This window comes from Triticum aestivum, chromosome 1B (assembly GCF_018294505.1).
Source record: "Triticum aestivum cultivar Chinese Spring chromosome 1B, IWGSC CS RefSeq v2.1, whole genome shotgun sequence".
Lineage (NCBI taxonomy): Eukaryota > Viridiplantae > Streptophyta > Magnoliopsida > Poales > Poaceae > Triticum > Triticum aestivum.
Genome location: NC_057795.1, coordinates 276,131,416 through 276,203,504, shown reverse-complemented (window position 1 = coordinate 276,203,504; position 72,089 = coordinate 276,131,416). Strand labels below are relative to the sequence as shown.

Genomic DNA, 72,089 nt, shown 5'->3' with positions numbered 1-72,089 from the left:
AGTTTAGGATTTATGGGGACTTAAAAACCGAGATTCGAAATGTTTGAAGACAAGCCATGACACCGGTACGGTTGTAATTCGTTCCGATTCCTGGCATGGGACCTAAACATGCACCCAAGGACACATGTATAATTTTTCTAGCCATTTTAGTGAACTGGAGCATGTATTTGTAGTTCGGATTTGAATTATGGACATTAAATGCCTAGGAAACTCAATTAGTGTATAAAAAGGCCAAACGAACCCTGAATAAGTTTAAATTTTAGCACGGATATCCTGTCGTACCATGTTGCCCGTAGAAGAAAATACAAGGCGAAAAGAGGCAGTGATTACGTTTCGCCCACAAGGGGAACACGTTTCCCTATCGGAACCACGAGGCTTCTTTCAGAGAAGCTCCGATTTGTAAGAGGCTTGTAATAAAACTTGCGCCACAATGGACGAAAAAAATTCCTTGACATATAAGTGCCAGGTCGTGACACCATGGCAGGTTTCACGATTTTCGACTTAGTTTTGGATTTACGGGGATTTAAAAACCGAAATTCTTCTCACGAAATGTTTTCAAATAGCACACGGTTCACTCACAAAAGCCGATATTTGATGAAAACTTCATGGAAACCATATTTTAAAGTTTCATAAAAATCTGGAAAAAAAAGTGGGATGTTAAGAAGGTGATGTTTTATTGTGACACAAAATTTCAAGTCGAAAAACATTACGAGATGTGAGCTATAAAAAGACAAATTCAGCGCTGAATAGTGACATTACTATTCAGCACAACGCTGATTTTGTCTATTTCATAGCTCACATCTCATGATGTGTTTCAACTTGAAATTCTGTGTGGCAATAAAACATCATCCTCTTAACATCCCGCATTTTTTTCAAAATTTTTTGAAACTTCAAAACATCTTTTTCTCTTGGTTTTCACCGGTTTCCACCAAATGTTGGTTTCCGTATGATATCCCCCCCCCCCGCTGCCGCCGCCACGCGCGCAATCTGAGTCGTGCATTCTGACTGGCAAGAACCCAAACCCCACGGATCGTATGTGCACACCGTTGGATGCTCCCAGATTGAACGGCAACCCTGAGCCCTCTCGACAACACATGCAGTACATGGGTAAGCACTGTGTGCATGCATCATGTAGCTCACGCTTCCTTCTCTACTAGGTTTTCATTCAAAACAGGCTACCGTTTCTCGCCACTCCTCTCATCGGTTTCCCGCCTATTCTCCCAGATATGCATGATATAGATGTTCGTTTAATTCTTATAGTTCGTATCATCCAAAATCAATTAGTTTTATAAAAAAATCTATTTTAAGATTCATGGAATTGTGCATTCTAAAGGTAAAAACAAAAAGTGACAATTCATTTAAAAAAACTTTGGCCAATTAAGATATGGAAGATTCTAGAGAACAAAGGAGAAGTGCTTGTGTTTTGAGGTTTGTGCATTATGCTTAAGTTCAACCATGGAGTCTTCTAGATTGTACATGTGGTAGAATCTGGTGGAATGTAGATGATATCCAATGGCCAGTAGTGCTCGGATTTTTCATCTCTGTACCGTCGGATTGGCTTCATCCAATGAGCAACTTTCAAATTTATTCACACACTATATAGGTAGATGCATAGATATATATATAGATGTGTCCCATGCTAGACAAAATAAAGTTTGAGCGCATGCGTGGGATGACCCCCCCCCCCCCCCGCCACCTAAAAGTTGGGAAACTGACATCGTACGTATTGAACTAGGCTTGGAGTCGGGTACGGTGTTCGGTTTGTAATGTAGTTGGTGGCCCATCAAAGTTGTGCATTTGGGATTTAAACACATCATACACCATCGTACCCATACATATATCGGGCCGCATGCAGTGTATATGGGGTCTTCTAATCGATCACGTCTCCCTTCTGCGGTTTTTTGTGACGATACGAATATATGTGGGCTACGCGAGTGTATATATATCATCCCTTTTATCGATAATGAGGGGTATGTGTTGGCCATGAATGGATTCCTCCTAGTTCGTGTTAGGGCCGGGCACCGTCAAATGTCGCTCAACCAAAGCTCGATCTCATTGTTAGGATTCCCTCCTAGATGCTCGGATTGCTAGGTTCGACCTACATCAAACCCTGCATATCTCGTCCTTAACTACCTTGCCTTCATGGTTGTTGTCTGTATCGAGAGGTAGGCACCACATCTGAATTATACATTATTCTATATTGAAAACACACATCACCCCTTCCCAACGTACATCATTTTAGGCCACATGCAACAGGTGCTGGTTTTGTGGTCCCTCTTGTGCGATTTTTATGATGGTTCAATCTATTGGCCCAAGCGGTTTATCAACAACAAAAAATGTCATTTGACCAAACGATAGATTCATTGGTCCATCTTATGGTATAGGTCATGGCGACATGCATGTATGACCAAAGTATCGATCATTACATGCATCTACCCCGCTGACATGAAGTGGGAGGTGGTGGGCCAAGCATCCTAGCTAGGTATGACATTATGTCATTATATATATCTTAGCTAGGTGGTTGTTAGGGTGCTTTCGGGTTTGCGAGGCAGGTGCCACCAAAGTTATGCATTGTGTATTTAAAGTTTTAAACATCCCCAATATTCGTACATATATTTGGCCACTTCCAGGTGGTTCTTGACTTTTGGCCCCTCTCATCGATCTTCAACAACGCGCCCAACCATGGGCCCGCGGGGTCAAAGTTGTGCATTGGAATTTTGAACATCACAGACCACCCTTTTCACTCATATATATTTGGGCTACATGTTGGTGTGGCTGTCTTTTGACCCACTCTAATGTTATTTTTTGCTGCAAAGACTTTGATGACCCTCAACAGACACGGGGTATAATATCTTAACCGTGTGCGATACGAGTGCGATGTGAATCACCACGCCTGCGCAAGCACGAGCAAATTAAGGTGGAGGTACTCGCTCAACCGTGTGCGATGCCAGTGCGCTGAAATCACCACGACCGCACAAGCACGAGCAAATTAAGGTGGAGGTACTGGCTCAACTGTGTGCGATGCAAGTGCGTTGAAATCACCACGACCGTGCAAGCGCGAGCAAATTAAGGTGGAGGTACTGGCTCAACCATGTGCGATGCAAGTGCGCTGAAATCATCACGATTGTGTAAGCGCGAGAAAATTAAGGTGGAGGTACTGGCTCAACTGTGTGCGATGCAAGTGCGCTAAAATCACCACGACCGCGCAAGCGCGAGAAAATTAAGGTGGAGGTACTGGCTCAACCGTGTGTGATGCAAGTGCACTGAAATCACCACGACCGCGCAAGCGCGAGCAAAGGGTGGAGGTACTGGCTTAACCGTGTGCGATGCAAGTGTGCTATTAAACCACCACTTGTGCAAGCTAAAGGCCGGTAAGTTTATTTGGAAATTAGGACGAACCGTGTGCGATAGACCAGCTAGCTAGAAATATAAAAAACAAACTACCCGCCTTGCGCGTTGCGAAAATCGGCGGATCCGCGCCACTTTTCCTTATTATCATACACGCTTATTCTTATTGGATCGTGCGCGATCTTGGGCACTCCTGCCCTGCATCAATTCCTTTACCCAAATTTTAGTAGTGGTCGTACTTCAACCGTCGCCCACACTCCTCTAGCACCGACCTTATAGTAAAATTGCAGTAGCCGAGGCATTTGAACCGTCGCCATCCCTCATCCACCACCATCTCCACCCACCATTACTAAAATTTTCAGTAGCCGCGGCGTATCCTCAAACACCAACCCCCCCCACCTCCACAGTCCCCCACCCGCCCCCTCCCCCCCTCGAACCGTAGCTCGCGGCAGCGCCCCCTGCCGGTCTGCCCGTTCCTCCTAGCTTAGATAATACAGTTCAGGTTACCCAGCGATACCCATACTGTCGCCCCACTCCCCCTGAGTTTTTAGATGAGGCCTGCGGTGTCCCTCCCCACCAGACCCACATCCCTGCTCCAGAATGTCGCAACCTAAGCTCGACCACGTATCTCGGGGAGCCCGACGAGTGTTCGGCCAAGAAGAGATTTATCATGGCCTCACCAGTGGACGTTGGCAAGGTGGCCGCCGTTCATCCCGACCTGTCGATCCCGGAGCAACACGTCTCCGTGGAAGCCAGCGAAGACGTTGACTACGTTGCCATGCCGAAGGCTTCATGTCAGCGGGCTAATGTATTACTGTATCTCGGGAAAGCTGGCTATGACATCAAGCTCGTCCACACCGACGGCTTCACGTGGGCCATGTCACAGGTTAAGTGGTCCATCCCCAACCCCTTTGGTTCAACCATCGTCAATCTCTTTGACGGCCCTGCCGCTGATCTCCTCCGCCAAGCGATCAAGGATTTGCGAGCTTTATACGCCATCGAGCCCATTTTCTCATTTCTGAAGGACACTTCCTACGGCGAAGGCTTGGGATCCTCAATTGCCAAGTCAGATCTCATCGACCATGGCCACGACCACGTGGAGGGCACCCACGAAGGTTCTTCCATCTGTGACATCAGAGAGCGCACCATGGGTCTGTGCTCTTCCAACTGGAAGGATCCCGTCCATGAAATGTGAGGCAACATTCTATCAGCAAATCTTAACTTTCTAGCTTGCCAACCCGTACCCTTTGTTGTAGTAGCATCTGTCGTGCGGTGCTTTAACTGTGCTGTGTTTAATTATTTCAGTTATGCAAAAATGTATTGTTCAATAGGTCTATGTGATGTTTAAGTATGAATTATCCACTTTAGTTTCACAAATGGCTATATTTGGTTGTTTATAGTGAGTAGATGCCTTGTTTATCTGTATTTGGTTGTTAGGTTGGTTGGAGTGAGCATTTTTCCAGTTATCGAGTAGATGCCTTGTTTATCTGTATTTGGTTCTTAATTTGGTTGCAGTGTGCATTTGTCCAGTTATCAAGCAGATGCCTTGTTTATCTGTATTTGGCTGTTAGGTTGCTTTTTTAGCATTTGTCTAGTTATCAAGCAGATGCCTTGTTTATCTTTATCTGCTTGTTAGGTTGGTTGCGGTGAGCATTTGTCCAGTTTTCAAGCATATGCCTCGTTTATCTGTATTGGCTTGTTAGGTTGGTTGCAGTGAGACTCTGTCCAGTTTTCAATGGCTATATTTGGTTGTTATACTGGTCATTTATGCCTTGTTTATTTCAATCATTCACAATGTGTTGTTCATTATGTGCAAGTCGGAACTGTGCCGCTCGACTACATCAATACCAGTTTGAACGGCTATATTTGGTTCCAGTTATTCCTTATGTAGTTAACACATGCCCTTTATTTCAGTTTTACACATTTATCCAGTGTGATGTTTAAGCATTACCTACGTTCTATTCATTTTCAACAATACCAGTTTGAATTGCAATATTTGATGGCTGCTAAGCCTGCTGTCGGTAACATTGCCTTCCATTTTATATCTGCTTTAACAGCATGCTGAAACCAACACATTCAAGCTATCATTTGGAGATGATGTTGTTTACCTTTGCTATATTTGTTTGATTAAGATTGTTGAACTTATCATGCCTTTCCACTACTTATGCAGGACAATAACGAGAGTGGCCACCATTTTCCGCCGAGGTTAGCTTCATCCATCGGCTTGTACTCCCCCCGTCGTTCGATAATGTTGTGCATATAGATCCAGGCCTGGACACTAGTTAGCTTCTAATATTGACTTGTTGCTTGTAGGTACATATGACCTTGGCAAGGATCCACGCATCGACCCTTTTTGCGTATGGGGCAATGAGATATTGATGAACAAGCATCAAGTGAGGAAACTGATAAGGATTATTAGCAAAAAGATATGAATGGTGGCAAGCAAATTATTTGTTTATGCTCTATCCAACACAACAATGAGCTGTAGGATGGTAACTACAAACTCTGCAGCCTTCTCTTTTTGCTGCCCATAATGAGTTGTTAGACAACAATGTCTGAATCTTTTTCGTTCCCAGTGGTTCCCGAAGCAGTTCACTCAAGATTACCTTGCAAAGTACATGATTTGTGGACACGCAATGAAGGTTAAAGTATTTCATCCAGACTACAATGAGCATCGAGAAGTCCTAATGAAGACAGTGAAGGATGGATGGGCAGCCACCACAAGGGGTTGGCCTAGAGTCGTGCGTGCATTACATGTGGAGGGCATAATATGGGCATTCCGCATCACCTTCTCCAGCAACCAGAATGTCTTTCACCTCTCTCTTTACAGTCTTTAGTACAACTGTGGTTCATCATTCTTTACTTGGTGCTTCTGTAGTTCTTCAGTATATGTACCTGTGCATCGAATTATGGATTCGTGGTTGAACCTATATTTGTAACAAACATGGTTGGATATGAAATAAGTGATTGCCTACTTTCAAATTCAGAACATGTGATTTTTAAATTAGGGATTAATTAGGGATTACACTGCACACGGTTTGCGAAAGCAACACGTCTGCGACATACGTGGAGATCAGAAACGTTTCTAGGATCCACTACGTGTGCGATCAATCTCCACTGCACACACGATTTTCTCTTGAAAACTGTTTGCGTTAGGCCACCTTGCGCAAACGTTTACCACATAAAAAGTGTGTATGCTGGACAGCCTTTGCCACATAGTTTCGTGTACCCACTGTGTGTGATGCATTCAATAACACAAACGTTAAAATTACTAATATCGTGTGCAATGGCAACGCTATAACAAACGATTTAACGGGAAAAATTGTGTGTGATGTACCTGTGAACGGAAATGTTTTCCTTGGAGCGACTGTGTGGGATGTACATACGAACGGAAACGTTTAGCGGGGACTGACTGTGTGGGATGTACTTGCGACCAGAAACAATTTCGCTGTATAATTGTATTTTTTAGCTCTATTGTACGTATTTCCGTATTTGAGCGCTCGTCGGTCGCACACGACCTCATTTTACCGAGAGTGTGTGCTAGGAGGGCATATCCCCGACGGTTTCTGGGTCGTGTGGGAAGGACCCCCCCCCCCTATCACCCACACTCACTTGGCGACGGTTCCAAATGCCATCGCGGAAAGGGGTTAAAAATTGTTTGTTTCGCGCTGACGCGTACTAGTGGAAGTACCAAGTTTGAATCAAAATCACAAACTACGGTGAAGAGCGAAGAAGGGCGGAGATGAACTCCGACGAACTAATGGCAACCCTAATGGGATCTACGGTAAAAGGAAAGGGGAAAACTCACCAGAGCTGTTGAACAGTAGAGGCGCGCGGACGGACTCTGATCAATTCAGGTTGATGCAGCGGTCGTTGTCAAGGCAGTGGCAAAGGTCAACGGCGGCGGCGGAGCTTGGGCGCTGAGGCATCGTGAGCTAGAAGACAGAGACGAGGAGGCAAGGGGGGAAAGTGAAAAGGGACCCCTGGCCCTATTTATAAGGCTGGAAGGATAAGTGGCAGCGCGGGAATCGAGGAGGTTAAAATGGATATGTGACAGCACGGACGCCTCGGTTTTCGGATGCTCATTAAGAGAGAAGGTATATTAAGATTGGGGGCTTGTGTGATATTAATGACAGGTGACGTCATGGCGGGTTACCACGATCCCAGGAGATGACGTCATGGCGGGTTACAAGATCTCGCAAGAGCAAATGAGGAAGGATTTTTTCTAAGTGTTGAAGATTGATATGAACAAGTTCACATCAACCTGGGACCTAATGTTGGGGATATAACTATTGGGTATGACCCACCTAGGAGGGGTCGGGTCATACCACTAATGGTTCATAATGACAAGGCCCGTGAAGATGTTGAAGATGGCAGTTCGTGAAGCAGGTTTACTGAAGGCCCAAGACCCAAAGGCAACTTGAGGCCCATGGGTGTAAACCTCCATATGTTAACTTGTATGTTAAGGAAAGTATAGATTCTGTCACCGAGTCGGACACGTTGTGTATGAGCCGGCCAGGACTCTGTAAACCGCCGGGCATCAGCCTATGTATATAAAGGGATGACCCGACGGCGGTTTAGGGCAAGAAAGAATAGATCGAGAGCTAGGTCAAGCGTATTCGCTCCCTGGTAATCACGCCCAAGCAATACAACCCCAAACTGGATTTGGCCTTTACCTTCACCGCAAGGGGTCGAACTAGTATAAACTCTCTGTGTCCTTTGTCCCGTTTAACCCCTTCAAGCTAACCTAGTTGCGACGGCTCCATGACTAAGTCTTTATGCTAGGACATCTGCCGTGACAATTCCACGACAGGAGTGCTAGTACGACGGAGGAGCACGAAACACGGCAGCCCAGTGCGATATGGCGATAAAAATGATCTAGTTTGCTAGTCATCGATCCCATGGAGCCGCTCATCGTTAGCACTGTTATATTCATGCCTTGCAGAGAACGTGACTTGTGCGGCGAAACACCTGAAGCAAAAGAAGTAACACAGGAGCAAAAGAAGAAGGAAGATTATCCCCCCCCCCCCAAAAAAAAAGAAGGAAGACGCACACACAAGTCTGGGGCGCTGCTCTCTACTACATGAAGGGTTGCTGGTTGTGGAGTTGTAACTGCTTCTTCATCGCCTCCATGACCTCCATCTCCTCGCGCATCTCCTCCGCCATCTTCTTCATTATGTCCATGATGTGGGATTTCTTGACGCGAGCCTTCATCATCTGTTCCACGGCTGCATTACGTACCTTGACAGCAGCCGGGTGCTCGATGCGGAGCTTCGCCAACTCCTCCTTCTATTCCATGATGAGGGCCTGCAACATCTTCATCGAGGAACTACTCTTCTCATGCAGCTTCTTCTAGCCGGTGTTCTCCTCCTTCAGCTGGTCGAGCTCGTGGCGAAGCTTTGCCTTGCCCTCCTGAAGTTGCAAGATTTCGCCGGTCGCCTTCTTATCCGAGGCAATGCTCTTCTTTAGCAGCATCACCAAGCCGACGGTAAACTCCCCCTGCTCATTGAGCTCAGCGGGCATGTTGTCGAGGCTCTCCTTCAGCAGCTCCACCAAGCCGTCGATGAACTCCGCCTGCTTATTGAGCTGATCGGGCATGTCGTTGAGGGATAACGACTCCAGCGCCGCCAGCTCGGCATGTTCGCCTCCGCGGCTAGGGCGCTCCTAGGAGCCCTCGCCTGCCCGTGAGAGACCTTTCGAGGCCTCTACGAGGTGGCGAGCCCTCTTTTTTTTCTGTGGCCTTGGTCGCCGCTGCCTTGTTACGAGTAGCACTCAACCTAGAGCTCTGCACACCGGCCATGGCAAGAACGGATGAATAAGAAAGACTTATGAGGAGGAAGGTAGAGTAATTTTCGGCTAGGTAGTTCCCCTTTTTATAACCTAGTACTAGCACTAGTACTAAAACTTGCATAGTGGGAACACGTTCAGGTTTGATATGTACTCCACTAGGTCTGAGCAGGTTTGCACTTAATTATAGCATGGTAGTAGGAGTACTACTTTGGAATGTGATGGGAACAAGCTAAAGATTAATTGATGGTTTTGGTTTCGAGGCCCGAAATAGCTCCCGATGAGTTTAGTGGAACATAAATTTCAAGTACTACTACTCAAATGCGGTCGCACAAGTCAGTGATGTAACTGGTCGTACATGTCAGACCAAGCCGATGTGTGTCCCTTCGCTGAGACGCGGGTCCGACCGACCGTCTGTTGGTGCGACTGGCCCTAAGTACTACGTGATGGAGACTTCTGCTTGTGGCTTCGGGTGATTGTCACGACCAAGCATTCAAAAACTAGTGATAAATCAATTACCATCTTTTTCCAAATGACCAAGTATTTTTACAGGAATACAATACATATAGATGGAGTGATTGTCAAGGTTGCAAACCAACATGGCATTGCAAGTTCACTGCAGCAGCAACCGAGTAGGTCACTACATCGCTGGCGGGGAAGGAGGGCAGCTCACCTCGCCTATGATACATGCCCAGCGGCGCCACCGCAGCTGGTACTGGGATTTGACTTCTCCTACCGCCCATTTGAACAGTTGCACCGGCTGCTCATGCCATTCTGCAGGCATGTGCGTTCTTTCCTCCGCAGTCGACCCCGTGAATATGATCTCTGCCATTAGCCCCAGCTTGAAATCAACACAACGCTGCCAGATGCTGACATCCCTCAGCATCTAAGTGATTATCCATGGCGGGATCTGATACGTCCATTTTGCATCATGCTTTGATATTGATATTTATTGCATTATGGGCTGTTATTACACATTATGTCACAATATTTATGCCTTTTCTCTCTTATTTTACAAGGTTTACATGAAGAGGGAGAATGCCGGCAGCTGGAATTATGGGCTGGAAAAGGAGCAAATATTAGAGACCTATTCTGCACGAATCCAAAAGTCCTGAAACTTCAGGGAGGCACTTTTTGGAATTAATAAAAGATTCTGGCGAAAGAATCAACTAGAGGGGGCCCACACCCTGGCCACGAGAGTGGGGGGCGCGCCCTACCCCCCTGGGCGCACCCCCCTATCTCGTGGGCCCCCTGGAAGGCTTCCGATGCCCATCTTTTGCTATATGAAGTCTTTTGCCCTGGAAAAAATAAGAAGGAAGCTTTCGGGACGAAGCGTCCCCGTCTCGAGGCGGAACCAATCTAGGGCTCCTGCGGAGCTGTTCTGCTAGGGAAACATCCCTCTGGGAGGGGGGAATCATCACCATCGTCATCACCATCGATCCTCTCATCGGGAGGGGGTCAATCTCCATCAACATCTTCACCAGCACCATCTCCTCTCAAACCCTAGTTCATCTCTTGTATCCGATCTCTGTCTCAAAACCTTAGATTGGTACCTGTAGGTTGCTAGTAGTGTTGATTACTCCTTGTAGTTGATGCTAGTTGGTTTATTCGGTGGAAGATTATATGTTCAGATCCTCTATGCATATTAATACCCCTCTGATTATGAACATGAATATGATTTGTGAGTAGTTACGTTTGTTCCTGAGGACATGGGAGAAGTCTTGCTATAAGTAGTCATGTGAATTTGTTATTCATTCGATATTTTGATGAGATGTATGTTGTCTTTCCTCTAGTGGTGTCATGTGAACGTCGACTACATGAAACTTCACCATTGTTTGGGCCTAGGGGAAGGCATTGGGAAGTAATAAGTAGATGATGGGTTGCTAGAGTGACAGAAGCTTAAACCCTAGTTTATGCGTTGCTTCGTAAGGGGATGATTTGGATCCATATGTTTCATGCTATGGTTAGGTTTATCTTAATTGTTCTTTCGTAGTTGCGGATGCTTGCGAGAGTGGTTAATCATAAGTGGGATGCTTGTCCAAGGAAGGGCAGCACCCAAGCACCGGTCCACCCACATATCAAGTTATCAGTGTAATGAACGCGAATCATATGAGCGTGATGAAAATTAGCTTCATGATAATTCCCATGTGTCCTCGGGAGCGTTTTCCTTTATATAAGAGTTTGTCCAGGCTTGTCCTTTGCTACAAAAAGGATTGGGCCACCTTGCTGCACCTTATTTACTTTTGTTACTTGTTACTCGTTACGAATTACCTTATCACAAAACTATCTCTTACTGATAATTTCAGTGCTTGTAGAGAATACCTTACTGAAAACTGCTTGTCATTTCCTTCTTCTCCTCGTTGGGTTCGACACTCTTACTTATCGAAAGGACCACGATAGATCCCCTATACTTGTGGGTCATCAGGATCCTCCATGGCGGGATCCGGTGGGTGAGGCGGGGAGGTGAGCGTAGGCGCTGGGAGAACCCTATGAGGCTAAGATAAAGATAGTACTACTCCACTCCGTCCATATTTAAATACAAAGGCCACCAACAGTAGCCCAGGCAAAAATTCATCATGCTGCCTGCGTCCTGGTTTGTTGGCCCTTTTTTGTGCCACTTTTTATGACATGCATAAATATTATGTTACTTAAAAATATGGTTAAAAATTGGCACAAAATACGAAGGAGACCAATGGAAGTAGCAACCCCTGATTTAACTACTTGCATGCACGCAGTGGAGTAGTAATGTCTTTCTCAACTACTTCCTCCCTCACGTCCACTCAATTTGCATGCACTGTATTAATTGGCCACAATGAAGTGAAGGACTTTACACGCGTCAAATTATCACATGGGCTGGATGTTCATACAAAAATGCGTCCCACCGTGTACCCGCGTATGCGTGCGAGGGAATGAGTGCGTGCGTGCACATCTTCGCTTCGTGCATGTACTGCCAATGTGCATGAGAGAGGGTGAGTACATTCTTCTGGAACCAGCAGCACATCACTGTGATCAATCCACACAAGGAGGTCGCGACAACGCCTCCACATGTGCCATGTGGCTTCATGAAGAAAAAGGGAGAGACATCATGTAGCGTGCCATTGGAATTCTAATTTACGTGTTTTGCACATACTGGAAGTACTAGTAAGGTACACGTGCATTGCACGCATCATATTTGGCAACCTAATTATGAATAAATACCACACCATAGCATGTAAGCTTTGAGTCATATATGCATGACGTAGACGTTCGTTTAATTCTTATAGTTCATCTCATTCAATATCAATTAGTTTTTATAAAAAAAAGTTAATCTATTTTATGATCCATGGAATTGTGCGTTGTAAAGCATAAAGTAAAAAACAAATAATGGCAATTCAACTAGAAAAAAAGTTTGGGCAGTTATGATACAAAAGATTCTAGAACAAAGGAGAAGCACTTGTATTTTGAGGTTTGTGCATTATGCTTAAGTTCAACCATGGAGTCTTCTAGATTGTACAGGTGGCAGAATCTGGTGGGGGCTGGAAGATGGTGCGAGGGGCCACATGTACAATCTAGAAGACTCCATGGTTGGACTTAAGCATAATGCACAAACCTCAAAGCACAAGCATTTCTCCTTTGTTCTAGAATCTTCCATATCATAATTGCCCAAAAAAATTCTACATGAATTGCCATTATTTATTTTTACTTTATGCTTTACAACACACAATTCCATGAATCTTAAAATAGATTAGCTTTTTTATAAAAGTAAATGATTTTGAATGAGATGAACTATAAGAATTAAACGAACATCTACATCATGCATATATGACTCAAAGCTTACATGCTATAATGTGGTATTTATTCATAATTTGGTTGCCAAATCTCATGTGTGCAATGCACGTGTACCTTACTAGTCTAAATGGTGTGTGTGTGTGTGTGTGTGTGTTGTGCGTGTTAAACACATTGTTCATAGTATCATACATGGTTTAGATTCTGAACATCTAGCTAGAGCATACATGTACTATAATTTGAATTCAACATAAAATGGATACATATATTTGAATTTGAGATCGTATGTACATGTATTCGTATTTATATAAGAATTTACTACTCTTATATTCATGTCATGTGTTGTGAAGATAATATTTAGATGGTTGTATAACTAACCCGAGTACAATCCCATTCAAAGAGGGAAAATGTACTCAAATTTAGTCCATATGCTAGACAACACGAATTGTTTTTTTATTGTTGAAGGAAGTGCAAATTGTTTGGTACTGTACACGTTATGTTTGTTGTCCCGATTTTTTTAGTTTTTTTGTTGTTGTATTTGAATGCATTTCTAGTGATATAGTAAAATGGGACATGGCTCTCTCTAGTGACGAGGTGCGAATTGTCTTTTCTTTGTACACGTTAAGCTTGTTCTCCCGAAATTTCAAGTCGCGTCTTGTTATGCCAAAATTTCAAGCTAGCATATTTGTCTATCGTGCTGCGAAACTCCTGCCTCTTCAACCCGCGCCTTGTTACCCCAAAATATTTAAGATATATTGTTGTCTCGTTGTGCTCCTAAAACTCCCTCCATCTCAACCCACGCCTTGCTATCCAAAATTACAACACGCGCGAAAACTCCCACCTCCTGCGAAATCCCGACACGTGAAATGCATGTGATACTCTTGAACTGAAAGAACCGCCTAGCTCAAATTGGTGGGGGTACTTTCGTAACATACCCCACATTTCGGACAAGTGCGTCCCTAAGCCATGGTTCCCCCTCCCATCCCATCTGCCCACCCATTCGTACACCGAGGCCGCGAAAACCCGTGAAGCCCCACACCCTCCTCCGTCCGCCACCCAGCCGGAGCCTCTTCCCCGACAATGTCATCCACAGCAACACCTCGATGCCCGTCATCCACCTTACCGGATGAGGATCCGTCATCGATCTCGTCATCCCGCCAGTTCAGCCACCCCGTCCTCCACCTCCAAGGAGCTGCACTAATGTTCTCCTCGTCTTTTGCGCCACCTCCATTCCCACACCGCCGTCTTCACCTGCACCACCAGAAGAGCAGCACCATCACCAATTCCTCGAATGAAGCTTAGGCCTAATCGGCGCCACCAAAGAGGTTCTACGCTAATCGCCGCATTTTCTTCTTGATTCAATCTCGCGGTGCTGCAGGCGCTCAGTCCCGAGCCGACATGGCGCGGCTCCATCCACTGCAGCGTCGGTGGCCACTTCCTCCATGGTGTCGTTCCCTCGGTGGTGACGTCCACATCAGTAGGAGCTGCTGCTGCTTTCGGTCTCGCTAGCGCTACTGCTCTGCTCTTACTCTCGGTCCCCTGCCTGGTCTTCTCTTGCTCTTGCTCGCACTGCTGCTCTCGCTCTTGCTCTTGCATGCGCTGCTGCTCCACTCTTGTGCGCGCTGCTGCTGCACGAGCAGCAGATCCTGCTCTCCCTCGAGCCCCTGTAGTTGCTACCCGAGATGCTGCTACACGACCAGCTGCGCCGGCTCTCACACGCACTGCGGCTCCGGGCGCTGCTGCTGCTACTGCTTTTCTGCTACTACTGCGTTCAGTTTCGACAGTAAAATTCAGTTTCGACAGCAAAATTCAGTTTCGACAGTTAAATTCAGTTTCGACAGTTAAATTCAGTTTCGAAGTTTAGAGATGAGCGGCTGATGTATTTTACATCTAGCACTTTGTGGTTATGTATTTTACGTCATCTATCGGAGATGCTATTAAAATTCCACTCAGGGGTACGTTGTCTCTCTTGTCCTGCTTCAGCCTCGCTGTCGTACAACTCACTGGAGCTGCTCCAACGACGAAACCCTCCATCACAGCGGAGCAGTACCCTGGGCTCCATCTCCAGACGCCTAAGATCTTCTTCCCCTCCTCCGACAGCCAAAACAGCCGGAGCATCCTCACCGACCAACCCGATCATGCTGAGATCGACATGGCTTCGCCAAAGAGGTTGTACACTTGTTGCATCGCTTTTTTACTCTACATATTATATATATTATCCACTGAGCACACGTGGTAACATGAAATACGATTAGTTTTTCCTACTATATGACAAGCAGTGAGGTACCAGGCAACTTAGCTATCCGTGATGGACTCTCTTGAATGCCATCATTTTCTATCTCTGCGCGTTTGAGCTGTGCATTTGTAGATGAGCCTGGGAGTTGAGCTAGTAGGGCATTGGCTTGGGTCCTAAGTAGTGGAAGTAGCACAAAAACATTTTTTGAGTGTAGGCTTTTCCCTGCTCAAGACCGCCTACTAGAATTGCCAGTTCTTGAAAGGAAAAGTGAATTAAAAATATAGGAATTGGAAAGTTTCCTATGGTACTACTATTCATGCATTTGGTTCAAAGGAATGGAGTAAAGGAAACTGTATGATTTGTTCCTTTAGTATCTCCTTGAAATAAAAATCGTAGGAATTTTAATATCCACTTGTCCTCCTTTTCAAATTCCTATTCATGAAGCACAGGACTGAGAGATAGTAGCATAATAGCATTATAACCGTACATTTTCTTGCGGTTTGACTTAACCTCACCATGCTTCTTTGCATCATGTGATCTTCCAATTCTTGTGAACCAAACACCCAGATTGGCAGAAATCCTGTGTTTTTCAATTCTCTATTTTGCACGTGCATTCCTATCCTATTCATGTGTATTTCCTATCCCTGCATTGTTAGAATCCTCAAATTCAAACAAGCCCTTACACAATTACTTCTATCTGTCAAAGAAAACCTTGTGTGATTTGTCCCGCTCCTGTTGCGATGTGTTCCACCCCAGCTCAGCTGCTCCAACGATGGAAGGGTTCACCACAGCAGGGATCCGCCCTCCAGACTGTCTTTCGCCGCCTCAGATCTTCTTCCCCGCCGCCGGCAGCCACGACAACTGCATTACCATCGTCAACTAAGCAGATGACCTTGAGGACTACACGGGTCCGCAAGAGAGGTCGCACTCTTTTGTGTCTGCTTACGTTATGCATTGCTTAATATGATGACATGCTCCTTTATTGTCTTGTTCACCTATTAGACTCCGAGTCAGGTCCAAACTAATGCTCAAACTTGAGTGTTTAAATGGTTGTGGGGTACATATTGGGGCAGCAATCAATACTATCTGTCTACTATCTAGTTAATCTCGGGTGTCTACTATGAGTTTCATGTTTAGTGGAAACAAACATTAAAGGAGCCATTATCTGTATTTTTTAACTAAAGCTATTATCTACCTGCTATCATTAGTTTTGGGTCTATCCACAGTTTGCTACCATCACTCTGGATTTGTGCATGCACTCCTTACATAATCTCACTACATTTTATTCCTATGCATGTCAGTTATTGTACACAATAGAACTGAACATGTAGAGCAAAAGAGACGAGCCTTGCGTGGCAATAAAATTTCATGCAGACGTCGCTCCATGGTGGGCGCAAGGCAGCCCCCCTCCACCCATTTCGGATTGTAATCAAGAGGAAGATAATTGTTCTGAGGGGGATTCAAAAGGAGAATACCACTCCTATTTAACCCCTCAGGTCTTCGCTCTAACTTGGCATGCTGATGTTGGTAATATCATGCATATGGTGCCTTGCATTGCTTACTTTATACATCAAATGTGTCATCTTCTTAGTTTAGACATGCTTTGTGTGAATTTCATCGGTTTAGTTTCTTTATCGTATATGTGAATCATGCAATGCCATCTTGTTTAGACAGGCATCATATATGTGAATTTTGCAATGCCACCCTGGTTAGCCAGTCATCATATATGTAAATGATATCATGCCATCATTTTTTATTATGTATTAAATTTTTCAACAATTTTAGTACATTCAATTACTCTTCCTGTGCATCAGCCATTCGATACGATCATGGAAAAATCTGGAGTGGAAACAAGGTCTTCAGAGCAGACAATGCTATCTGGCGAAGAGCATGTCTTGCTGGTTGCGGATAGCTCCTCAGAGGAGGATTCAGAGACAGATGACCGGTCCTATCCCCCCTCCCCCTCGAGGTGCATGCTCTAACTTGGCAGGGTTATATTACTCATATCATGCATATGGCGTCTTGCATTGGCATGTCATTTGCTTAGTTTAGACATGCTTTGTGTGAATGCCACCTACTTAGTGTCTAATTACCATGTATGTGAATTTTGCAATGCCATCTTGTTGCAAGACATTATATATGTGAATTATGCAATGCTATCTTGTTGCAAGGCATTATGTATGTGAATTATACAATGCCATGTTGTTTAGCCAAGCGTCATATATGTGAATTATATCATGCCGTCCTTTTTTGTATTACTCATTGCATTTTTCGACAATGTTTGTATATTCAACTGCTCATCCTGTGCATCAGCCATTTGAATTGGTGATGGAGAAATCTGGAGTGAAAACAAAGTCTTTAGAGCAGACAATGCTACCTGTTGAAGCAGATATCTTGCTGGTTACAGATAGCTCCTCACAGGAGGATTCAGTGGCAGATGACCAATCCTATTATCCCCCTGAGGTGTATGCTCAAACTTGGCAGGGTTATATTACTCATATCATGCATATGTTGTCTTGCAATGCTTAGTTTTTACATCATATACACAATATTGAATGTCATTTCCTTAGTTGACACATCATATATGCGATTGCCCTCTGCTCACTTGCTTAGTATATAAATCATATATTTGAATTATATCATGCCATGATGTTTAGATAGAAAGCATGTATCTGAATTATGGCATGCCAACCCATTTTTAAAAGACATAATATAGTTATATCATCTCATCGTGTTTACATAGTCATAATATTTTGAATTATGTCATTCTATCCGTGAATTATATCATGCCATCATGTTTCCATTGATGACATGTTTGTGAATTATGGCATACCAACCACTTTAATAGACACATCGTATAGTTATATCATGTCATCCTGTTTACAGTCATCATATTTTGAAGTATGTCATCTATCCTGTTTAGTTAGCCATCATACATGTGAAATTGTGTCATGCTATCCTGTTTAATTAGCCATCATATATGTGAAATTATGTCATTCTATTATGTTTGGTTAGACAACATAAATGTGAATTATTTCATGCCCTGTTTTCTTCCCTACTATCCATTTCACATGCCTATCTTACAATGTATTTACATTCAATTACTTTTCTTATTTATCAGCCATTTGAATTGGAGGGGGTGATGGCAGTATCTGTGGGAGTAAAAACACGTTCTTCAGAAAATATCGTGCTACCTGTCGATGCAGATAGAACCACGGTTGTACTTGCCCAAGAACCAGCCCCACCACACATAACCCGGACTCACGTAGATTGTACCCCTACCCAGTTGGACAGAGAACCAGCTACACCCCTTCTAACCCCAACCCCAGCAGATAGTAACCCAGTTCTAGTTGACACAGCACCGTCTCCACCACAAAGCACCCAAACACGAGCAGTTAGTAAGGCAGCTACAGTGCCCAAAGCATGAGGACCACCACTCCGAACCCCAAGTCAACGCTTAAAGCAGAAGAAGAATTGTTCTCAGGTCAAGTTCCATAGCTACGGTTCATACTCCTTTGCTCTTGCATCACTGTATTTACTCATACAAACTAATTTCAAATTTGAAGGATGCACTTGAAACTCCAATGGCGCAACATGTATGTTTTAAACATGTTTCTTTAACATGTTTGCTGTTGTAACTTGCTCTATGTTGATTTCAATTTCAATTGAATAAACAGTTTGTTCTCATGCCATGCACATTACAAGTGTTGTTACTGCTGTGTAGTTTCCCATACTTATATTCTGTCTATGCTGTTTTGTCTTAAATAGATATGATTTGAACTATCTCTATCTTGATTTTGCAACATAAACTAGAATGATATAGACCATACAGTGACCATACTACATAGATATATGTTTGTTTCATGTTGTTATACTGTCCACCTTACTACTGAACTGGTTTACCAAAATAAGTTTCATATACAACATGGTAAACCTGTGATGTGTCTGTTTGTTTCTTTTGTAGAATGCGGATAAAATATTGGAGAAGAGTACCCCGTTATGCAATTGTAAAGGAAATAATGCAGATAAGGTTCAAGATAGTGAGACATCCCTGTTGGTCTCCAAGAAAGCTGATAAAAACTATATTGAAGACACTGAGACAACCCCAAAGTCATGTCTTGATGTAGTGTTTGAGTTACTGGCCGCTACTGTCGGCACCAACTCTTTGAACTCGCTGCTTGAATCAGTTCGGCTTCTTGAGTCTCAACTTCAAGTTGAAAGACATCAATTAGATGTTCTGCGACAAAAAGGTGAAGGACTGAGGAAGTCCCTACAGAATTCAGATGGATACTTTCTGGTGCAACGGCAAGTGCTGGAGGATTTAAGCGCCAAACAAGAGAAAGTTAATAAGCTTGCTAAGCATCTTGCCAGCATTATGGGTACCCAGAATATTGTTTCTTGAGCTCTTCTGAAGTGGTTTCAGTTCTGGACTTGTTTTGCTGCGGCGTTTATTTGAACTGGTCGCCAACTTTGACAACCAGTGTATGTGATATGCTGCTTTGTTCCCTATATTGTGCACTGGTGGCGAACTTTGATGCCCAGTGGATGTAATATGTGTAATAGCCGTGATAACCTAGTGTAAGTTGCTTGCTTATTTATTTCCTTGTTCTTTTGTTTATTTGTTTGCTTGTAGTCGGTGCAGTTCTTTTTCTGCGGTTTGCTAGTGGCTGCAATAACCTATTTTTTAAAACTAGGCCACACTAACCATGGGCTACATATTTACTGTAGTGACCCTGAGCCTCCTACGGGCCATAGAAACAATGGGCCTTCTATGAGCCGTAGAAACAATGGGCCTTCTACGGGGCGTAGCATCAATGGGCCTTCTACGGGCCGTATGATCGATTGGCCAAACATGGGCCAATAACGGACCGCATTATGGGTTGTAAACGGGCTAGAGTTGGAATCGTCTATTCATCATGGGCTGACCATAATGGACCGTTGTTAATCGGCCGTATTTGATGACGCTATGAAAACGGCCCAATTGATTAACGGGCCACAAACGGGCCGACTGTAACCACGGGATGAATTTGGCCCACAAGCAGAAAAGACCAGTAACGGGCCGTAAGTAATGGAATGCTGGAAATGAGCCCAAGAATAAATGGGCCCTGAGAAGGCCGAAAGATAACACGGGTTGGAACGGCCTAATGGAATAATGGGCCATTAATGGATATAAAGCGATACACTGTTCATTATGGGCCAGTTTCATCACGGGCCGTTAATGGCCAAAAGTTACAAAGAGCCTCATATGGGCCGAAAGACGTCATGAGCCATACATGGGCCGGAAGTTACAATGAGCTGGAATCATATTGGACGGCCCAGATGACGCTACTAGGCCTAATTCAGATAGGCCGTGACGGGCCCTGAGTTAGCAGGCTATAAATGGGATATATGCGAACAGGCCGTTAATAGGCTTTCCTTGGGCCGGCCCGCTACCTTTTGACCAAGTCAAACCGGCCAACCTTTTGATAGGAATGGGCCTTTGTTGGGCCGTGCCACGTGTCGACGTATCATAGGCGCCTTCGGTCCAATGAGTGGCTGACATCTGTCCCAACAGTGAGCCGACACATGTTTCTTGTAGCCAACGATGATTTTACACGTGGAAAATCCACATTGGTCCGGGCTATTAACGGGTTATCGGATCCAAACCGGAACCCGATAGCTTAACAGCGACCCATTACGGTGGATGCCAGGTGTCGGTCACCCTTGACAAAAGCACTTCAATGACGCGTCATTTATCGTCATGGAAGTGGACACTTCCGTGATGATATTTTTGGTATTGTCATGGAACAGTTCTATGATAGCACAAGTATGACTATCTTGATTCTGTCATAAAATCGTCATGGATGTACATGCATGGCAAAAAACGTGACCTACTGTGACAAACACGTATCATCACGGAAGTGTATTTTTTTGTAGAGCAAGGAAACGTGCAATTTGACCGGGCTAGCAGCTTTCTGCTTGACTAACCCAGTGCCTCCAGTAAGTATATGTGGACTTGCTTACCCATTGTATCCATCACTTGTTTGCTCTTTTGTACTTAACTGTCAGCTCATCATGTGTACATGCAAACTCCAACTATTGGAAAATCAAGCCTCGAGACCCTGCTCCTCCTCAAGATGAGCAAGCAAATAAGCCGGTTGATGCTGATGAGGCAGCTGCTGAAGAAGAGTCTGAAGTAGAGCTCGATTCACTTGGCCATTTTTTTATTGAACTTGCTGACGCTCCCTCTTCTCAGGATAATACACAGACTAGTCGTGCCAGTAATGTTGAGGTAATTTCAATTTCATCCAACTCGGAAACATTTATCCCGAAGAAAATGAGACGAGCTATGAGAAAGGTACCATTTTCGCATCCACACGCTCACTTAGATCCGTAATTTCTTTTGAAGAAAACTCAGGGAGCCGGCTCATCGAAACGCAAGACCCGGAGCGACCCTAGGGAGTTGTTTACCGGCTTATCTCATGAGCCAGTCGCTCGAAGGCGACGAACTGAGGTGCCTCATAGCCCAACTCCATCTCGCCCAAGAGCCAGTCTAATTAGACAACCACTTAATCCTTCTGATTCAAATTATCAGGACATGTCGCCCTCTTCTGGAGAATCAAGCACGTCCCAGCTTCCGGCTCTCACAATTAAGCGCGGGTAGTATATCTGGGACATATTTTACTTTGTTATCGTAGTTGTTTCTTCAAACTGATGTTACTCTTATAACTTCGGAGCCAAAGCTTTTGCGAAGAAAAAGGCTGGCAAGTCTTCTTCTGCCCCAGCGGGTTCTGATACTCGAAACCCGCCAATAGTCGATCTAGACACCAAAAATGAGTTGGCTGGCGAGGATAATCCAGACCAGAGGATTGAGCTGACTCATGAGAATGAGCTGATGAATATCGAAGATCCAGCGAGGTTGATGAGCTGGCCTACATAGATGAGCAGGTCAATATGGATGACCCGGCTCAGAACGATAACCCGCCAAGTCCTGCTCGTGCCTCCAGCCCCATGCAATAGGTATAAAATACCCTTCCTTCATCCAATATGGATGATTCAGAAACAATGATTACTGAAGAAATGCATAGAGCTCCAGAAACTTCAAATGTCTTTGCCAAATTGTGACCAAGGCTGAGCCGGCCACTTTGTAGAAAGGAAAGGCAAAGCAAGATCTCCCAAATTTTGAAGATCTTAACGTATATGAAACTCCATCAGGGATATTTGACCCGGTTGTCTGAGAGACGGAATATGGAAGCGAGTATGATCAAGCAAAAATACGAGGTATGAAAAATTCCTCCTTTATGTTGTCTATACTTATGTAGCCCCCAAGTCTTAGGCGTAAGAAGATATGAATATGCTTAAGACTTGTTATTGAACTTGTGAGCAAACCATAGCCCCCAAGGGCCGGCTCAGTAAACAGTACGGGGCTAGGACTTAAAAAATGATAGACAAATTGATAGTGGACCATAGCCCCCAAGGACTGGGTTGTTATGAAAATGATGACCCGACTCTTCAAGAGACACTTTAGTCGAAAAGTTGAGAAAAGCGACTTGTAGCCCCCAAGGGTAGGCCTATCTCCCTGAGACAACCGGGTCTTGGCCTTATTGTTTTGAAAAAGTGACTTGCATTAGCCCCAAGTGTCATGGGGACTGCTTGCAGCTTCATGAGACTTCTCATGAAAATACTTATAAAATATCTAAGCTATAGCCCCCAAGTGCCGGGTCGTGCGACCTCGCCGGCTCGGGACTGTAGAAAATTTGAACTAAGATTGCATCTGTTTTGATAGGATATGCTGGATTTGGCTGAGTCAAAAGCTATCAGCTTACAGAAATAGTTGAAAACAAAGCAAAAACTTCGTGAGAGAGCAGAATCGTCCTCCTCATATTTGTAGGAATCTATTTCTCTTGCTAAGGATAACCTGCAAAACATGAAAGCCTCCTTTGAAGAAGAGAAAATAGTGCTTCTGAAACATGCACAGGAGGCGGAAGGCAAGCTTGAGCCGGTTAAAGCGCCATATAACCAATATGACTGTGGCCATCTTTGGTAAGTGGTAACATTACCGTAGTCAAAATCCGGTTTGAGTGTAGGCCGGCTTATTGATATTCTTCTCTGTGCAGGTAGGAGAAATGATAATGTTGTCCAACTGCCTTTGGCGAAGTTGAAGGCAATATATACCTATCTGGAGCAATTATATACATGATGTGCTTGTGCAATAATCGCAGTAAAAAACGCCACAACACCCCCTCCGCGGATCAAAGATACGCTCAATGATTTGTCAAGTTGCACAACGGATCCAGTAGTTGAAGAAATCGGCGGCTCGTGCTGGGACCGGCTTAGCTCTTGCTTGAGCAAAGGCCTTTCTTCCTGAGATGGAGCCGGCTGAGATGGTGGGCAGGTTTCCACAGTTTAAGGTTGACGGCAGTGAATTTTCCCAGGAGGATTTTGTGCGCTGTGTGAAAGAAACCCGAATGGCGGCCACTCAACTGTCTGAAGAGCTTGATTTGACAAAGTACCAAGCCGGCTACACGGAGGAGAACAAGTGCATAAACCCGCCTGAATTCAAGCCATTTGTGCTGACTCCTCCACGCCATAAGCAAACTTTTGCCCCTGACGTCAACCCGTCTGTTATCATCACTGAAGACTCAAATTTCCAGGCTTTGTCAACTATTAAATGGACGCCAAAGGACCTCCATACCGAGAAGTATGAGCCGGGACCAGTTGACCCGGAAGCATCGAGCGCGGAAAGCCAATAAAAAGATGTCAACCCGGAGAGCTCGGGGGCCGGCTTGAACGAGTAGCCTTCTTGATAAAAACTTGCTTATGTGTGGCCCAGTTGAGGCTTGTAATAGGAGTAGTGAAAACACTTGCTTATTTGCGGTGCCATCGTGCACTTGATATTTTGAGGATATTGTCTTTTGAAGGAAACCGGGCCAGTGCTTTGATTGATAACCCGCTAAGTATCATGATACTTGTAGTATACCCCTTCCTTCATAGATGAGCCGGGGTTTTAAATGATAACCCGGATTTTGTTGAAACTTGATCAACATATAAGCCGGCATAATGAGACCTGGCAGATTTGACAGTAATATTCCGAAGTATAGAAAATGTTGCCAAGGTCAACACAATGTTTAACTTGATGTAGTATAATTTAGTATGCCATTGTGTTTATGACCCGACAGCTCTTGGTTGATATGATTAGTGATCAAGGAGAATTAGTTCCTGTAGAATAGAATATAATACATGGATATAATTGTAATGAATGAATTGCATAACTATTAAGACGACTTTCGAGCCTTTCAATCAAGATTCATCTCCAATGCCTGCTCCACCACAATCCACACAAAAGGAGGAGTAAGAGATGCCACCACCGTCACCAGGTGTCGTGCCTAGGTTGTGTGTGTCGTCCACCATCGCCATCTTCTTATTCCTCCATTGCTACTACATTTGTAAGATTTAAAAATGGTGATGAACTTAATGAATCATTCATCTTTGTAGCATTGTTCTTATTCACCTATGTTTGAGTGGTTCATCCGGTTCTAGGTTGAGGTATGATCTAGTACGAAATATTAGAATGTGGCATTAAGTAATCCTCTAGTATTTACTGTCTTCGTGTTGTACGCAATGCTATGCTGGGAGACGTCCTTTCATATGATCCCAGTGTCGATACCTCGATAGGCAGGTATCAATAGCGCTTGACAACAACAAGACGAAGAGGCGTCGTGTGGGTAAGTGAACATGTGCAGAGTGTAAAACAAATTGATTGGTCGTACCCACGGTCATGGGTGGTTGTTAAGAATGCTCCTTCCGATAATCCAGCTTTGACTACTATTGATGTTAGACGAACTTACTATGCTTGTGTTCCATATCATGTGAAGGGGTGTCGTTAGTCACGTGCTTAGGTTGTGGATGAGCATGACGACAGACTGCTTGTGTAACTTGTACAATTATAAAGAGAGAAGGATTGGCGGAATATAATGTATCTTGTATTGAGCCTTTCGGACAGTTTATATAGAGTACATGGCTTGGAGGACCAGAAGTCTCTCATAGACATAAGACAGAAGATGAGTACAAATTATATGCTACCAAATACAGAGATATGCCTAGATACTTTAACATATCTTACAACCATATGTATGTTTTGACATTCTAAAGGGATAAGTCCTAGCTATTCATGTATGCTTCATCACGTTTGTGGAAACCCTAGAGTTTATTTTATTCATGTTTTGCGTTGCATTTTGTGCAGCTTCGAGCTATGCAAATTGTACAAATATGTAACTGAATTCATCAGTTTGTAATAAAATAATGTATGTATTCTTGGTATTAAATTATTACTATGTGCTAGTTACGATTCAAGGATGAATTGGCACCATGGGGGAGGACTATGTAGTAGGGAACACTCGCTGCAGTCTTTTCCATCAGTTTTTTTTTTTTTTTGAGTAGTTTAGATTGTTTACGACATCTGTCACGTGGTCTGTTCCATCAGTTTATGAGAAATAAAGACATTGATATAGCATATGCCACAAGATGTGAATGTGCAACTTTTCATGCAAATGCATGCCCATTTGAGAATTTAAAAGTTGTGCTGTATGCACCCAAAGTTGTTTCTGCGTGCAGGACCAGATAGTTTTACAGGTTTTCATGCTACGCTGGTGATATTTTTCCATAATTCCCGAGAGCTTGTGCCTCCAAACGAGGTGAACATGCTCTACAAAGAGTAACAAAGACATTTTCTCTCACCACCAATCTTCCGCAGAAGTTCAAAAGCCAACGTGAGCTCTAGTCAAATTTGCACCCAGCCCCCAGTTTCAGTCTGCGAATTTGGCAACCAAATTAGCTGACAATGGGACTTCAACTTGAAACAGACAGCTCCAGAACTTCATCAGCTAAATGTAGCCAAAAACACAAGTACTGGAATTTGGGAGGTAAAATACTAAATAAGGAAACAGAAGCAAATCACCCTTCAAAGCCCACAGCATGGGACACCTTAAGCGAGAAGCTAACCCCTTGTTTTATTCTATGAACCAGATCACAGATCTACAAAGACGGACAGGCGCGAATGTATGCAATGCTGCAAAATCAATTGGTCAACTGAAGAAAACAACATTGGATAAGATACAAGTACACTTATTTACATGACATACAAAGTTCTCTTTCCCAGATTTTCTGGATCAATTTGATTGCAAATTTTGCAACCAACATTGTATACAACGGGTTGTGGTAGTGACTAAGGATCTGGTTTGCCCACTATATCCTCATCGCCGGAGTCATCTTCGTCTTCGCTAAGCTCCTCTTCATCACTGGACTTGTCTTCTGGGGTTATGCCAGCATCCTCTGGTTTCGCATATTTTTCACAAAATTCTGCATAAACAAGAGAAAGCAACTAAATAATAGATCGGGAAATACAACGGTGCACATGTGTATTTGAGCAACCAAAAGAGGTGCTACTAGAATATGCATATTGAAATGAAATAAAAAGGCAAGAGTAAGAAAATGCTGTCAGTATCCCATATTGACACATCCCTACTTTAAAAGATATGCCAAAAAAATGTATATAATCTAATACTTCTCCAGGGCATTGAAAACCCGGTCAAAAACAAAGACTGAAAAAAAATAGAAGTACTAGGAAGAGAAAATCATCCCCTCTACGCATGCACATAGTCCCGGTTTGACAGGCAGCTTTGTTTCACCACCCAATCAATCAGAAATTTCATGAATCATCATTGGTTTAAGTAGCAAGTAGCTGATATGATTAGTTTAGGTGAGTAATCATACTTCCACCTGCCCTTTTTGCAGTGCACAGAAAAGCACTAGGAGGGAAGCAGAAGAGCACCTAACTCTCATAGGACAGAAGCAGGAGGGTGCCTACCCCGTCTAGGCGACATGCCCAGCAGACAACAGTGCAAATTTCAACACAAAGTTGTTGTAAAATAAAATATCATAAGTTTGACAGCTAGAGTTGAGGGATACCTTAAATTCCACAAGAGCAAATATTCATAATACATTTTTGACTATCTCAACATTCTTCGCATCAAACCATTTTAATTATGTTGATGCAACTACACAAGTACATGAATGTTTACTCGCCTCCTAGGTGGCTCTAGTGCATAGCCTGCCGACTATGGCAATATCAACGCGGCAAGGGGTTGCCAAGTGCCTACATGGATAGTAGCCTAGGCCACCTTGTACAACATTGCATCTCAGTTTATGTTCAAATTCCTTAGCAACTACTCCCTCCGTCCCAAAATTCTTGTCTTAGATTTGTCTAAATACGGATGTATCTAGTCACGCTTTAGTGTTAGATTTTTTGGACGGAGGTACTACAAAATTAGTTCAAACTTCAGACTATGGCACAGGACAAACAAATAACTAAAGGTGTGTACAATATTGAGGATGGCAAATAAGATTCGAGCATCATGAGCCATCTTGTAATGGGGTTTTGGCCCTCGCAAAAGAAGAGGGGGGGGGAGGGAATTAGCATGTTCACAAAACATGTAACTAGGTTAGCAACTGGAAGAACATCAGTATTGGCAGCCCTAGGATGAAAGAACTAACCAATCCAATTAGATCCTTAACATGTTCACAAAACAGCAAAGAACCAGATCTGACAAGATCCATCTGAGACAAGGGGAAATGCCTCAACATCAACAAGGACTAGAAAGCACTAGAATAATAAAAGCTCTAAAGTGGCAAACTGGCGATTCCCTCAATAACAGAGTTGTAGAAGACACAAGTTACGGTGTTACAGTATGGTTGTTGATACAGCTGAAAAATGAGTTTAAGAACTATGCCCAAGCATTTTAGCCACAAAATAGAACAGCTAGGATGGAGTGCGCTCAGTTGTATTGATATTTTATAATAGTTAAACCAAAGGCTTGTTCATATTTTTTGTTTACACAACATAACAGAACAAGCGTACCAAGGAAGACTGTACGATCAATATACTCATAGTTGGCTGCCTTAGATTGCATGCCATATCAACAAAGACAACAAAATAACTAAAATGTGTCTGCAATCTTGCAAGGTTGCATGCATACGAAAGGCATAGATCAGTAGCGAAATGCTGTGAGCAAGAATTAAATAACGAGACTCTAGAGTTGATATCAAGAACAAATAGTGGATAATGTTGAACCAAATCACCTTTCACTTTTTGTTCATAAGCAGGGCGATCTCGCATCATAAGTGCAGCAGCCTCTCCATTTAATGGATCAGACGGATTTGGGTACAACAGAAGTTGTGGAAGGAAGACTTCGAACACATTTACTAGATCTACAACACTCACAAATAAAAATAAGATGAGATACAGAAACTATATCAGGGAGTGCTCGTACAAATTGTAAGCAGCAAGTGCTCACCAAACATTGGGCTCCATGTCTGGTTGATAACATCTAAACATACGGAACCAGACCTACATTTTGCAGGCAAACAAAAATTAGGTCAGACCAGTGCGAATTTTGTTGCTTATGCTAACCAAAAGAATTTGATGGTAAAAATGCTCACATTTCATCCACATTTGGGTGATAAATCTTATTAATGAACCCAATTGACGGAGATTTGTAAGGATATGCATCAGGCAGTTCTACTCTAACCTTCCAGACACCACCTTGATAAATACCTATTAAATTTAGAACACATCCACAATTGATTAGAAATATAGCCGCTCTTCCCATACAACAGAAAAGATATACTGTACTTAAATTCACCAAATCGCGAAGATGCTCCAGGGCAAATGAACAAGCGAGCAATTCATCTGCAAACGTAACCTAAATCTTGAGCTAAACCACTTGTAAATGATAACGAATGTCATACGATCAACAGGGGGGTTCACAATTTCCGCCAGAGTTGCTTTGCACTACATCTAGATCAGAAATCGGGAACATAAACGCCGATCATGAGCCCAAGAAACAGGACAGAAACCGGATTTTGCGCAAGGATCATACTTTCAGTAGGCCCTCGGAATTCCACGAAGAATTCTTGCATCCCATCGTTCACCATCTCCACCTTATAGTCGCTCATCATCCTGCAACAACCACGAACCGCCCCCCCCCCCCCCCCCCCCCAAGAAAATCCAGATTAAGCCTCCAAGGAAGGAATCAATCGCTTGTCCCCACAAAAGAAAAACAATTTCCAAGATCCTCACAGCTTCATGAGGTCCATCTCGCGACGCTTGCTTGGGGAGGACATCTTGGGGGCAAAAAAGATGAAATCTTCCCTTCCTCCTCCGGAGACGCGTTTCCTGGGCGTGGGGATAAGGGAGGAGGCAGAGAAAAGAAAAGGAGAAAGAGATTGAGCTGCTTGTGACGGTGCGTGCGTCGTCCTCCTCCCAGCACCTGCGCGAGATTTATTTATTTTTATTGCTGCCGCAGAGAGAGAAAGCGGGGAACAGGGAGGCGAGACAAGCACAGCAGAGGGGAAGGAAAGGGACAAAGCTAAATACTTCTCTCTTTTTCTTACAATCAAACCCTCCTCTTTATTTACTTGTAATCATAGCTACACTTCATCTAAACCAATAAAGAGGCTGGCCGACCCGCTCCCATGGTGCTCCCCGATCGGGCCATTCCTGGCCGTTTGATGGTAGTAAATTTCCCACCTTGTCTTCCCTCAGCCGTTAGATCTTCACTATATGTTTTACCTTATTCGTTTTTTAACATATGTATGACCTGTGGGCCAATTCATTGGTGGGGTCGCTGTGTCTTGGCTGGGTGTGGGGGCGATTGGTTGTTCCTCGCGGAGAGACCATTGGGCACAACCGCACGAACCCTACCCCAGTCCACAACCGCCACACCCTCCTTCCTCCTCGTCCTCCTCCCTCCCTCGTCCGTCGTCGCACTCCCTTTCTCCTCCTCTTATGTCCCTGCGACTTGCGCACTCGCCTCCGGTCTCACCAGACCCTCGATGTCGGCCTTGTCGGCATGCCGAGGTGACACACCGACGGCTGCACTCAACACTGTCCTTCGCGACCCGACCGCGACAAACCCTAGCGCCATAGGCGGCTCATGCTGTGGTGCAGTGGACGACGGCCTCAGCGGGTGGGCGGTGGCGGTTGCAGTTGGTGCACGAGCTCGCACCCCAGCGCGTCAGCGTCTTCATGGCCTCCAAGTGCGCAGGTGATATCTCTCCCTCCGTCCCTCCCTCTCTCCCTCCCTCTCTCTCCCGTTTTTCCTTTGAGGTTACAATTCGAGCACTAGTTGTTTACCATCGACTTCTTTTCTCCCCCTATCGGCAGCACCGTAGGATGTGGTGAGACAATGGAAGATTTGGCGATGGTCCATCAGAGCCGCTGCCTGGTGTTTCTGCGATGCTCTCCTGTCCTGTGGCTGTCACCATGTACAAACCCCCATATTTCTTGGTGTGTATATTGCTGAAGAAAGAAATTGAAGAATTTGCCACAAAAATCTTGTTGAGGTGCTCCTCTCTACTTTCCTATTACATTCTGCATCACACGCATTTAACTTGCTGGTATATGGGTTTTATGAACATGAAGTGTACAGATCTGAGGATGAAGAGAAGAAGAAGAATTTAGCTGAAGGGGTGAAGAAGATCAAGGTGATTTTCCTCCCTATTTTGAACCTTTGTTCTTGCATTTAGATGCTACAATTTGTGATGATGTGTATGTGCATTTATAAGATCCTTGCTCTAGGTACAGAGTTTATGTTTACTGAAATTGGATAACATAGAGTCGCGGGTTCAGCTTTCCATTACAAATAGTTGATGTGTTATGTTTGCTGCAATGTGTCATGTGTGTTTGAGAGAGAGAGATGAAAAGGAGGGGACTGGAAGCTTGATCACTACCTGGAATATCATTGCCTTGGATCTGGATTCAGAGAGAGGGATGAAAAAAGGGGACATTGATTCAGAGAGAGGGATGAGAAAGAGAGGACTGAAAGATCTTGCATTGCGTTTCTTCATCTACCAATACGATCTTGTGTACCATTTGAACATAACCAAGCAGTGTAACCAACATGTGCTAGTAATATCCCTTTATTATTGTGTAATTGGACAAATATTTGCACATGTGCCATGTCTATGCAGTCTTTCTAACTGGTGCAATTTCTAGGTTTATGGCTTCTCATGGGTTGTGATTCTGGTGTTACGAAGGTGATAAGAAAGTTCTATGTTTCTTCTATTTAGTTTGGTCTGTATTTGTCGCAGAGAGCGAGTGTTCACAGGTCCAGTGCTTATGTCGTTATTAATTAGTCCGGATTCTGTTCTGGTGTAGAATATTCTATTTAGTTTGGTCTGCATTTGTCCCAGAGAGCGAGTGTTCACAGGTCTAGTGCTTATGTCGTTATTAACTAGTCTGGATTCTATTCTGGTGTAGAATATTCTGTTTAGTTTTGGTCTCTATTTGTCCCAGAGAGCGAGTGTTCACAGGTCCAGTGATGATGTTAGTTATTAATTTGTTAAGATTCAGGTCTGATGTAGACTATTCAGTTTAGTTGGTCCACATTTGTCCCAGATAGCGAGAGTTACTGATAAAATGCTTATCTGGCTCAAATTAAATTTTATGGATTTGCAGGCTGAGGTGAGCATTATGAAGATGAGAAGGCGGGTGGCTGATATAGAGAGCTCCTCGAAAGGGGAAGTAGCATTGCTGGAGGAACTCGAAGATGAGCAGGTTAATTTTAGCATGTCCAGTTCATGTAACCTTTGCATCTTTACATGTCTTCACCTTACTGTCGTTTTATTTTTTACTGCGTTGGGATTAGGTTTGGAAGTCATGCCTTTGCCTTACTGTCGTGCTGATATTGGATACTGCATTGAGGACCTATGATTCGAGCATGGTGCCATGGCCACGGATTGCAGGGGAGGAATCGGGGCGAAAAGAACGGCGATAAGATGCAAATCTATTGCCTAATGAGTTGTATGCTTTCTTTGGTTCCTCTGTGCTTCCTATCACATTTGGCTTGGCCGACTATAGATTGTTGGGTCTTTGTAGGATCAAAAGTATGTCTAGAGGGGGGTGATTAGACTACTTGACCAAATAAAAATCTAGCCTTTTCCCAATTTTAAGTCTTGGCAGATTTTAACAACTTTGCACAAGTCAAGTAATCAACCTACACATGCAATTCTAAGAGTATAGCGGAATGTAAAGACATTGCACATGAAGGTAAAAGGAGGAGTTTAAGGGAGCAAACGCAATGTAGACACAGAGATTTTTTATCCGTGGTTACGATAGGTGGTTCTATCATACATCCACGTTGATGGAGACTTCAACCCACGAAGGGTAACGGCTGCACGAGTCCACGGAGGGCTCCACCCATGAAGGGTCCATGAAGAAGCAACCTTGTCTATCCCACCATGGCCATCGCCCACGAAGGACTTGCCTCACTAGGGTTGATCTTCACGAAGTAGGCGGTCTCCTTGCCTGTACAAACTCCTTGGTTCAACTCCACAATCTTGACGGAGGCTCCCAAGTGACACCTAACCAATCTAGGAGGCACCACTCTCCAAAAGGTAATAGATGGTGTGTTGATGATGAAATCCTTGCTCTTGTGCTTCAAATGATAGTCTCCCCAACACTCAACTCTCTCACATATTTGGATTTGGTGGAAAGATGATTTGAGTGGAAAGCAACTTGGAGAAGGCTAGAAATCAAGATTCTTATGGTTGGAATGGAATATCTTGACCTCAACACATGAGTAGGTGGTTCTCTCTCAGAAAATGAATGCTGGAAGTGTAGGCATGTTCTGATGGATTTCTCCATGAATGAAGAGAGGGTAGAGGGGTATATATAGCCTCCACACAAAATCTAATCGTTACACACAAATCACCAAACTCGGTGGGACCGAGTAATGAAACTCGGTCAGACCGATTTAGTTCAAAATGTGAATGTTAGGCTTTTCGGTGGGACCGACATGTCAACTCGGTGGGACCAATTTCATTAGGGTTAGGGCATAACGTAATCTCGGTGAGACCTATTACACAAACTCGGTGGGACCGATTTTGGTAATAAGCTAGCCAGAGAGTTGGTCAGGCAAACTCGGTGGGACCGATTCGCTCACTCCGGTGAGATCGAAATGTTACGAAAGGGAAACAGAGAGTTTGCATTGCGAACTCGATGGGACCGATCGCTCATCTCGGTTAGACCAAAACGTTACGAAGGAAAACAGAGAGTTTGCAATCCCATCTCGGTGAAACCGAGATCCCTATCGGTGAGACCAAAGTGACTAGGGTTTTGTGGCAGTGGCTATGTCAAATGAACTCGGTGGCGCCGGATAGAATGTTTCGGTGGGGCCGAGTTTGACTTTTGGTTTGGGACATATGTGGATATGAGAAAGTGGTTGAGGGTTTTGGAGCATATCACTAAGCACTTTGAGCAAGCAAGCCCTTAAGCAACACCTCATCCCCTTTTAATAGTATTGGCTTTCCTATGGACTCAATGTGATCTTGGATCACTAAAAATAAAATGTAGAGTCTTGAGCTTTAGAGCTTGAGCCAATCTTCTGTCCTTAGCATTTTGAGGGATCCACATCTCTAATCTATGCCATGCCAATCATTGAACTTTCCTGAAATATTCATCTTGAAATAGCATTAGTTCAATGAGCTATATATTGTTAATAATTACCAAAACCACCCAGGGATAGTTGCACTTTCAATCTCCCCCTTTTTGGTAATTGATGACAACATATAGATCAAAACTTCGACAAATGATAATAAGATTGAAATACATCGTCACTTTGAGAAGTATGTGATAAGCAAGAGCTCCCCCTAAATTTGTGCATTATTTAAAATTTGCTTTTGAATGCAAATGCACAATCGATTAGGATCATGGGTTACTCTTCCATGTCACATACATCTTGGTGGAGTGCTCAAAATGATATAACTTAAAAGCATGCACTCATCACCAAGCAAAGTGAATGATCATATATGGATAAAAGATAACATCATCCAGGCAAACATTAAAGTAGCATATGATCAAACACATGATCATACAAATATCTCACACACAGACATAAAGTATCAAGCAAGCACACAATAAGGTTCAACCAAACAAATAGCAAGAGAAACAAAGCAGCAAAACACTCTCTCTCGAAGCCTATGATCTATACATATTTCTCCCCCTTTGGCAACAAGTTACCAAAAAGTTCAAATATGCATAGTGCTATGCGTCTCTCAGGCTTGGTCTTCGGGAGGTGGTGTAGAGAGAACTTCAAGGACGAAGGCATCTGTTGATGTAGTCGGAGCTGGTGGAGTGGCTGCTGGAGGTGGCACTGAAGCTGTGGCTGCTGGTGCTGATGTGGTGGCTCTAGTGTCAGCCATGGGTACTGCAGCAGACCGCTGACCTCTAGGCACTCGCTGAAAAGCATCAGTAGTTGCCTTCCCTTTCCTCTCTTCTGCTTCCTCCTGGAGCTGCTCAACTGTTGTTTGTATCTCAATAACCTTCAGATCAAGATCATAAAATTTTGTTTCTATGATCCTCTCCAAGCTTTCCTGATTCTGAGTCAGGGTGGCCAAGCCCTTCTCAATCCTCAAAGTAGATTGGATCAGATATGAAAGTTGATCTTGCTTGCTCTTCAGGAAAACTTGAGATGCTTCCTCAACACTTGGCATCTTGGCGGCTTTCTCTTCCTTAGCTTTAGCTCTCTTCTCTTGCACTTGAGCTGATGATGTTTCATTTTCATTCATGATAACTTCATTATCTTCAAATTCAGGATATAGAGGTAAATGCTCCTTGTTCAAGAAGTAAGTGCATGTGCCCATCTTGGAGTTGATGAGCACCTGAATATGTGGAGCATACCCACATGATCTCTTCTGGTCAGCAGCTGTCCTCTTGATTGTCTCTACAATCAGACTCATGACCTTGAATTTTTGAGGGACATAAAAAATATGCAGCAAGTTGATGGAGTGTCCTCTAATCATCTTGTGATCTCCATACTTAGGTTGCAAAGTATGCCCCAGGATGGTGTTGATAGTGGGTAGACCAGACAAGAAGTAGTGTACAGATCCAATCTTGTGTGTCTCCAAAGCTTTATCAGGGATCTCTTTGTACATGTTTGCCATAGAGTTGTGGTCTTTCTTCTTCTTAGCATACACATCCAAGTCATCCTCATGATCTTCTAGGGCATTGATCAACTTGGCCCACTCTTCAATAGTAAATTGGTACCTTGTACCTTCAGACATCCAAACTATCCTCCCATCTGGATAGAAATGAGCAGTGGAGTAGAATTGCATTATGAGCTCATCATTCCATTTGGCAAGTTTTTGTCCAACAAACTTATCAACTCCACAAGCTTTGAAGCTGTCATATACACCTGGGAAGTGATCTTAATTTTCCTTGATGTATTCCCAATCAACCCATCTCATGTCACAGACCATTGGCTTCTTGTCAAGCAGAATGGTCTCATAGAAATCTTGTTGTTCTTTTGTATGAAACCTATAGCCAACTACAGTCCTCCTCCTCATAGCATAGGGATCAGACTGTCCCCACAATCTCAGTCCAGCATCTTTTCTGATGTGCATGTCTTCAGCCACAGGATGGGCATCATTGTGGTATGGTATCTTGGGTTTCAGTTTTTAGCACTAGGGCTTCATCATCCTCTTCTTCAACCTCAGGCACTGGAGCCTTGTTCTTCCCTTCAGCAGGAATGTTTCTGGTGCTTCTTGAGGGAGTCCAGGATTAGGGGTTTCTTGGACAGCCGGACTATATGCTTATGCCGGACTGTTGGACTATGAAGATACAAGACTGAAGACTTCATCCCGTGTTCGGATGGGACTCTCCTTTGCGTGGAAGGCAAGCTTGGCAATTCGGATATGTAGATTTATTTCTCTGTAACCGCCTTTGTTGTAACCCTAGCCCCTCTGGTGTCTACATAAACCGGAGGGTTTGGTCTGTAGGACAACAACAATCATAATCATAGGCTAGCTTCTAGGGTTTAGCCTCTACGATCTCGTGGTAGATCTACTCTTGTAATACTCATATCATCAAGATCAATCAAGCAGGAAGTAGGGTATTACCTCCATAGAGAGGGCCCGAACCTGGGTAAACATTGTGTCCCCCGCCTCCTGTTACCATTAGCCTTAGATGCATAGTTCGGGACCCCCTACCCGAGATCCGCCGGTTTTGGCACCGACATTGGTGCTTTCATTTAGAGTTCCACTGTGTCATCACGGTAAGGCTTGATGGCTCCTTCAATCATCTACAACGATGAGATCCAAGGTGACGTTTTCCTCCCCGGACAGATCTTCGTATTCGGCAGCTTCGCACTGCGGGCCAACTCACTTGGCCATCTGGAGCAGATCGATAGCTACGCCCCTGGCCATCAGGTCAGGTTTGGAAGCTTGAACTACACTATCGACATCCGCGAAGACTTGATCTTCGACGGATTCTAGCCCATGACAGGTGCGTCCTACAGCCGCGATGAGCACAACTTAGATCTTTCATCGGACGGTGTTTAGGAGATCGCATCCACAGCTGCCCTTGCCTTAAATCCGGAGCAGATCGTGCCATCCGAGGACGGGTGGATGGACCCAGGCCACACACTTAGCGGCGATAGATCCGAACACAGATCTCACTTCCAAGGAGGTCTGTATCTTCGGACCCTCGGACTCGTCTCCAGCCAGGGGCTCCGAACCGCGTGCATCCGTGCCCGCCGAACCTGACTGGGCACCGATCATGGAGTTTTGCTCCGCGTATATCTTTCAGCACTAGCCCTTGGTCGACGTGCTAAATTCATTAAAATCCCTCTCCCTGCCAGGAGACTCTTGGCCGAACTATATCCGGCTTGAGTGGGAAGCGGACGATGAAGAAATTCGTTACCCACCCATCACCCACTTTATAGCCACTGTCGACAACTTAACTGACATGCTTGATTTAGACTCCGAAGACATCGGCGGTATGGACGACGATGCCGGAGAAGAACAGGAACCACCGCCCACAGGGCGCTGGATAGCCACCTCATCATATGACACATATATGGTGGACACACCCAAAGAAAGCAATGTCGATGAGGCAACGGAGGATAATCCCCTTGAGAAGCAATCTAAGCGCCGGCGTCAGCGGCGCCGCTCTAAGCCCCGCCATAGCAAGAATAGCGATACCGGCACAAGAGACAATAGCAATCCGGATGATGCCGAAGATGAAAACAATCCCGCCCAGCCAAGCTTCGAGCAAGCCGGACGGGAGGATGGGCAAGTTAACCCTGATGAACAGGCAATGGATGGAGACTCGGAGGATGACAATTACATGCCCCTCTCCGAAGAGGGGATGAGCCTCGGCGACAAAGAATTTATCGTGCCTGAGGATACCGTCGAGCAGGAGCGCTTTAAGCGCCGGCTTATAGCCACTGCAAAAAGCCTAAAGAAAAAACAGCAACAGCTTCAAGCTGATCAAGATCTGCTAACTGATAGATGGACTAAGGTCCTGGCAGCCGAGGAATACGGACTCGAGCGCCCAACCAAAAGTTACCCGAAGCGCAGTTTGTTACCTCAATTCGAGGAAGAGGCACTGGAGCCTACACTACCAGCGCAGGATGCGGGTGACCGGCCACCCCGTGGCCGAGACAAAGCGGCATATCAGCCCGAATAATAGCCCGCACCCCGTCGCCAAACAAACAATAACACAAAGGCCCGGGGCTACAAGCAAGACCTGCGAGACGAATTGGAAAGCAAAGCAGGACAATTAAGATCGATCTACGGATCATGAGGGCGCGCCCCAACGCGTGATGATGACCGCCACGCCGGATATATTAAATACAAATCCGGCCGGGCCGAATACAACAGACCAGACTCATTTGAACTGTGTCGCAATGTAGCCAGGCATAGAGGCGCCGCACACCCCCTATGCTTCACTGACGAAGTAATGGAGCATGAGTTCCCACAAGGGTTTAAACCCGTGAACATAAAACCATATGATGGAACAACAGACCCCGCGATATGGATTGAAGATTTCCTTCTCCACATTAACATGGTCCGCGGTAATGATCTGCATGCCATCATGTACCTCCCACTAAAGCTCAAGGGACCAGCTCGGCATTGGCTGAATAGTCTGCCGGCAAACTCCATCGGCAGTTGGGAAAACCTGGAAGACACATTCCTCGACAACTTCCAGGGCACTTATGTGCGGCCACCGGAAGCTAATGACTTAAGTCACATAACCCAACAGCCCGGAGAGTCGGCCAGGAAATTCTGGACTCGGTTCTTAACTAAAAATAACCAAATTGTTGACTGTCCGAATGCCGAAGCCCTAGGGGCCCTTAAGCACAACATCAGTGACGAGTGGCTCGCCCGACACCTCAGCCAAGAGAAGCCGAAATCCATGGCAGCCCTTATTACACTCATGACCCGCTTCTGTGCGGGCGAGGACAGATGGCTAGCTCGTAGCAACACCGTCTCAAGCAAGCCTGGGACTTCTGAACCAAGAGATAACAACGGCAAGCCCAGACGCAGCAAACACAAGCGTCGTAATAATGGCAACAACGCCAAGACACGACCGTCAACGCCGGATTCAGCGGCTCTACCACCGATCAAAGGAAGAAACAATTCAAAAGAAATAGTCCGGGCACGTCCAGTTTGGACCATATACTCGACCGTCCATGCCAAATTCATGGCACCCTAGGAACACTAGCCAATCATACCAACAGAGAATGCTGGGTCTTCAAACAAGCCGGCAGGTCAGGTGCCGAAAACAAGAAGAAGGGGTCGCAAAGCGATGACGACGACGAGGAGCCCCAGCCACCAAACACAGGAGGGCAAAAGAAGTTTCCCCCACAGATCAAAACGGTGAACATGATAAATGCCACCCATATTCCCAAGCGGGAGCGGATGTGCACGCCTAGGGATGTCGACGCAACGGAGCCAGTCGCCCCAAAATATAACCTATGGTTGTCCGGCCCGGTCACCTTTGACTGTACGGATCGTCCGGCCAATGCCGGTCAGGGAAATTCAGCCGCACTAGTCCTTGACCCAATAATTGATGGATTCCACCTCACACGAGTCCTTATGGACGGAGGCAGCTGTGATGCCTGGATAATTAAGCTGCAGTAACCCTACGCTAATGACGCCACGTCACCATGATTACTGTTGTTAAACTCGCATTGATTCGAAAATAGTTCAAATTCAAAATTTAAAAATAAAGTCAAACAAATTAAAGTTTTCAAACGTCAAAACTAAAATGTGCAAGCTGTAGCAAATAATTCATAAGTATTGTTGGTGAAGAAACCAAATTGTTATAGAATATTTAAATACACTTAAATAGATAAAATAGTGGCAATTAATTAAATGCCCTTTATATTTATGAAATGTCAAACTAATTTATTTGGGGCTAGAACCTTTTGTGGCAGAGGTATAAACAGTAATACTAATTTAGAAACTACTTTTGTATTTTAACTAAACTAAAATAATTAAAACTGTAAAAAAAAGAAAATAAGTAAAAGGTAGAACAAAAGCAAAAATATAAACAAGAGAGAGACCCTCCCCTCCCCTAGACCTCGGCCCACCAGGTCGACCCAACTAGCCACCCTCTCCCTGCTCTGTTCACGGGGGGAGACATGGGCACCGGCGATGGCCGCCACGGCCGAGGGCGTCACCGTGGCGCTCATCCGCCCTCCCACGGTGCCTACTTAGTCGCCCCCCTCTCCACGCGAAGCCCTAGTCCTCATTCCCCTCCTTCTTGCGTCGTTCTCTCGCAGACACCGCACACACACACTGCCGACGCCATGGTCGATCTCGTTCTCATGGCCACCATGCTCCCCGGCGCTTGGGAGGATGACCAGGAGCTTCACCGTCGTCGTCTGCTTCGCCTACGTGCGCCAAATCGAGCAGGGCGGCCTCGTGCGCTCGTCACAGTCATCGTCTTCTCCGCCATGGTCGTCGACCGCCGTCGTCGATTCTCGCAGCTCCGGTTCTTCCCCGACCACCTCGAGCTCTCCTAAAGGATCACCGTGAGCTGTCGCCCCTTTTCCCCTTTGTTTCTTATTGATTCGTCGCCGTAGACACCGTACACCGCCGCGGCCGATCTCTCTGGACCTCACGCTCACCGTGTCGTGGCCGCGTCCCGCGTCCCCCAGCCCGCGCGCCGGCCGCCGCCTGCGCGCGCGCCCCCGCTCGCCGCCGCTCACTGCAGCCGCTGCTGCTCTATTTCTGTTGTCGCGCTGCTGCTCCCGTTGTGTGCTGCTGCTGCTTTCTCTGCCCGCTGCCGCTGCTCCTTGCAACCGCTGCTGCCGTCGTCGTGCGGCACGCCCCTCGCCAAGTTGTGCCCTGCTGTTGCCCGCCCCCGCCTGGCTGCGCCACCGCCTAGCGCCGCCCTGCCTCGTCTCGCGCTCGACCACGCCACGCCGCTGCTCATTGCTGCTCTACTGAATCTAATGCTGCTTACTGAACGTGTAACTACAGTAGATGCTACTAGCTAGCTTTTCTATTTTCACAATGACTAAGCCTCTAGTTGGTCCCTAATCTGTGGTTAAACAACTATTAACAGAACTAAAAAAATATCTCTACTTCTAATGGAGCAGTTGGTAGTCTCGCTTCCAGGTTTTTTTTCGTCCCACCACTTTCGTCCGGTTTTTTTCGTAGGTTAACCGTCGTAGATTTTTTTCGATGCTGGTTTCTTATTCACCGGTTTATTTACCCCTCAGCTCTTTCCTTGCAAATCAGCACTTTCCAAATGTGCACGCAATCACAGATCTAAATTTACTAACTTATTCAAATCAACCGATACCTTCCATTATTGCAAATTTCTTTAGGAAACAAATAATAGATTTTAAGGAAACAAATAAAAGATTTTAAAGACGCATCATACTTTACTAACAATCACTAAAAATCAAATCTAAATTAATTAACCTTACCTTAAATCACTCAATCACTTTAATTAGAAAACATTTTCTTACCTAACTGCACCCCGCTTAGTGTGCATATAACAATCTGAAGTAATTAGAGTCACATGATTGAATCTATTTATTTAGAGCGACGTGATTGAATTCATTTATAACAATAATCCTCACCAAAAGTGCGTTTAGCAATTTTAGAGGGCGGACCAAAACTCTGCCATCCGCTCACCCACGTTTGTTTAGGTACATGAAAAAATGGCATAATATATGGAAACAACACGACCGGGCCGGCGGCGCAATCTTCGGGGATAGGGGATTGGAGGAGAAGGATTGGCCTGGCAGCATGACCGGGGTGCTTCCCCGCGGCCGCGGCCGTCCTCGCGATGCCACCTACCCGAAATCAATGCTGCTCCCTGCCGTCAGCCGAGGCGACGCCGCCTGCCCTCCTACCCACGGTCCGCTGCCGCGTGCGGCTAAGGCGGGAGGAGTAGCGACGGGGTCGAGGTCCTTCATGCGTTCCGGGATGGAGGCCATGATTTCATCGAGGTCGTTGCTGCCTCCTACACTAAGGGTGTGTCGCCGAGATTGAGGCGAGCATGAGGAGCTGTGGCCACCGCCATGGTCACCCCATCGCAGGGGATGGAGCACGCCGCTGGCCTACAACTTGTGGAAATCACTGTTTCTCTTCAGGTCGCGTGGTGACCGGATCTTGCCGATGTGTCCCTCCCCGACGACCTCCTCTTTGACCGGTTGGCCGGCATGGATCTCGCCATTGCTGCCCTCAACTTCTCTGCCTCGAGCTCGACGGTCAGCCACCATGGATCCCCCAGCTGGAGGGTCACGTGAACCAGCCGTCCTCCCATGCTGCAGCGGCGAGAAGGTGACATGGCTCTCCGTGCACGAATAGTGGAGTTCAGTCAAGTACTTATATACTTGGCCTCTACTGCTGATCCATGTACATGGAGAAGAACAGACAACCGCTCATTCATGCTTCGTTCCACTCCTTTGCGCTACATTACTGGAGGTGACATTTTCCTATCTCTCTATGTTGTAACAAGCCTGCTGCCTGCATAGTTAATGGATTTTTTATTTAAATTTATCGCTGCTTAGTGCTTTGTTGCAATTGTTCACCCAAGATTCTTATATATAATCTGAGCGTATGTAGGCATACTTAGCTTTGCTATTCCATTTTTTCTGGCGCATAGAAATAAGAGTATTGTCCAGGTTAGGTATTCAATTGAGTATGATATTTGGATTGCTATCAGAATGTCTTTTCTATGCATGTGATTTCTCACATCTAGTTATAATATTTGTGAAGACGTGCATTGCACGTGCACTTGGAAGCGGGCCCGTGGCCCGCGCTGGACGGCGCCGACGCCGATCCGAGCCACCTCGTCCGCGTATTCTTGGAGCTTTGGCTGGTCGATTTTCATGAAATTAATTCTCTCAGTTCTGGTGGCAAATATAATACACATAATCCATATTGTTATGCATTAGCGTGTATGTGTGAAATAGATGGATTATGGTCCCGTACCCAATAAGATGGATATGTGTGTGTGTTAGAGAGAGAGGGAGAGGGGGATAGAGAGTGAGGAAGAGGAAGGGAGAGTGTGTGTCTGTGTGTGTGAGGATTTGATGGTAAAAAAGGTCGCCAATGTCGTAATATTGAACTCTTAAAGTTAATGTGGTCCCGTTGCAACGCACGGACATTCTTCTAGTATGGGATGGTAGTACACTTGACAAGGCTCAAATGTGTTCATTGGACCAAATCCATTTGATGCATGATTTAAATCATATGAAAATCACAAATTGTTATCTTCTGCTAACAGAGAACAGATTTAACCTCTCCTTGTGTTGTGTGTTGTGTGTGTGTGCCGTGCGTGTGGCCGGCTGGGTTCTGCCTAGTGGCCGGCCCCTGTTAGTACTAGGTTCAGCTAGTAGTATTAATTAGTGTCAAGTTAGTCTAGTAGTAGATGATATGTAGGTCCCCATTAAATAAGTTAGGTTTATTTAATTGTTTAGGTAAATAGTGCATGACATGTGGGTCTCAGCTCTCCTTTTGACTAGTCAAATTGACTTGGTCAACTCAGATTAAAAGTAATTTAAAAACTCTAGAATATTATTAAAACTTTGAAAAATCTTATAAAATAATTCATACCTGGGATGAAATAGTTTTCTACGTGAAAGTTGCTCAGAACGACGAGACGAATTCGAACACGCCGTCCGTTCGTCTACCACACGTCTCTAGCATAGCGAACCTGCAAACTTTCCCTTCCGGTTCATCTGTCTCACAGACGTCCGGGACCGGGAAAACTTTCCCGGATGTTTTTCCCCTTCGCCAGTATCGCCTAACGCTGCGTTAGAACACCTCTAGCCCCACTTATTATCTTGTTGTGCATATGTCTGCGTGTATTTACTGTTTCTTCCCCCTCTTCTCTCCGGTAGACCCCGAGATTGCTGCTGATGCCCCTATGATGGACTACGTTAACGACGACTCTTCTTCCCTTTCAGCGGAGCTTCCAGGCAAGCCTCCCCTTTGATCATCCCGATATTGCCCATTCTATACTCTCATGATTGCATTAGATTTTGCTACTGTTATTGTTTGCTCCTATTCTGATGCATAGCCTGCTTTTGTATCTGTTATTGTTACCTACCTGCTTATCCTAAACTGCTTAGTATAGGTTGGTTAGTGATCCATCAGTGACCCCTACTTGTCCTTGTTGCCCCTGCTTCATCATCGACGCCTCGATTGACGTGATCGACGACCAGAGCCCGACACCTCACATCACATCACGCCCCTTTAGTTGCTCGACTCTGCAGAGCTACTATCGAGTGCCGAGGGTGGTCCCTCATAACGCACTCCTGATGATAATTCTATAGTGTAGCTATTCGGTCGTGGTCATCGAGGGTGATTTCCTCTTTCACCATTCCCGATACGGCTCTGTCGTTCAACGCCTCAAGTGTGAACCTCGAGGGTGGTCCCTCTTACGTTCACCTTAATGATTACATTGAGTGGAATCCACCAGGGATGATTCCTCGGGTTTTCCCTTTGATGTCTGGACACACAGTTACAATGATTTACTTGAGACCTTGGTGAAAGTCGGGCGGGCCCGGAGAGCACCCGCAAGATAATGACGTGGCACGGCCGGGCATTCTGAGCCCTTGTTGTAAGTCCACGAGACGGGGCGATGGGGTCACTTTCGATCGTGAGTCTCTGCTCGTCTCCGCAAGCTAATAATACACTATGGTTTGGGTATTTGTTCTGAGTTGGCCTCTGGCCTTTACGCACTAACCACCACGCGAGAGTAGATATGGGCCTCGACGTTGTGGTATCAGCCGAAGCTTTGTCAGACGTCCAGTTCAGCATTGTGGCCGGGCCGGATCGTGCCATCCACTTCACGGGTGGTGCTGGTATCCCCTTGCGCACAACGACCCGGAGTGCAACGGGCGATGGGCCCAGACCACGGAGTGCTTAGGATGTAGACCGGCGGGGACCTCTCTGCTGAGCCTAGGTCGGGCTGCGACGTGTTGATCTTCCGAGGGCGGGCATTGACCCCAGAAAGGTGTGTCCGGCCAGAGTGATCGAGCGTGTTGGGTAACGTGGTGCACCCCTGCAGGGAAGTTATATATTCGAATACCGTGTCCACGATAATGGACGTTCAGACTTATATCCTGATCTTATACAGCTACAAATGGATACTTGAGATATGTGGCTCCGGGATTGTTTTCTCGCAGGGAGTCGAGGAAGGATCTCTGGGCATTAATGTTACAACATGCTTGTTAATTATAAACTGCTATTCTTTACTCTTCTACATGCTGCAAAATGCTCGGAGCTGCGCGAAGATGCTAGTCTTCGATAGGCTAGGTCCTCCCCCCTATTCTGGCATTCTACAGTTCAGTCCACATATACAAACCTTCCATTTGATACCAGTGCATACTTAGTATAGATCTGATGCTTGCGAGTACTTTGGATGAGTACTCACGGTTGCTTTGCTACCCCTTTTCCCCCTTCTTTCTTCTTTCCGGTTGATGCAACCAGATGGTGGATCCCTGGAGCCAGATGCCACCGCCGATGGATGCTGCTACGTGAAGACCGCCGACGACCAAGAGTAGTTAGGAGGTCCCAGGCAGGAGGCCTTGCCTCTTCGATCGTTGTTGCTTTTGTGCTAGCCTTCTTAAGGCATCCTTGTTTAACTTATGTCTGTACTCAGATATTGTTGCTTCCGCTGACTCTTGTGTATCGAGCTTTTGTATTCGAGCCCTCGAGGCCCCTGGCTTGTAATATAAAGCTTGTATTATTTTAATTTGTGTCTAGAGTTGTGTTGTGGTATCTTCCCGTGAGTCCTTGATCTTGATCGTACACATTTGAGTGTATGATTAGTGTATGGTTGAATCGAGGGCGTCATAAGTTGGTATTAGAGCCGACTGCCTGTAGGATCCCCCTTTCCAACTCCTTGGCCGAAGTTGAGTCTAGTCTTTGAAAAACTATTTTACTAACATGGTTGTGTGGCTTACGGGCCCACGTCGCCAATTGGGTGGTATTATGATCTTTTATTCCTCGTCTATACTCTAGGATTCTGATCTCTCTTCTATTCGGGTTAAATGATTTTGTTAACTCTAACTCTAGGATTTCGTAAATACTTCCTTCCGGAGAGCCCTTCACTCCAGATGATGGCTTGGTGCACCAGAAGATTCTGAAGATACTCTCCGATCCTTTTCCGAGACCCTTGTACCCTTTGTCGTTGCAATCCCTACCACCCATAAATCCTTATGCGTAACTATCTATGTTGTTGTTCATACCTTCATCCCTTGTTGCTCTTGTTATTACAAGATGTCCTGAAAAATCCTTTGATGTTCCGAGAATTCTTTATGCTTACTGCCCTGCAGTTCCTTGCCACATGAGTACCCCTACGGATAATTACTCGCGCTTGCCGAGTATCCGTTCATCCACAGTTGTTCATGTGATTCACAAGATACTTTGGAATACGATCCGACCTTCCGATAATCCTCTGCAACTATTGCTCGGCTAATATTTATCTGCTTGCATTATGGTTACTTCCATTTCTCTAGCAATACTCATTAGCATCCTTTGTCATCGTAATTTTGAGCATTTGATTCGATTCGTTCGTGAATGCTCGCGATCATTAGTCCTATTTAAAATTCTCCCCTTGGTTCAGACGTCACTCCGGACATGAGCTGGTATTCGGCGAATCAAACCTTGATTGATTATCAATCTATGTCTATTCTACTTACTTGTCTTTGATCAGAGCCTCTGCATCTGATCCCCCGTTTTGGAAATATTCCTTTGGATTTGAGCTTTGAATTAGTCAGTTGTTTCTATAACCTGACCTCTTGCATTCTTTCTTCTTCTGGTTGAGTACCGTTGCTCACATTAGATCCTTCGTGGACCACCAGATCCTTGGTTGGATCTTATCCGACAACGTCTTCCTTTTCCAATAACCTTGTGATCCTTTCCTCGGATACATAATGCCTTTGGTAAATTGTATCTTCTGTTTTTTTAACCATACTCTGCTTTCGGGTTTAAGTTTTTACTCATGAAGTTTGTGGTATATGATCCTAAGATGCCCCTATGGGTTGAATCTATGTCTTCCCTAAATCCGTGTGTACCCGAAGATTGTGCGGGTTATATCTACTAGCGTTTCTTAGGATAACATTTCAATGCTACAACTTCTTCAAATGCAAGAAGTGAATGGAAGGTTATGCATTGGAAAAGTGGGAGTCGACCTTGAGCCTTTGTGTTCATGCTCATGGACCCGATGTGGAACTTATCATGGAAGCTTCTTGTAATAATAATAATCCCCTTGTGATAAGTTCATCTTGTAACCATGTTTGGTCCTTTGCAACCGTGGTTCCGCCCATATAGTTCTTCTTTGATCCCATTTCTCGGACAAGTTGAAGTACTTGTCTTCTGCAAATCTTTTCACCTGTCCAACCTCTATCTTGTTCTACCTTCGAGTATTACCCTCCGGTATCTCGAGAATATCACGGAACTACATAACTTCTTATGAGCTCTTCATCTACTATTATTTCTCGCCGATTCCAATCCTCCACGAGTTCTGAGTTGTTAGACACTCGAGAACACCGATAACTGTTTTGAGTCTCATTTGTTTTGATTAACCTTTCTTGCAACCTAACATATTTGAGCAGTGACAGTTCCCTGCTTATGTAAACACCTCGGTGTGCAAACCTTGTCAGTAAGACCCTGCTACTATTGTGGGTGACATTCCGGTAACCACCGATGGATGAGAACTTTGCCTATTGGTCCGCCTCGTTTCAACGAGCAGGAAAATGGTTCTCCTCATCCCTCGTCCTTGGTATCAACGTTGTTGCCAACATAACTGACAAGCTATCCTCTGAACTGCCTTGCTATCATGACCATGCAAAATGTTAGCACCCTTCCTGCTTTTAACCCACATGGTGGGCCCATAACCCACAGCCCCACAGGATCGAAACCTAACTCTCCTGTACAACCTTGACACCGAAATATTCTTTGCACATGGCTTCGTATGTAAATCACGAGCTACCTTCCTAGTGATCTATTCTGGTACTAGACGCAATACTTATTCCCATTGCTCTGAACCCCTTTCACCCTCTGTTTCAAGCAATGAACGATTGCCTACCCAGTTGAACCTTCTTATTACACCTTCTTATCTCGCTCTCGATGACTTCCTTAAATTTCAACTCGAGAGATGCATCTATGCCACGTTTAGTGAGATAGCCCTCAGGTACCTATCTTGTCATGAGCTCCGTCCTTCTCAAGTCTTTCCCCTTACTCCACCCCTTAAATCTCGGGACGAGATTTCTTGTAGTGGAGGAGAATTGTGACGCCCGGATAATTAAGCTGCAGTAACCCTACGCTAATGACGCCACGTCACCACGATTACTGTTGTTAAACTCGCGTTGATTCGAAACCGGTTCAAATTCAAAATTTAAAAATAAAGTCAAACAAATTAAAGTTTCCAAACGTCAAAACTAAAATGTGCAAGCTGTAGCAAATAATTCATAAGTATTGTTGGTGAAGAAACCAAATTGTTATAGAATATTTAAATACACTTAAATAAATAAAATAGTGGCAATTAATTAAATGCCCTTTATATTTATGAAATGTCAAACTAATTTATTTGGGGCTAGAACCTTTTGTGGCAGAGGTATAAACAGTAATACTAATTTAGAAACTACTTTTGTATTTTAACTAAACTTAAATAATTAAAACTGTAAAAAAAAGAAAATAAGTAAAAGGTAAAACAAAAGCAAAAATATAAACAAGAGAGAGACCCTCCCCTCCCCTGGGCCTCGGCCCACCAGGCCAACAGTGGCCGACCCAACTAGCCACCCTCTCCCTGCTCTGTTCACGGGGGAAGACGTGGGCACCGGCGATGGCCGCCACGGCCGAGGGCGTCGCCGTGGCGCTCATCCGCCCTCCCCCGGCGCCTACTTAGTCGCCCTCCCTCTCCACGCCAAGCCCTAGTCCTCATTCCCCTCCTTCTTGCGCCGTTCTCTCGCAGACACCGCACACACACACTGCCGACGCCATGGTCGATCTCGTTCTCATGGCCACCATGCTCCCCGGCGCTTGGGAGGATGACCAGGAGATTCACCGTCGTCGTCTGCTTCGCCTACGTGCGCCGAATCGAGCAGGGCGGCCTCGTGCGCTCGTCACAGTCATCATCTTCTCCGCCACGGTCGTCGACCGCCGTCGTCGATTCGCGCAGCTCCGGTTCTTCCCCGACCACCTCGAGCTCGCCTAAAGGATCACCGTGAGCTGTCGCCCCTTTCCCCTTTGTTTCTTATTGATTTGTCGCCGTAGACACCGTACACCGCCGCGGCCGATCTCTCTCACCGTGTCGTGGCCGCGTCCCGCGTCCCCCAGCCCGCGCATCGGCCGCCGCCTGCGCGCGCGCCCCCGCTCGCCGCTGCTCACTGCAGCCGCTGCTGCTCTATTTCTGCTGTCGCGCTGCTGCTCCCGTCGTGTGCCGCTGCTGCTTTCTCTGCCCGCTGTCGCTGCTCCTTGCAATCGCTGCTGCCGTCGTCATGCGGCGCGCCCCTCGCCAAGCTGTGCCCTGCTGTTGCCCGCCCCCGCCTGGCTGAGCCGCCGCCTAGCGCCGCCCTGCCTCGTCTCGCGCTCGACCACGCCACACCGCTGCTCACTGCTGCTCTACTGAATCTAATGCTGCTTACTGAACTTGTAACTACAGTAGATGCTACTAGCTAGCTTTTCTATTTTCACAATGACTAAGCCTCTAGTTGGTCCCTAATCTGTGGTTAAACAACTGTTAACAGGACTAAAAAAATATATGGGATGGTGGTACACTTGACAAGGCTCAAATGTGTCCATTGAACCAAATCCATTTGATGCATGATTTAAATCATATGATCACAAATTGTTATCTTCTGCTAACAGAGAACAGATTTAACCTCTCCTTGCGTTGTGTGTTGTATGTGTGCCGTGCGTGTGGCCGGCTGGGTTCTGCTTAGTGGCCGGCCCCTCTTAGTACTAGGTTTAGCTAGTAGTATTAATTAGTGCCAAGTTAGTCTAGTAGTAGATGACATGTAGGCCCCCATTAAATAAGTTAGGTTTATTTAATTGTTTAGGTAAATAGTGCATGACATGTGGGTCTCAGCTCTTCTTTTGACTAGTCAAATTGACTTGGTCAACTCAGATTAAAAGTAATTTAAAAACTCTAGAATATTATTAAGACTTTGAAAAATCTTATAAAATAATCCGTACCTCGGATGAAAAAGTTTTCTACATGAAAGTTGCTCTTAACGACGAGACGAATTCGAACACGCGGTCCGTTCGTCTATCACACGTCTCTAGCATAGCGAACCTGCAAACTTTCCCCTCCGGTTCATCTGTCTCACAGATGTCCGTGACCGGGAAAACTTTCCCGGATGTTTTCCCCCTTCGCCAGTATCGCCTAACGCTGCGTTAGAACACCTCTAGCCCCGCTTATTATCTTGTTGTGCATATGTCTGCGTGTATTTACTGTTTCTTCCCCCTCTTCTCTCCGGTAGACCCCGAGATTGCTGCTGATGCCCCTGTGATGGACTACGTCGACGACGACTCTTCTTCCCTTTCAGCGGAGCTTCCAGGCAAGCCCCCTTTGATCATCCCAATATCGTCCATTCTATACTCTCATGCTTGCATTAGATTTTGCTACTGTTATTGTTTGCTCCTATTCTGATGCATAGCCTGCTTTTGTATCTGTTATTGTTATCTACCTGCTTATCCTAAACTGCTTAGTATAGGTTGGTTAGTGATCCATCAGTGACCCCCACTTCTCCTTGTTGCCCCTTCTTCATCATCGACGCCTCGATCGACGTGATCGACGACCAGAGCCCGACACCTCACATCACGTCACGCCCTTTAGTTGCTCGACTCTGCAGAGCTACTATCGAGTGCCGAGGGTGATCCCTCATAACGCACTCCTGATGATAATTCTGTAGTGTAGCTATTCAGTCGTGGTCATCGAGGGTGATTTCCTCTTTCACCATTCCCGATACGGCTCTGTCGTTCAACACCTCAAGTGTGAACCTCGAGGGTGGTCCCTCTTATGTTCACCTTGATGATTACATTGAGTGGAATCCACCGGGGGTGATTCCTCGGGTTTTCCCCTTGATGTCTGGACACACAGTTACAATGACTTTACTTGAGACCTTGGTGAAAGTCGGGCGGGCCCGGAGAGCACCCGCAAGATAATGACGTGGCACGGCCGGGCATTCTGAACCCTTGTCGTAAGTCCACGAGACGGGGCGACGGGGTCACTTTCGATCGTGAGTCTCTGCTCGTCTCCGCAAGCTAATAATACACTATGGTTTGGGTATTTGTTCTGAGTTGGCCTCTGGCCTTTACGCACTAACCAGCACGCGAGAATAGATATGGACCTCAACGTCGTGGTATCAGCCGAAGCTTTGTCAGACGTCCAGTTCAGCATTGTGGCCGGGCCGGATCGTGCCATCCACTTCACGGGTGGTGCTGGTATCCCGTTGCGCACAACGACCCGGATTGCAACGGGCGATGGGCCCAGACCCCGGAGTGCTTAGGATGTAGACCGGCGGGGACCTCTCTGCTGAGCTTAGGTCGGGCTGCGACGTGTTGATCTTTCGAGGGCGGGCATTGACCCCAGAAAGGTGTGTCCGACCAGAGTGATCGAGCGTGTTGGGTAACGTGGTGCACCCTTACAGGGAAGTTATATATTCAAATACCGTGTCCATGATAATGAACGTTCAGACTTATATCCTGATCTTATACAACTACAAATGGATACTTGAGATATGTGGCTCCGGGATTGTTTTCTCGCAGGGAGTCGAGGAAGGATCTCTGGGCATTAATGTTACAACATGCTTGTTAATTATAAACTGCTATTCTTTACTCTTCTACATGCTGCAAGATGCTCGGAGCTGCGTGAAGATGCTAGTCTTCGATCGGCTAGGTCCTCCCCCTACTCTGGCATTCTGCAGTTCAGTCCACATATACAAACCTTCCATTTGATACCAGTGCATACTTTAGTATAGATCTGATGCTTGCGAGTACTTTGGATGAGTACTCACGGTTGCTTTGCTACCCCTTTTCCCCCTTCTTTCTTCTTTCCGGTTGATGCAACCAGATGGTGGATCCCTGGAGCCAGATGCCACCGCCGATGGATGCTGCTATGTGAAGACCGCCGACGACCAGGAGTAGTTAGGAGGTCCCAGGCAGGAGGCCTTGCCTCTTCGATCGTTGTGCTTTTGTGCTAGCCTTCTTAAGGCATCCTTGTTTAACTTATGTCTGTACTCAGATATTGTTGCTTCCGCTGACTCTTGTGTATCGAGCTTTTGTATTCAAGCCCTCGAGGCCCCTGGCTTGTAATATAAAGCTTGTATTATTTTAATTTATGTCTAGAGTTGTGTTGTGATATCTTTCCGCGAGTCCTTGATCTTGATCGTACACATTTGCGTGTATGATTAGTGTATGATTGAATCGAGGGCGTCACAACAACAGCCTGAACCTGCTGTATCAAGACATAGTGCGCAAGATGGATATCGATCCTTCAATGATCGAACCCACTAAAACCACCTTTAAAGGTGTTATACCAGGTGCGGAGGCCCGTTGTACAGGCTCCATCACTCTGGAGGTAGTCTTTGGACCACCGGATAACTACCGCAACAAAGAGTTAATCTTTGACATCGTCCCTTTCCGCAACAGCTATCACGCATTGCTCAGACGAACCGCGTTTGCTCGATTCAACGTGGTGCCACATTATGCCTACCTTAAGCTCAAGATACCCGGTCCGCGCGGCGTCATAACAGTTAATGGCAAGGCCGACCGCTCCCTCCGTGCCAACGAGTACACCGCCGCCTTAACAGTAGAAGCACAGAGTGGCATCTTTCAATCGAACCTTGAGTCGACGGCCAAGCTTCCGGACACCATCAGACGAGTCCGAACTACTTCGCGGCAGGATAGCCCAGCTCGTCAAGAGCTCAATTAAACACTCCGGCAGTAGATGGAGGCAAAGCTATGATAGGCCACACAATGCGGCTTAAACCGCTTCGTGGCACACAAAACGTTCTTTGCATTTTCTTTGCAGGTCCACTCTTGTGTAGGCCAGGACTGGCGACATGGCGACCAACCTCATGAACGGACAAATATACCAAGAAGGGAAACAGCTCGAACACGTAAGGTAATCCTTAGATATTCCCCTCGAGGACCATCCGATTACGACCCGGATCCGCACACAGCCTCCCCCGCCTGGTCTCAGCAGGTTCCGAAGTCATATTTCTTTTTATCACATTACCTGTACTCGTACGCATCAACCTATTATTTAATTATAACATGTGGCTTTATATGACGCTCATTTGCTATTGCTTCTTATTGACACTCTTTGTGAAAAGGCACTCGTACAATACGATATGCCTTAATATGCCAGGGGCCTCGTCGTACCCATAATACGGCAATAAAGTCCAGGCACCTTCACGGTCGTTCGGCACCCCGAACTTATAGCATTATATGCATCGGCTCCGAATCATGTCTTAGGTCAATAGTTGGGTTGTCCGGCTCCTGTGCTTGCTACCCTACGTTCCGCTATATCGGCTAGGATAGTAAAGGGAGAACTACTACGATTGCGTCCCGGTTCTTCCGGACGAGCGCCTCAGTAGAGAAAGCCGAAAACTGACTGTCATGATACGGCGTGAGCTGGTCAGCTGTTCGAGAGGTTATAAAATCTTTAAGGATTTCTTCCGCACTATGCGATAACTAATGCAGCATGCGAGGGATCGACTTTCTCTTCCGATTAGGTGCTTATAGAGCCCCTAGTGCGGTCTTCCGAACACCAAGGGCTGCGCCTACCTTTATTTTGTCAAACTCCTATGGCTAAGTGAGGGTGATAAAGCCTTATAGTCCGATTGCCTGGTTCGTTGCACTGAACACCTTCTTCAAGGACCCAAAACTGGGGTAAAGAGTGCTCAGGTTCATCCCGAACACCCCCGTATTTCCTACGTGGGGCAGAAGCCGATGACTGGCCAACTCTCAAGGTTAATATATAAAACGGCCGCACAAGAGGTAAAATTTCCAAAATAACAGGCATTATGTCATTTAAATGACCTTGTTCAAACATTGCATAGGACAACATGAATGTATTCATGGGAATATAATGTCATTGGCACATTGCTCTGCTACAAGACGGGATCCTTTCAGGACACTATCATAATATAACTCGGTCTTGCGGTGCTCCTTCCCCTCAGGCGGTCCTTCGGTCATCAGCTTTTCAGCATCCATCTTCGTCTAGTGCACCTTTGCGCGGGCGAAGGCCATTCGCGCACCTTCCATACAGACCGACCGCTTGATGACTTCAAGTCGAGGGCAGGCACTCACCAGCCGCTTCATGAGCCCGAAGTAGCTGCTGGGAATCGGCTCGGCAGGCCATAGCCGGATAATTAAATCCTTCATGGCTAGTTCGGCCACCTTATGCAGTTCGATCAACTGCTTCAGTTGATCGGCAAAGGGCACTAGATACTTTGGCGCCAGATACTACGACAAGAAGAGCTTCTCGGCAGTGCTCCTTTCTTCGGCTCGGTAGAATTGTGCGGCATCAGATATGCTGCGCGGCAATTCCACAAATACCCCTGGAGAAATCCGAATTCAAATTAGTAACGTGATTTTCTCCCTTCAAATATTTTGCTTTGCATAGAAAAAGCCTTACCCGCCGCGATTTTCCTCGCCTCCTGGATTTCCTGCAGGGCGCCTCGGGCTTCCTCCCGGGCACCGCGTGTGGCTTGCCGAGCCTTGGTGAGTTTGGATTCTTTCTCCGTTAAACTCTGCTCCAAGGTCTCGCATTTCTTCACGGCCTCTTGGAGCTCTTGCTCAGCCTCAATAACCCTGGCCTCGTGCTTTTCATGAAGAGCCTGCTCTGCGGCTGCCTTCTTCTCGGTCTCGGCCACAGCCTTCTTAAGAGCCTCAACTTCGGTCATCGCCCCTAGAGCACATCATGAAAATATTTTCATCACACTCAGTTATTCATTCGTGCTGAACGCGAACAAGGTTTTTCGCATACCTTGCTTATCCTCGAACTGCTTTTTCAATTGGCCAAGTTCTTCTTCGGCCCGCTCCAGACTCTGCTTCAGTCTGGAGAGTTCCGCAGTATGAGAGGCGGCAGTCTCTGCAGATGCCTGCTTATAAATAAAAAAGAGGGAGAGGTACCACAGGGTGAGTCTCCTGCGATCGTGTATTTGATCCTCTGTCCGGTTCTTTCTTTCAAACACCGAACAGTGTATCAGGGGCTACTACCTATACTATAACACTCTTTGCAACCTCACAACATACCTTAAAGCCCGTTATAAGGCTGATGCAGGCTTCATTCAGCCCGCTCTCAGCGGACTGAATCTTTTCAATCACCGCACCCATAAGGGCACGGTGCTCCTCAAGGATGGAGGCGCTTTTCAGCGTCGTTGATAAGGTATCCGACACCCCTGGTTGGGCAGAGGTTGCCGGTGGGACAGGTGCACCCCCTCCTGCCGAGGGAGGTTGCCTGCCTGATTCCGGAGCCTTATCGGTCTTCGGAATTGTGTCCGGTTGGGGGCCGAATTCAAGATAGCCCCCGTCGTTGGTGCCCATGGGAGCCTTGTCTCCCGCGTGTCCGGCCACCAAAGTTTAACCCCCTGGCGCCGCCTTGACGGTCTTTTCACCCCCTCCTTGGCCTAGGTCCCTCTGGGACGATGCCTCGGTGTCGTTCCCGTGTTTTGGGGAGGGGGCCTTTGGGGGTGTCCCGCCGTCCATAGCATCCGAGCCCAGTAAATCCTCCGATGAGGATTGTTCGGCGCAGGACCTCGCCAGACTGCAAAACAGTGTGGCTTAAGGATTAAACGTCATACAATAGTGAGTCTAGACGCGCAAACGTGTCCGGATTTTATATACTCACGATTTCACCAGGGGCTGGACCCTGGGATCCCACTCCGGGCTGCTGTCGGTCGCGGTGGCGGATTCCTCCAGAAGGGGAGCCTTTCCCTTCTTAGGCGACTCAGCCTCCAATTGTGTGGAGGCCATCCTTTTCTTTCTTCCCCTTGCTGGGGGGATTGGTTTTCCCCCTCTTCCTCGTCCTCTCTGGAGGAAGAGCGGGCATCAGAGTCTTCGGATATTGTGTTCGAAGTGCCTCGGCGACGAAGGCCGCCCCTGGTCTCTTTGACCTCCTTCACGGCTTTCTTCTTCGGCGCCTTATAAGGCGCTGGGACCAGTATCTTTGTCAGAAGTGGGCCAGCTGGTTCTTTTGGCAGTGGGGCCGGACAGTAGATCCGCCCCGCCTTCTTCGTTCAGACCTGGGAGGATTGTGGAAAAACACATTAAGCATTTCCCTCAGATTATACAGATAAAGCATGTGACTTGCCAACGTACAGAGACTTACCGAACTCGCAGGTCGGGACATTTGATACCCGCGGTCCTCGGCTGAGTCCGGCCACGATTTGCCGGACTTAAAAAGCACTTTCCAAATGTCTTCGTGCGATGAGTCGAAGAACCCTAGTAGGGTTTGGTGCTTGGCCGGGTCGTATTCCCATAAATGGCAAGCCCTGTGTTGGCAAGGGAGAATTCGACGAACTAACATCACCTGGACAACATTGACAAGTTTGACATTCTTATCTTCCATACCCTTGACGTGTGTGTGGAGCACCGACACCTCATCGGGCGAAGACCAGTTCAGGCCCTTCTTGGGCCAGGACGTAAGCCGCAGTGGAGCTCCGGATTGGAATTCGGGAGCTGCGGCCCACTTTGTGCCACGTGGCTCGGTGACATAGAACCACTGTTGTTGCCATCCCTTGACGGAGTCATTGAAGGTACCCGATGGTCATGTGACATTGGGCATCTTGCTCACCATGGCTCCTCCGCACTCAGCGTGCTCGCCGCTCACCACCTTGGGCTTCACGTTGAACATTTCCAGCCATAAGCCGAAGTGTGTGTGTGTGGGGGGGGGGGTGCGGAGAAAGGCCTCGCACACGACGATGAATGTCGAGATGTTGAGGAAGGAATTGGGTGATATATCATGAAAATCGATCCCATAGTAATACATAATCCCGCGAACGAATGGGTGGATGGGAAACCCTATCCCGCAGACAAAATGAGGAAGGAATACAACCCTCTCGTAGGGTTCCAGAGTAGGGATGATCTGTCCCGCCGCCGGGAGGCGGTGGCTGATCTTCTTGGCCAGATACCCGGCCTCCCGAAGTTTCTTGATGTCCTTCTCCCGGACGGTAGAGGCCATCCACTTGCCTCCTGCTCCCGATCCGAACATTTCGGAGGGCCTTTTTGGGCGGAGAAGGTGAATGCTTGGGCGCTGGAGCTCGAGCGAGAGAGAATGGATGAGCAGAGGAAGAAGAAGGCGTGGGTGAAAAAGAGGAGTCCTTATCTCCTTATAAAGGCAGCAAGAATCCTTGGACACCCGGACTGTTGGACTATGAAGATACAAGATTGAAGACTTCGTCCCGTGTCCGGGTGGGACTCTCCTTTGCGTGGAAGGCAAGCTTGGCAATTCGGATATGTAGATTTCCTTCTCTGTAACCGCCTCTGTTATAACCCTAGCCCCTCCGGTGTCTATATAAACTGGAGGGTTTGGTCCGTAGGACAACAACAATCATAATCATAGGCTAGCTTCTAGGGTTTAGCCTCTACGATCTTGTGGTAGATCTACTCTTGTAATACTCATATCATCAAGATCAATCAAGCAGGAAGTAGGGTATTACCTCCATAGAGAGGGTCTGAACTTGGGTAAACATTGTGTCCCCCGCCTCCTGTTACCATTAGCCTTAGACACATAGTTCGGGACCCCCTACCCGAGATCCGCCGGTTTTGATACCAACATTTCTCTTGGGTGCAGACTTGGTGGCTTGAGCAGCAGCTTTGGGAGCAGTCTTGGGCTTTGATGGAGCAGCCCCTGACTTGATTGCGTCCCCCATAAGCTTTTGTGCCTTGGGTGCTGGTGCAACATCCTCTTCCTCTTCATTATCAGATGGATCTCTCATCATGGAGGGCTTGCCAATGACTCTGGCAATGGTCTTCTTGACCCTCTCCTTCCTCTTCTTTCCTTCTCCAGCCTCTTTGGGTTCAAGAGTTAACTCCATTGTTTCTTGAGTGGAGGCTCTGGCCTTAGACATAGGAGTCCTTCTTCTGGTGCCTTCTTGTTCAACCCTGGCTTAGTTGCAGCAGATGTGCCATACTCTTTCTTCAGCACCTTCTTCCTTGAGGTGGCCTCATTCTCAACAGCCACATAGTCCTCATCCTCTAAATATGAGGTTCTCTTCTTTCTTGAACTGGTGGCTGCCTTGGGCAAGTTAATTGGTGTGCTCCTGCTGCCCTCATCATAGCTGCTTGAGGGATCAGAACCCTCACTTAATTCCACTTGTTCCTCAGATCTGTTCTGACTGTCACTCTCGTCAGACATCTTGGCAAACACACTGACAGCAGACCCTATGAATAGATGTAGATGAGGTAGAATAGATGAGCATCACAAAGTGCAGAGATTTTGCAAAACAGATGACTCAAAAACTTAGTTTTAGTTCTCCATAGAAAGCATTTTGGAGCTACTGATTTGTTAAAATCGATGATACCAAAGCAACTTTTAGAGCCTAAACTAGTGAACTCGGTCAGACCGAGTCACAGTTTGGTGGCACCGAGATTGCTAGGGTTTCACAGAGAGTCGAACTCGGTCGCACCGATTTGCAGTTTTCGGTCAGACCGAAAAGCGCATGTGCAATGGCCTAAGCCAAATCGGTGAGACCGATTTCTACAACTCGGTCGGTCCGAGATGAGTTCGGCGGAGAACTAACCCTAAATTTTCAAATCAAATCTAATCTAAAGAATGTTTTCTGTGGATAGATCGTTTGCATACGTGGTAAAGATCATGGTAAAGCAATGTGCTATGAATCAGAGTAAGGAATTAGCACATAGAGTCGAACCCATACCCTAGTTTGGCGGGAGTTCGCTACGGCGACAACGGTGGAGCAAAATTCCGTTGACGGCGATGGAAGCCAACGGCGGGAGGTCGCTGGCGGTGAGGAGACTATCCGGAGACCCGAGGAGGCAGAGCAGGTGATATGTCTCCAACGTATCTATAATTTTTGATTGTTCCATGCTATTATATTACCTGTTTTGGATGTTTATGGGCTTTATTATACACATTTATATTATTTTTGGGACTAACCTACTAACCGGAGGCCTAGCCCAAATTATTGTTTTTTTGCCTATTTCAGTGTTTCGAAGAAAAGGAATATCAAACGGAGTCCAAACGGAATGAAACCTTCGGGGGAGTTATTTTTGGAACGGAAGCAATCCAGGAGACTTGGAGTAGACGTAAGGGAAGCAACGAGGAAGCCATGAGGCAGCGAGGCGCGCCCTACCCCCTTAGGCTCGCCCCCCACCCTCGTGGGCCCCTCATGGCTCCGCTGACCGACTTCTTTTGCCTATATATGTCCATATACCCTAAAAACATTGAGGAGCACAATAGACCGGGAGTTCCACCGCCGCAAGCCTCTGTAGCCACCAAAAACCAATCGGGACCCCGTTCCGACACCTTGCCGGAGGGGGGATCCCTCACCGGTGGCCATCTTCATCATCCCGGCACTCTCCATGACGAGGAGGGAGTAGTTCACCCTCGGGGCTGAGGTATGTACCAGTAGTATGTGTTTGATGTCTCTCTCTCGTGTTCTTGATTTGGCATGATCTTGATGTATCGCGAGCTTTGCTATTATAGGTGGATCTTATGATGTTTCTCCTCCTCTACTCTCTTGTAATGGATTGAGTTTTCCTTTGAAGTTATCTTATCGGATTGAGTCTTTAAGGATTTGAGAACACTTGATGTATGTCTTGCCGAGCTTATCTATGGTGACAATGGGATATTCACGTGATCTAATTGATGTATGTTTTGGTGATCAACTTGCGGGTTCAATGAACTTATGCATAGGGGTTGGCACACGTTTTCGTCTTGACTCTCCGATAGAAACTTTGGGGCACTCTTTGAAGTACTTTGTGTTGGTTGAATAGATGAATCTGAGATTGTGTGATGCATATCGTATAAACATGCCCACGGATACTTGAGGTGACATTGAAGTATGTAGGTGACATTAGGGTTTTGGTTGATTTGTGTCTTAAGGTGTTATTCTAGTACGAACTCTATGATAGATCGAACGGAAAGAATAGCTTCATGTTATTTTACTATGGACTCTTGAATAGACGATCAGAAAGGATAACTTTGAGGTGGTTTCGTACCCTACAATAATCTCTTCATTTGTTCTCCGCTATTAGTTACTTTGAAGTGACTCTTTGTTGCATGTTGAGAGATAGTTATATGATCCAGTTATGTTATTATTGTTGAGAGAACTTGCGCTAGTGAAAGTATGAACCCTAGGCCTTGTTTCCTAGCATTGCAATACCGTTTACGCTCACTTTTATCGCTTGCGACCTTGCTGTTTTTATATTTTTAGATTACAAAAACTTATATCTACCATCCATATTGCACTTGTATCACCATCTCTTCGCCGAACTAGTGCACATATACAATTTACCATTGTATTGAGTGTGTTGGGGACACAAGAGACTCTTTGTTATTTGGTTGCAAGGTTGCTTGAGAGAGACCATCTTCATCCTACACCTCCCACGGATTGATAAACCTTAGGTCATCCACTTGAGGGAAATTTGCTACTTTCCTACAAACCTCTGCACTTGGAGGCCCAACAACGTCTACAAGAATAAGGTTGTGTAGTAGACGTCAAGCTCTTTTATGGCGCCGTTGCCGAGGAGGTGAGTGCTTGAAAGTATGTCTTTAGATCTTGCAATCGAATCTTTTAGTTTCTTGTTTTATCACTAGTTTAGTTTATAAAAGAAAACTACAAAAAAATGGAATTGAGTTTGTCTCATACGCTTCATCTTTTTAATATCTTTCGTAAGTATGATGAAAAGGAAAATTGTGCTCAAGTGTTAGAAGAAGAAGTCTATAAAATGTTTGGTACTAAATCTTTGAATGAGGAGCATGATTGCAATGTTGTTAGTATGAACTCTTTGAATATCCATAGTACTAATGATGATTGCACTAGTTTTTGAGTCATCTGTTTGAGAGAACTCTTTGAATGTCTCCTATAAGCATGCCAATTTTTATGGAGTGCATTGGGTTTGCAAGTACACACCAAATAGGGAAGATAGATATTGCAAGAGGCATACGCATTTAGAAACTAAATGGTTGCAAGAAAGGCTAGATGTCTGTGGTGAAAATTTAAATTTTCTTCATCGTACTTGTGAACTTTGCAATGAACGTGATCATTTAACTCCCCAATGCAAATTGTTTCATGATCGAATCGTGTCCAAAATTTGTGATGATTTGATTTCTCTTGCACATCATAATGAACTTAGTTTGCTTTTGGATTATGAAGAAATGAAAAGTATATCTAAGAATATTCCAGAATTTGCCCTTAAGAGAGTTCTTGGTTTTGATCTAGAGGAAATTTATATGTATTGTGCGGTGAATTGCATTGAAAATCCTTATATTGCCAATTACATAAAGAAAAGAAAACAAATAGAAGATGATGAGAATACTAATGAAGGAAAGAGACTTCCCAATATCCTCCTATTATTTCTTATGATGAATCAGGTAACGAGGAGGAGCTTTCTATTCAACCAATCTCATCAATAAGGAGCTCAAAAAAGAAGGATAAACCCACACATGGTGTGAAGAAGAAAAAGAAAAGACGAAGAAGCAATGGTAAAAAGGTATTCCTCCCAAATGATGTTGCTCCTACTACTCATTGTGATGATGATAATTGCTATACTATTGGTGCTATTCATACTATTAATGATGAGAGTGATTATGCTTATGATATGAAAAGGCCCAAGCCTGGGGAAACTATGTTTAATGAGGATGACATATTTGAGAATATATTTGTTGCAATTAATGTTTGTCCCAAGCTTGGGGATGCTATGTTTAATGAAGATGATATTTTTAGCCTCCCAAGTTTTGATATGCAAATTTGTTATGATGATAGCATGCCTCCTACTTATGATGATTATATTGATGAAAGTGGGTTTGGAAGAGTGTCAACTTTAGGAAGTAGTGATCCCACTATTTTTAGGATGTTGAATCTTATTATGATGAATACGAAAGTGGATTTGTATAGGTCATGACTTTATTTAGTGATGATTCCACTATTTTGGAAGAGGTTTCAATTGATTATGATGAGAACAAAGTTGCTACTTATGATGATTATTGTGATGAAACTTATGCTATAAAAAGTAGTGATGATTATATTTATAAAACTTGTCATGATTATGACTACCCTTTTTCTGAACTTTACTCTTTTAATGTGGAAACAATTTATAGTATTCGAGTCTCTTATGATACTCCCATTATTCCGAATAAAAAGAATTTTGCTTATGTGGAGAGTAATAAAATTTCTATGCAAGTAGATCATGAAAAGAATGCTTTAGGTGCTGGTTATATTGTTGAATCCATTCATGATGCTACTGAAAATTATTATGAGGGAGGAACATATGCTTGTAGGAATTGCAATAATATCAAGTTTCCTCTCTTTGTGTTGAAAATCTTGAAGCTATGCTTGTTTTGCCTTCCTATGCTAGTTGATTATTGTTCCCATAAGTTTTTTGCTCACAAAATCCCTATGCATAGGAAGTGGGTTAGACTTAAATGTGCTAGTCATATGCTTCATGATGCTCCCATTATGTTTCAATTCTTATCTTTTATGTGAGCATCATTGTCATCATCATGCCTAGCTAGAAAGGCATTAAAGAAAAGCGCTTGTTGGGAGACAACCCAACACTTACCTTTACTGTTTTTGTGTGTTCACATGATTATGGTACTGTAGTAATCATGTTTTATAGCTTTTGTTTCAATAAAGTGCCAAGTAAGACCTTTAGGATAGCTTACGATGATAGTTGTGTTGATCCTGCTGAAAATCAGATACTTTTGCACCCAGTAAATTAGTTTTGATAATTCACAGAAACGGGCTTTTGATCTGATTCTTTTTGATCTGGATTGGTAAACAAATTGCTTAGGACTTCCTAATTTGGTAGGAGTTTTGGAGTTCCATAAGTATACGTTTGATACAGATTACTATAGACTGTTCTGTTTTTGACAGATTCTGTTTTCTATGTGTTGTTTGCTTATTTTGATGAATCTATGAGTAGTATCGGAGGGTATGAACCATAGAGAAGTTGGAATACAGTAGATATTACACCAATATGAATTTATAATGATTTCATAACAGTACCAAAAGTAGTGATTTATTTTCTTATACTAACGGAGCTTACGAGTTTTCTGTTGAGTTTTGTGTTGTGAAGTTTTCAAGTTTTGGGTAAAGATTCGATGGACTACGGAATAAGGAGTGGCAAGAGCCTAAGCTTGGGCATGCCCAAGGCAACCCAAGGTAATATTCAAGGACAACCAAGAGCCTAAGCTTGGGGATGCCCCGGAAGGCATCCCCTCTTTCGTCTTCGTCCATCGGTAACTTTACTTGGAGCTATATTTTTATTCACCACATGATATGTGTTTTGCTTGGAGCGTCATGTCATTTTATTTTGTTTTGCTTGCTGTTTGAATAAAGTACCAAGATCTGAAATTCTTAAATGTTAGAGAGTCTTTACATAGTTGCACAATTATTTGACTACTCATTGATCTTCACTTATATCTTTCGGAGTAGTTTGTCGTATGCTCTAGTGCTTCACTTATATCTTTTAGAGCACGACGGTGGCTTTATTTTGTAGAAATAGATGAACTCTCATGCTTGACTTATATTATTTTGAGAGTCTTAAACAGCATGGTAATTTGAATAAAAACTTTTGTATGAAGTGAATTGGATGCTATGATCAATTTGATGCTTGATAATTGTTTTGAGATATGGAGGTGGTGATATTAGAGTCATGTTAGTTGGGTAATTGTGAGCTTAAAGAATACTTGTGTTGAAGTTGGCAAGTCCCGTAGCATGCACGTATGGTAACCGTTGTGTAATAAATTTGAAACATGAGGTGTTCTTAGATTGCCATCCTTATGAGTGGCGGTCGGGGATGAGCGATGGTCTTTTACTACCAATCTATCCCCCTAGGAGCATGCGCGTAGTGCTTGGTTTTTGATGACTTGTAGATTTTTGCAATAACTATATGATTTCTTTATGACTAATGTTGAGTCCATGGATTATACACACTCTTACCTTTCCATCATTGCTAGCCTCTTCGGTACCGTGCATTGCCCTTTCTCACCTTGAGAGTTGGTGCAAACTTCGCCGGTGCATCCAAACCCCGTGATACGACATGCTCTATCACACATAAACCTCCTTATATCTTCCTCAAAACAACCACCATACCTACCTATTATGGCATTTCCATAGCCATTCCGAGATATATTGCCATGCAACTTTCCACCGTTTCGTTCATCATGACACGCATCATCATTGTCATATTGCCTTGCATGATCATGTAGTTGACGTCGTATTGTGGCAAAATCACCTTCATAATTTTTCATATATGTCACTCTTGATTCATTGCCCATCCCGGTACACCGCCTGTCATGGAATTGTCACGGTAGATGTCCTCTTGCAAGGACTTAGTTGTGGAGCCATCGCAACTAGGAAGCTTAAAGGGGTTATCGGGACAAAGGACACGAGAGATTTATACTAGTTCGGCCCCTTACGGTGAAGGTAAGGCCTACGTCTAGCTGGGTTGGTATTGCTTGATGTTTTCGATGACCAGGGAGCGAGATACGCTATGCCCGGTTCTCGATGAGTTGTTTCTTGTCCTAAGCCGCCAGCGGGTCATCCCCTTATATACACGGGTGGATGCCCTGCGGCCTATAGAGTCCCGGCCGGCTCATAGACAGTGTCCGGCTCGGTGACTGGTTAAATTTACCTTATGTTACAAGTCATACCATCATGGCGGTTTATCACTATGGGCCTTAAGCCGCCCGTGGGCCTTAGGCCCTTTATTCAACCGCCATCTTCATGCTTGGTCTTAGACTTCTTTCTGCTGAGTCTTCTTTGCGTAACCCGCCCCCCTGGGCGGCTTACACAAATAGTTATATCCCCAACATTAGGCCCCAGATTGATTTGAACCGGTTCATGTCAATCTTAAAATACCTTAAGAAATAAGCCTTCGGTCTTCTGTCTATGCAAAAGGGTTTAACCCGCCATGACGTCATCTTCTGGATCCATGTTAACCCGTCGTGACGTCATCTCCATTTAAATCCTTATTTTATTCTGCTATATCTTCAACGGATCGTTGCCTTTACTGATTGTCTTGAAACCCAAGGCATCGGGGTCGCTGGATAATGATATCCAATCTCCTCGTTTCTCGCGCCTTCTCAGTCAGCCCTTCCTTATAAATAGGCACGACCTAGGTCTTTTCCATTCTCCCCCATCGGTCGTCTTCTTCCTCTCACTGTTTCTCTGCCGCTCGAGCTCCGCCACCACCGCCGCCGCAGATCTCCTTGTCCTCGCCAACTCAGGCCGACATCAACCTGATTTGACCAGAAAACCGCGACGAACCTCCGCAGCAACTCTGCATCTGTAAGTTTCCTCCTTGTTCCTCAGATCCGCATTAGGACCTTCGAGTTCCTCGGTGTTCTTTGCTGTTCGTCAGGAACCCCTCATAGATTTCATCACCACCGTCATTTCTTGATCCTTAAGATGATATTTAACTGATGCGGTAGCTATTTCGCACCCATTTCGAATGCAAGTAGATTCCTCTTCTCTATACAGAAGCCTTGTTTAGAACTGATGAACTTATCTGTACTAGTTTTAGGTCTAGAATATTTTCTTTGTTGTGCACCTGTTTGATCCAAAATAATATCTGCCAACTACGAAACCTGTTTGTGCGGCACTTAGGCAAAATCCGTTTCTATCGGATCCATTTAGTCGCAGCGACTCTCACCGCCGGCTTTAAAAAAGATAACACTGAATCACAACCTTACCTATTCCTGATGGTTTAAAATAACTTAATTGCTTCTGATATTCATAGCGGCTTAACTGACCAGATATAATTAGTCATATGTCATTAGTCCCTGTCTTAAGCCGCCATTTTGAATAGACTTAAAAATACTTTCCTTCCGGGCTAAAATTGAACCGGAGCTTCTTATTTTGTCCTAGGCTTCCACTTACGTCATGGCACCTAAGGCAACCAAGGCTCCTGTGACCTGTAATTGGGTCCAATCCACTGTCACAAAGAGCAAATTGCCTGAATTTGTGAAGTCTGGCCATCTGCCCAAGAAGGAGGTCATGTTTTATCATGCCCCTGACCCGTCCGAGGAGAAACCTCAGCCCAAAGAAGGGGAGGTGATAGTTTTTACGGATCATATGAGCCGGGGATTTGCCCCACCCGGTTCAAAATTCTTCAGGGATGTTTTGCATTTCTTTGACCTCGGACCTCAAGACATCGGGCCCAATTCCATGTCAAATATTTGCAACTTCCAAGTCTTCTGCGAGGTGTACCTGGGAGAAGAGCCCAATCTACTTTTGTTCAGAGAGCTATTCTACTTAAACCGGCAGAATGAACGTGCCAACGGGCCCAGTCTAGAACTTGGTGGCATCTCGATTCAGCGCCGGAGAGACTGCCTTTTTCCTTATGCTGAACTACCGAGAAATCCGAAGGATTGGAATCAGACGTGGTTCTATTGCTAGGACACTTCCCCGGCTGACGATAACCCTCTGCCCAGCTTCCGCGCTCTGCGACTTGAATCAGATCACCCGCTGCCGGATAAGCTAACCGCTGTTGAACGTCTATCACTTGCCCCTACCATCAAGAAGATCAAAGCCCTCTTAGGTAATGGCTTGAACGGTATTGATTTGGTGCGAGTCTGGATCTCCTGGCAGGTGATCCCGTTAAGCCGCCGCCCTGGCTTAATGTGCTCTTACACTGGCGAAAAGGATGACCCACTGCGTCATAGTCCCGACGACTTACCAGATGATGTGGTGGAGGCTACAGCCCAAGCGTTGTTGAAAGAGGGCACGGTGACTAGTAATGCCTTTGGCTTACTTCCTTTCTGCAAGAAGAACCCGGCCCCCGCAGTAAGTCATCAACCTCAATGAATACTCTTTACCATGTTATACCTTGCTTTTATTCATAATTCCTTATTATTTTTTACAGGCCGATGACAACTTCTGGAAGGTCAAGTATGACCATGAGGCGGCCAAACAAGCCAGAGCGGCAAAAAGAGCTGAAAGGAAAGCCGCCAAGACTAGAACTTCGAAGAAGAGGAAGCCAAGCGCTTCCGATATGTTTAAACTTGACGACACTGATGACGATGAAGAAGAGGTAACTTCTAACTCCCTTGACTCTTTATCATCACCTTACTGACATTAAATCTTTTCAGGAAGACACGGGGAACAGCCGAGCCGTCGAGGAAGTGGTAACTATAATCTCCTCCGACTCCGAGCCCTTGCCGCGTCAGAAAATTCGAAGAGTAACCCGGAAAGTAAGATTTTCACATCCTTTGGCTTACCAAGATCCTCAATTTATTTTGAAGCAACAACAATTGGAAAGCCGGAGGCAGACCCGGACCAGCAAGGATGTAGAGCTCTCCTCCGGCTTACCTGACGTAATCAGGAAGCGTCAGACTGAGGTTATCTCCGATTTACGTTCTGTTTTACCTTTGGCGGGTTTAATTCGTCAACCTTTCAATTCATCTGACTCCAATTATCAGGATACCTCTCCTTCCTCCGGCGAGTCTATGCAATCTAACATGCCGACTTTCAAAACTGCCCCTGGGTAATGTACTTTTGTTTACCTTATGTTTTACCTTACTCATGCTTTTGTACTCATCCTTCTGCCTTTGTCCATAGCGTACAAGTGAATCCCAGTAAGAGGGCAAAAAAGAGTAAGCCGTCCCAAGACCCAGTCGTGACTGAACCAGAGCTTGACACGACTGATCCTAACAGTTCTACCCATCAGCCGCCGCCTGAACCAGCCTATGACATTCCAGCACCAACCTCTGATCCACCCGCCGAAGATACTCTCAACAGCTCTGATAACCCGAAAGCTCCTAGCCCGGCCAAGACAATTGATCCGGAAGTTGAGATTCTAAAGAATCAGTTTGTTGAGCCAGGGCAGCCCACTGTCCTTGCCAAGTGCTCTGCTAAGGAGGAACTGCTGGAACACCGAAAGGCCAAGCTAGACATTGCTGACTATACTCATTTAAGCATTGGCGATATAGTCTCTGGCTATCTCAATCAAGTACATAGCAGCCGTGACCTGGAAATTGACATGGTGAAGCAAATACAACAAAAATCTGAGGTATAACTTATGCCCCTTATCTGAATCATACTTACTGTATCAGCCCCCAAGTCTATTGCTTATGAATAAATAAATTGTAGACTTAGAAAACTGCTTAGCACTGCTCTGTCCGGTTTAGAAAGAAGATATTTAACCCGGTTGTAACATGATACCTTGAACTTGCGATACACATTAGCCCCCAAGTGTCAAGTATCTTTGCTTGCAAAGTGCTTGGGACTTAATTTGCATGAACCAGCATTGTAAGTTAAAACTTCTTCAGCATACATTAGCCCCCAAGTGTCAAGTATCTTTGCTTGCAAAGTGCTTGGGACTTAATGTTATCTTACCATGATTCTGACTATAACCCGACATCAATGCAGGCCACCATAAGTCAATTTGAGTCGGAGATTGCTGACCTGAAGAGCCGTCTGACAGCTCAAGAACTTGAAATTCAAAAGGCCAACTCCAAATTTGAATTCAGCGTCTCTGAACAAGAGAAGTTGAAGAAGAATTTTGAGGCGGAGAAGAAAATATGGGCTGATGAAAAGGCTTCACTGGTGACCCAGGCCGAGATGGCAGAGGCATCACTTGCAGAAGCAACAGCCGAGCTATCCGGCTTAAAGCGCCAGATATCTCAAATGGTCTCAGCCATCTTCGGTAAGTTACTGTATATAACCTCAAATATTGTAATCCTTCCTTTGATGACTATTTTAATCGTTATCTCCAGCTCACCTTATGTTTATGAACGCAGGCCCCAGGAGCACAAACCTCAAGCAGAACATGTTGATCAAGCTGAAAGCGGTTTATACTCTAGTGGAGCAACTGTACACCGGGTCACAATGTGCTTTGGCCGCTGTAGCTTTATCAAATGACGTTCCCCACCTCCTGCGAGACGTGATGAAGTGTCTTGTTGTGCTACCTCAATGGGTCCAAGATCTAAGGCGGGCGTCCTCAAGAGCCGGGGCCATCGCCGCGTTGAGCCGGGCAAAAGCATGGATTCCAGAACTAGACCCGGCCGACCTCGCTCTTGGATACCTGAGTCTGAAAGAGGATGGGACCGTATTTGATGAACAGGATTTCACCGCCTATGTCAAAGATATACGCCCCGTGGCTACTCTCATTGGGAACGATACTGACCTTACCAAGTATCAGCCAGGCTATGACAGTGAGAACCGGAGAATTCCAACACCTCCCTATGATGAAGTCAGCCTGATCCCTCCAACTCGTAAGCATACCTTTGCCCCTGAAGTGGACCCAGCCGGTTTAATAGATGATGCAGCTGAGTTTGAAGCCTTGAGTGACATTGACTGGGCCTCGTCAACCTTCCAGGACAGGGCAGCCGACGGAGAGGCGGAGAAGGATAACCCGGAATCTTCAAGCCCACCAAAGGAGTGAACCGCCAGGCGTTTATGACTTTGTGAAAACAATGCTTCATTATTCAGACTCGGGGAGTCTTGTAATAGGGTAGAAAAACCTCTCCATTTTTGTCATGCCTTCGTGCATGTTCATGGCGCTTAATACTTTCGTAAGCCGCCATCGCTATATACTTCCAGCTTATGTTGATCTTTTATTTCCTTGATGTTAAATTTGCTTGCCTTATCCTGCATATAAAACAAGCAAAATTCCCTTGGCGATTTATCGCATCGGGGGTCACATAAGGTATTGATAACCCAGAGTGCGAACCAAAACATCATATAAAGGCCGGTTTATGATTATATTTGTTAAACATAATCACAGTAGCATACCTATGATCCTTTTGGTAATCTCGCCGGTTTATGTGACCTAAATCATGAGGGTAAGCTTAATTCCTGAAAGTTGGCACATATGATATTCACCTGGCCCTTAACAATTAAAGTGACCAATATTAAACCCGGTGGAATGAGAACCCCATAGTACTTTCAAGAAAGGCCTCACGATAATCGAACATTTATACTTACAAAGTATGATGAATAATAAACAAAATTTGAAAGGCCTCTGATTCAAATATGATCAGTGAACCATTCCAAAGAGGTTAAGCTAAGATTCGAATACGATCATATAGCCCCCAGTGGCTTTGGCGATGCCGATCAAGTGGGTATCGACAGCTATGTTCTCTTTGGTTCGAATACGACCTATGTTTGAACAGGAAACCCTCAAGTGACCATAAGAGTTGTTTAATGACGCTGATTCGAATACGATCCACGTCAGACCCAAAGGGGTTAAGCTATGATTCAAATATGATCAAGAAGCCCCCAAGTGAGTTTGGCAGTATGCCGATAAAATGGGTATCGACAGCTATGTTCTCTTTGGTTTGAATACGACCTATGTTTGAACAGGAAGCCCCCAAGTGATCACGGCTAGATTGAGATATGATCATAAGCCGGACCAAAGGGAAAGCCGGATTCAGATATGATCCGCTCCCTGTTGGTTGTTTCCACCACCTGATAAAGAAGACATATAAACCTTTGAAGGTGAAAAGGACAGAAGGTCCTGCTTTATTGCTTTATATAATATATACATCGTCAAAATATATACATCTTGAGAGCCGGTGGCTCAAGTATAGTAAGGCCGAAGATGGGCGATATTCCACGGCCGGCGGGTCTCCTCCTCCGACTTACGTGAGTCTTTGTGCTCTCGAACATCGATGAGGTAGTATGACCCGTTGTTCAAATTCTTGCTGACCATAAAGGGTCCTTCCCAAGGAGGGGATAGCTTGTGCATATCAGACTGATCCTGGATGAGCTGGAGCACTAAGTCGCCTTCCTGAAAGGTTCTGCTTCTAACCCGGCGGCTGTGATAGCGGCGCAGGTCTTGCTGGTAAATCGCCGAGCGGGCTATTGCCAAGTCTCGCTCCTCATCCAACAAGTCAAGTGCATCCTGACGAGCTTTTTCGTTATCAGCCTCAACGTAAGCCGCCACGCGGGGTGAATCGTGCCGGATGTCACTTGGCAGGACTGCCTCTGCTCCATACACCATGAAGAAAGGTGTGTAACCTGTAGATCTGTTAGGCGTAGTGTTGATGCTCCACAGTACAGAGGGTAACTCCTCCACCCAACAACCCGGAGTCCTCTGTAAGGGGACCAAGATCCGAGGTTTGATGCCCTTCAGGATCTCCTGATTAGCTCTTTCTGCTTGACCATTGGATTGAGGATGAGCAACAGCCGAAACATCAAGCCGGATATGTTCTCGTTGACAGAACTCTTCCATGGCACCCTTGGAGAGATTAGTGCCATTATCAGTTATGATGCTGTGTGGAAACCAAAACGAAAGATCACCTTTTTCATGAACTGAACCGCCGTGGCTGCATCACACTTACTGACCGGCTCTGCCTCAACCCACTTTGTAAACTTATCCACTGCCACCAGGAGGTGTGTCTTTTTATCCTTAGACCTCTTGAAAGGTCCAACCATGTCAAGCCCCCAGACTGCGAACGGCCAAGTAATTGGAATCATCCTCAACTCTTGAGCCGGCACATGAGCTCGTCGTGAGAATTTTTGACATCCGTCACATTTGCTGACTAGATCCTCCGCATCAGCATGAGCCGTCAGCCAATAGAAACCATGACGGAAAGCCTTGGCCACAAGAGATTTTGAACCGGCATGATGACCACAATCTCCTTCATGGATCTCACGAAGTATCTCCTGACCCTCCGCAGGCGACACACAATGTTGAAACGCCCCAGTGACACTGCGGTGATGTAACTCGCCATGAACAATCATCATAGATTTGGACCGCCTGATGATTTGTCTCGCCAGGGTCTCATCCTCAGGCAACTCTCCCCGGGTCATATAGGCCAAATATGGCACTGTCCAATCCGGGATGACGTGAAGAGCTGCCACCAGCTGTGCCTCCGGGTCTGGCACTGCTAGTTCTTCCTCTGTAGGTACCTTGACAGAAGGATTATGCAAAACATTGAGAAAAGTGTTAGGCGGCACCGGCTTACGTTGAGACCCCAACCGGCTTAAAGCATCAGCTGCCTCATTCTTCCTTCGATCAATGTGCTCCACTTGATAACCTTTGAAGTGCCCAGCCACAGCATCTACTTCACGACGGTAAGCCGCCATATAGGGGATCCTTGGAGTCCCACTTGCCTGATACCTGTTGGGCCACGAGATCTGAATCGCCCAAGCACCTTACCCAGCTCAAATTCATCTCTTTGGCCATCCGGAGACCATGGAGTAAGGCCTCGTACTCAGCTGCATTGTTAGTACAAGGAAACATAAGCCGGAGCACATAACAAAATTTGTCACCACGAGGGGAAGTTAAAACAACTCCAGCCCCCGAGCCTTCTAACTGCGTGGACCCATCAAAGTGAATAGTCCAATATGTGTTATCTGGATTCTCCTCAGGTGCCTGCAACTCTGTCCAATCATTGATAAAGTCCACCAAGGCTTGAGACTTAATAGCAGTACGTGGCATATACTTCAAACCATGAGGCCCAAGCTCAATAGCCCACTTGGCGACTCGTCCTGTGGCTTCCCTGTTTTGGATG

General features: G+C 45.5%; 3 protein-coding genes across 4 annotated transcripts; 2 read left to right on the top strand and 1 right to left on the bottom strand.

The window, feature by feature from the left end:
- Positions 1-26,195: 26,195 nt before the first annotated feature.
- LOC123119432 (ubiquitin-conjugating enzyme E2 4) lies at positions 26,196-29,523 on the bottom strand. Of its 2 annotated transcripts, none has more exons than XM_044539240.1 (6): positions 29,253-29,523; positions 29,053-29,132; positions 28,613-28,862; positions 28,468-28,520; positions 28,253-28,381; positions 26,196-26,473 (listed from the first exon to the last, which is right to left on the bottom strand). In XM_044539240.1, the coding sequence occupies exons 1-6, from the start codon at positions 29,294-29,296 to the stop codon at positions 26,340-26,342; spliced, it is 690 nt and encodes a 229-aa protein (XP_044395175.1). In that variant the 5' UTR covers positions 29,297-29,523; the 3' UTR covers positions 26,196-26,339. The 2 variants fall into 2 exon arrangements, with proteins under 2 accessions (XP_044395175.1, XP_044395178.1); XM_044539243.1 differs by having other exon boundaries at positions 28,613-28,727; positions 29,253-29,521.
- A 36,392-nt stretch (positions 29,524-65,915) lies between these two features.
- LOC123078241 (uncharacterized) lies at positions 65,916-67,712 on the top strand. The gene is made up of 5 exons (XM_044500668.1): positions 65,916-66,414; positions 66,494-66,661; positions 66,720-66,968; positions 67,298-67,579; positions 67,683-67,712. Exons 1-5 carry the CDS (start codon positions 66,250-66,252, stop codon positions 67,710-67,712), a joined length of 894 nt encoding a protein of 297 aa, XP_044356603.1. The 5' UTR covers positions 65,916-66,249.
- Positions 67,713-68,014: 302 nt separating this feature from the next.
- LOC123090170 (uncharacterized) lies at positions 68,015-69,087 on the top strand. Its single transcript, XM_044511593.1, has 2 exons — positions 68,015-68,275; positions 68,370-69,087. Exons 1-2 carry the CDS (start codon positions 68,191-68,193, stop codon positions 69,011-69,013), a joined length of 729 nt encoding a protein of 242 aa, XP_044367528.1. The 5' UTR covers positions 68,015-68,190; the 3' UTR covers positions 69,014-69,087.
- Positions 69,088-72,089: the final 3,002 nt, after the last annotated feature.

Excerpts from the sequence above, each read along its gene's own strand:
- LOC123119432 (XM_044539240.1), bottom strand. The coding sequence starts at position 29,296 with ATGTCCTCCCCAAGCAAGCGTCGCGAGATGGACCTCATGAAGCT. Across the intron at positions 28,863-29,052 it reads ATTCCGAGGGCCTACTGAAA|ATGAATTGCTCGCTTGTTCA; the intron begins GTATGATCCTTG and ends TTACGTTTGCAG. Across the intron at positions 28,521-28,612 it reads CACCCAAATGTGGATGAAAT|GTCTGGTTCCGTATGTTTAG; the intron begins GTGAGCATTTTT and ends TGCAAAATGTAG.
- LOC123078241 (XM_044500668.1), top strand. The coding sequence starts at position 66,250 with ATGTGCTCTTACACTGGCGAAAAGGATGACCCACTGCGTCATAGTCCC. Across the intron at positions 66,415-66,493 it reads AGAAGAACCCGGCCCCCGCA|GCCGATGACAACTTCTGGAA; the intron begins GTAAGTCATCAA and ends TATTTTTTACAG. Across the intron at positions 67,580-67,682 it reads TCTCTGGCTATCTCAATCAA|CCCCCAAGTCTATTGCTTAT; the intron begins GTACATAGCAGC and ends TTACTGTATCAG.
- LOC123090170 (XM_044511593.1), top strand. The coding sequence starts at position 68,191 with ATGGCAGAGGCATCACTTGCAGAAGCAACAGCCGAGCTATCCGGCTTA. Across the intron at positions 68,276-68,369 it reads AATGGTCTCAGCCATCTTCG|GCCCCAGGAGCACAAACCTC; the intron begins GTAAGTTACTGT and ends TTATGAACGCAG.